This window comes from Balaenoptera acutorostrata, chromosome 20 (genome assembly GCF_949987535.1).
Source record: "Balaenoptera acutorostrata chromosome 20, mBalAcu1.1, whole genome shotgun sequence".
In the NCBI taxonomy this organism is placed as follows: domain Eukaryota; kingdom Metazoa; phylum Chordata; class Mammalia; order Artiodactyla; family Balaenopteridae; genus Balaenoptera; species Balaenoptera acutorostrata.
In genome coordinates this window covers 57,194,235-57,262,068 of record NC_080083.1, presented here as the reverse complement: position 1 = coordinate 57,262,068, position 67,834 = coordinate 57,194,235, and the positions used below count along the sequence as shown (strand labels likewise).

Sequence of the window (67,834 nt, the reverse complement as noted above, 5' to 3'; positions counted from 1 at the left end):
TGTGTCCCCCTCCTCCGTGACAGCTGTGTTCCTTCCATTGCCTGCAGAGGACACAGCAGGGGTCAGGGCCGGGCACGGGCCACTGGGCAGAGCCCTCCTGCATTCCAGAGAAGCTCTGTTCCAGCTCGAACTTCCACCAGAATGTCCCTCTGACTCGATGACCCAGGACCACAGGCCACCTCCCCAGCCCTACCCAGCAGTGCCTTCCCTCTGCAGGGCAGGTCGCCCTGGTGGGCACAGCCCGGGGAACTGATAGCCTCTTTTTCCTTTAGCTTTTTAAAGACTGGCCCAGTATCACACCTCAGGCCTAGGTTTTAAGTGTCTCGTGCAAATCAGGGCAGGTGACCGAGGGTTACAGTGAGGAGACCTGGGCTGAGGTTGGGGGCAGGGGGCAGAGATCTTTCTGATTCCCAACAGGTCAGGTGCTTCACTCACACACCGCCACAGAGCACACGGTCACAGTAAACCCATGTTGCCCCATCAAAATATAATGCGAGCCAACTGGGGAATTTTCGATTTTGTGGTAGTCACATCTGAACATTTAATTAATTTTAATAATATGCTTATCCAACCTAAGATACCAAAGATACCTTTTCAACATGGAACCAATATGAGAAAATGATGAATGAGCTAGTTTACATTCCTTTTTCACACTGAGTCTTTGAAGTTGAGTGCGTTTTTTAGACTTGGGCATGGCTCATTTTGGGCCGGCCATGTTCAAGCTCTCGGGAGCCTCATGTGGCTCATGGCTGCCGTGGCAGACAGCACAGCTGCACGTGCTTCTCCTTCAGAGCTCGAGGGTTTTACTGCCACCTGCTAGGAGGGCCCTCAGAAGCATTCAGCATGCCCAGAGGTAGCCCATGCATAATTCCAAAGCCAGTCTTGGAGAAGGAGCAGAATGGTAAAACCATCATGAGGGATCCCATGTCCCATCATCACACTTTCAGAGTGACAGCCTAATGGGGCAGTGGGGAGGGCAGGGGGCTCCTGGGAGAGCTCTGTCCTGCCCTCCTCCAGGCAAGGAGAGTCTTGGCCCGAGCTCCCCAACTCCGGTGATGCTCAGGCAGGTGGCCCGGTTCATGCCAGCCCCACACAGACCCCAGAATCCTGTAAGGAAGGCGGAGCTCTGCACAGCCTCACTGCCACTCCGAGTGCCTGGGAGAGCCCCACCATGGCCCAGAGGCCAAGGCAGAGCCCCGGAAGGAACCCTCCCCTCTCCAGCACCAGCGCAACCCACCCAAGGGTGGGTTCCAGTGCACGAAGGCTGGAACTGGCTTCTGACCACTCTGACCTCCGCCTTGACCCACAGCCCCAAGACAGGCATACTGGGGCCACTGGTTGGACTCCCAGAGCCACGGACCCAGACCTCAGACCTCTGCTCATCTCCACTTGGCCCCAAGAATGAGTCAACTCCAACTCCTCTGAGGTCTGGGCCAGTTCACCTCTTTATGCAGCCGAGGCCCCAGGGTGGAGGGGCGTCCGGGAGAGCAAAGGGAGGAACCAGGAGGGGCTGAGAAGTCCACATTCGGGGTCGTTTGTTTTTTCACTCTCATCTCCTTATAAGTCTAGACCACCTTTACCCTTTGGCAGGAGTTCAGAGGGTGTCGGCTCACCGGCCCAACTCTCTGCAGAGGAGAGAGGCTCTGAGGTCAGATAGACAGACAGCCGTGAGGCAAGACAGCTCCCAGCTGGGGCCCCTCATCTGACTCTTGCTCACGAAGAAGGGAGGAGCAGGAGGCCTCCGCGGACAGCGGCTTTTCTCCTCTGACCGCTCAAGGGAACTCATGGATGACTCGTTAATGTTGTGAGAATGCATCTTGATATAAAGTATTATCTTGACCTCCATACTTGAGGCTGCTGACGTCCCCAGGACAGAAAGCTAGTACTGACATGACCCCACTGACCTGCCACCATCCTGATACTGTCACCCTGGACGTGCCTGTGTTGGAGGGCCATTCCTGGTGTAAATTTTACTTTTAACCTGACCTCCTCAGAAAAGGAGGCGGACAGATGTCTCCTCTAAGCTGTGCTCTCAGGGCTCAGGATTTGTACCGAGATTAGGACTTGCCTCCCGCTCCTGTCTCTCTCCCTCCCTCCCAAGGCAGCGCATGTGGGGAGAGCGGGGAGCAGCTCCAGGTGGATGAATATGCTGAGGGCGGAACACTGCGGGGGAAGTGAAATCCCGGGGCCCTGACCCCCTGTCGCCGCCCTCACCAGGCTGCTCCTTCCCTCCTGCACCGCGAGGGGGACAGCCGACAGGTTCTTCCACGTCAGCTCTGGCGCCCGGTTCCCCTGTGACCCCCAGATGGTCTTCTTCCCTGGGCTTGGACATCCCGAGACAGGGATCTCCCCGTCTACCCCGCTGCCCCTCCGCAGCTCATGTGGCTGTTAGCCAGTTCTTTCTTTTGTAGTAATTTGTGTCCTGTAAGTTCCACCCGGTGGGCCCCCTGGACCTTAGGCTCCAGAGGACCAGGACCATAACTGCTGGCTCAGAGCACCATCCCCAGATGCCCAGAACAGTATCAGCACAGTGGGCCCTCACTACATCTTTGCTGAATGAACGAATGAATGAATGAATGGTCCTGGTGAGCCCCTTGAGCCACACAAAACAAGCGCAGTTGTTTTTACATGGGCTCTTACCGCAGGTATTAAAAAAGAAGTCTCCTGATCCCCCTCGTCACCCGGCAGCTGCCTCTTCCGAGGCCGTCAGCCACTCCTCGGGTGACATGTGTCAGGCCCTCACCTCCTCCCCCCACAGCATCCTCCCCGGCAACTCGCTGCACCTCCTCACCCCTTGGAGCAGGACTCTTGTGCGGGATGCGGGTGGATGCAGGTGGGTGCGGACTGCTACGCTGTCCATCACGTGGGCTCCCTGAGCACAGCCCGTGAGGCTCAGAGAGAAGCCCAGCCCACCCTGCCCTCGGGGAACTGTGAGGCCTGCTCACCCAGACGGCAGGACCGCTCGCGCCCTGCCCCCCTCTCCCAAGCGGCCACCCCCGCCTCCCACATGGCCGTGACCAGGTGGCGCGAGCTGCCAGTGGCCGCGCCCGAGCCCTGGGCATCCTGTGTGCACTGAGAACCCTGCTCTCCGCCAAACTTCCTGGCCGTGTTTGTCACTCACAACCTGTCATCCTCATTTCATCTTGATTTATTATCAGACCTAATGAGTTTTTGGAGCAGCTATCTCCCAGGGACGGGACGATCAATCTAGGAGATGGCTGTTGGACTCTGCTTCCCCGGCAATGAGGGGAGGGAAGGGCCAGGAGCAGAGGAGTGTGGTCCAGAGGGCAGGGCCGAGCGGCCCTGGTGCCAGGACCCCTCAAGGTCAGAGCCGCCGGTCAGGGCTGTCCAGACAGCTCGCCTTGAAGTCAGCGAGCCAGTTTCTGCCTGCGTTTCTTATAGCCTCTTGGAGATGTAGGGCTGAGGAGGAAGATGAGCAGAGAAGCACCAGCCAGCATCCCAGCTGCAGGGAGCAGTGATGAGCTCACGTCCCAACAGCCAACTCCTCCCTGCCTCCTCCACGCCCACCAGACCCAGGGCCCTGCAGCCGAGCAACAGAGGATTTCCCCACTTGTCTCTTCGCCAGTCCGTGCTGGCCTCGGCCTGGGCCAGGAGTAGCGCCGGGTCACCGGGGGACACTCCGCTAGTGGCACGACAGGATTGAGCTCTTGTCTTACAGCAGCTGCCCCCTTTGCCCCGACCCTGGTGGCCCACCTCTGCTGGCAGAAGTGTCAGCTGCAGCCTCCTGAACAGCTAATCAGCAGGCGGCCCGGGGGCCAGCTGTAGCCGCCCCACCCGCTCAGCTCTGCTTCCTAACCCTTTCTGGCCCAGGACAGATCCCCTGGCACACGGGGGACTCCGCCTCCACCCCGTCCACCCTCTCCCCTGGGGGCCTCCCTCACATCCTGCCCCAGCTTCCTGGGTGCGGTTCTGCCACACAGATCTCTGGCCCGCACACCCCTCCCGCATCCACCCTGAGAAATGTGACGAGCCAGACTGCTGGGGTCCTGGGTGTCCCCGAGGAAACAGGGAGGCCCTCACGGGGTGTCCTGTCCCAGCCCCGAGAGGGTTCAGCCAGAGGCAGCTCCAGGACTGAGACCTCAAGGGAGGGACTGGGTCACCGCTTGCCCATTGACCGACCAGAGCTGGCAGGATCTGGGATCCCCCTCAGTCGTGGGGCCCTGGGAATCAGGGGCGGCGGGGCCGGAGCCGGGTGAGAGCATCAGAAACAAATCATCGTCTTTACTGGCAATTTTCACAGGCCTGTTCCCTGGCTCCCCTCCCCCCATCCTGTCCCCAGCAGTGTCAGCAGCTCTGATGAAAAGTAACAGATGACATTTCCGTTGAGCCCACTTTCAAGTGTCATTGTGGGAAAACATTGGTCTGGCTCCCCGTGAATCCTGGAAGAAAGGCCTCTTCCTTCCAGGGAGCGGGGAGGGTATGACGTGGCCCGAGGGGACAGTGGGGGGACCCCCAGCCTCCCACTTGGGAGGAGCCCTGAGCTTCCGACGGGCCGGCAGGCAGTCTCTTCAGCCACTGTTCCTTCACGCTCGCCTGCGTCACTCCCTGAGAAGTGTCAGGTGTCATCACGGGCTCTACCTGAGCGATGGGGGCCCGGGCTGGAGGGGCTGTCAGGTCTGGTCTGAACAGAGACAGCAGCGGTTTATGGGCTCCAACACTGGAGACAGGGACACCGGTGGTCCCTGGGTGTGCCGAGTGGCTAAGAGTGGCGGTTCTAGGAGATCTGGATAACAGATGCAAGAAGCCAGAGACTCAGAGAGAGACTGCTCGATCTGGAAGTATGTCTGTCTTCTGGGAGCACCGGCTGGGAAGCCCGGCTCTGGGTATGAGACCCACAGGAGGGCCGCTGTAAGAGGTGCAGCCAGCCTGGAGCTCTGTTTGCTCTGAACAGATAGATCATGGGTCCCCTACCGCTTCTGCAGCAAACCCGGGTCAGAGTTACTCCCTGTAATTCTGTGCCTCCTGCCTGTGCCACCAGGCCCAGGAGAACAGAGCCACATGCCCTTGGCCTCCAGCCTTGGACTCAGCTCCCACCGGCCTTGAGCTTTGGTGCCATTTCTTCCCTCGAGTGACCCCAGGTACCTTCCTTCCCGGTGTTGGCCCCTGAGTGCCTGTCCGCCTTCACTGTCGCCCCTTAGCTGTCCCTAGCAGGTGCCCTGGCCCAGGAGGACACCTCCTCCCAAGTGCTCTGTGCCCCTTACCCCTCCACCCCTGCTCCTCAGACACACGTTCTTTAAGCCAAAGGAGAATCAGGAAGCTGGCAGGAAACCCCCCAACCCCCAGACCCCTGGGGCTGGTAAGGGAGCCGGGAAGTGCCTGGCCAGGAGCCTGCACTCCTCTGAGAAGACAGCGCGTGGCTCCGCTGCTGGCCCCCCGTGCAGCCCCCATCGTGCCCGGCCCTCACCCCCAGACACCTTCCCTCACCTGCTGGCATGCGGCGTGTGCGGCATGTCCCCGGCGGCAGCCACTGCTGACCTGCCCCAGAGTGTGACCCTCACGGCCACAGGAATTTAATGCTTCTTTCTCATGGGGCTTGGGTCCCTCGGCAGGCGCCCCCAGACCAGAGACTGTCCCAGGTAGGGCTGCCCCTCCTTCCCTGGCTGACTCCCCTCCTGTTTTCCAGCTTTCACCATCATGATCGTGCTGGCCCTGGTCCACATCGGGCATGGGCGTGGGGACGGGCACCCGCCGCTGGCCGACTTCTCCGGGGTCCGGAACCTGTTTGGCGTGTGCGTCTACTCCTTCATGTGCCAGCACTCCCTGCCGTCCCTCGTCACCCCCGTCTCCTCCAAGCGCCACCTCACGCGCCTGGTCTTCCTGGACTACGTGCTGATCCTGGCCTTCTACGGCCTCCTCTCCTTCACCGCCATCTTCTGCTTCCGCGGTGACAGCCTCCTGGACATGTACACCCTCAACTTTGCGCGCTGCGATGTCGTGGGCCTGGCGGCCGTGCGCTTCTTCCTGGGCCTCTTCCCCGTCTTCACCATCAGCACCAACTTCCCCATCATCGCCGTGACCCTGCGCAACAACTGGAAGACGCTTTTCCACCGAGAGGGGGGCACGTACCCCTGGGTGGTGGACCGCGTGGTGTTCCCCACCATCACCCTGCTGCCCCCTGTGCTGGTGGCCTTCTGCACCCACGACCTGGAGTCCCTGGTGGGCATCACGGGGGCCTACGCGGGCACGGGCATCCAGTACGTCATCCCCGCCTTCCTGGTGCACCTCTGCCGCAAGGACACCCAGCTGGCCTTCGGCTACGGGGCCATCAACAAGCACGGGTCCCCTTTCCGCCACACCTTCTGGGTGGGCTTTGTGTTGCTCTGGGCTTTCTCCTGCTTCTTCTTTGTCACCGCCAACATCGTCCTCAGCGAGACTAAGCTCTGATGTCAGGACAAGTCTGGTGACGAGAGGGGTGGGGGTGGGGGCCACCCGCCCTCCCCACTGGCAGAGCCAAGAGCTAGTTGCCTTCCAGGCCTCCGTGGGGCAGGCAAGGCCCGGGCTCTTGGAGGGTACCCTCCACGCCTCCAGCTGGGGGGCTCCTCCCCACCCAGGATTCCGCACAGTCTGCACTTCGCCTCACTCGCCGGGGTCACCCTCCTCCAGGTCCTCCTGCCTGGGGCTGCCCCCAGCCAGCCGAGTCCCACAGCCGGGGCACACGGCTGCTCCCAGATTCTAGGACTGGTTACTGGGATCGAGCCCTCTGCTTTCACACACCCCACCACCAGGGCGGGCTCTTCCCCCGGAAGGGTGGAGACGCAGTGCTGGCACTGCCACTATTTATACCAGACACGTGTCCCTCCACCCCTTACCCCGCTCTCCCAGTCCCTCCCGCATCCTTGTCTGGGAAGTCTCCATTAGGGCAACCCCAGGCCCTACCCCTCCTCTCCACTGGGCCTGGCAGGGCTCACCTTCCCGCCGGGCCTGGAGGTGCCGAGTGCCTCTCCTAGGGGAGTGCCTGGCCAGCTGACGACAAGGACCATAAGTGCTAATTGGCACCAGGGTCCCCAGACCAGAGCTGGGAGGGCCCTGCTGTGGGCGCCGGCTCCTGTCCTGGACTCCGGAGCAGCGGCTGCGAGCAGCCTTTCCGCACGGGCACAGCAGCCCACGCACGGGGTTTAAAGCCCAGAGCGCGCGACCCCTGAAAGGGAGCCTCGGGCTTCCTACAGGGGGGGCGGGCCGCAGGGTACAAGGGCCACCAGAGGGGAGCTACCCCCAGCTGTCACCACAGTGGCCTGGGAGCGCCCCGGGCATGGAGCCCGTGGTCCCCAACCTGTGAGAGAGGTCGGGCCTGCCCCCCAGCACATGGAGCAGAAGCTCTTATCTTACAGAAAACACCCTGAGAAACCCATGCACAGACTCCAGCAAAACCCTAACCATTTACATTTCAGTCTGAATAAAGCGCAGCTGTGGGCGTGCCCCGGCCCTGCCCCCGCTCCGTCACTAACGGCGGCTCCCCCTGGAGCCGAGCTGTGGGTGCTCAGCGTTCACACTCTCCATGTCCCTCGGGCGCTGTGGGGTGAGACGGGGCCCCGGCCACCATTCCCATGGGAGGAGGGCCAGGTTCCCGGGCACCTCACCAGCTCCACGTACTCCCCTCCCCCCCCAACAATCATGCATGCACCTGCTGGGCCCGCCTTCCTCGAGACACAGGTGACCCTAAAGAACTCTGCATTTTCAATGTGCCTTCTCCTGCTTCAGGGCCTGGGGGCTCCTCCTGACCCTCCCTCGTGTGGCCCCGGCCCTGGGCCTAATCCCACTTGTCCTGGAGCCCAGAGCAGCTCGACCAGGAGCAGCCTCTGGGATGGGGTCTCGGCCCTTCCCCCTCCCTCCGTTGATTTCAGTGCCTTGCTCAGCTCTCCAGGGAACCCCTTGCAGCCTCCCCCCTGCATCTCACCGTCATCAAACTTTGGACAGAGGACGCCAGGTCTCCTGGGGCCCACGGTGGTCTCAGGGCAGGGGGACATGGCATTTGCAAGAACATGGGGAGTCCGCAGGCGGCCCCAGCCCTCCCCTATGGCCCCCTGGCAGCCCCGGCCTGTGAGAGTCCCATGTCCTAATCGGCCACGATCTGCTGTGTCTCTTTTGCTGCACACCTTCAGTTCTCACAGCTCATCTGGCGTATTGTTACTTTCCATCCTCGTGAAAGAAGGACGCCTCTTCCCCGTTTGCCATCGTGGCTGCTTCCCAGGAGGCCTGGTGGGGTGGGCGGGGCCGGGGGCCTCCACGAGGCCCCGTCCCCCCCGTGGCTCGGACCCCGCCTGGAGCTGCCGGGCTGTTTGCTGAACACTCAATTAAAACATCTGTACTTACCCTTCTCCAATTACATTCCCTCTTGCTTAAGGACAAAGCAAATTAAATCATCCCGCCACCTCAGGCTCCAATCCAAATTTTGGACACAAATTTACTAGCACGATAAAGCCAGTTTGATTTATGTGGCAGTCTGGATCCACGCAGCAGTGGAGCCGGATGGCTGCATTCCCCTCCACCTCCGAGCTGGGCAACCACAGTCCCGGAAGGAATTGGCCGGAGGTGACCACGTCACTGGGTTCCTTTGCTCCTCCTTGGTGTTTGCCTGCTGTCTGTCGTGCTAGAGGTCATAGGGGGTCAGCTTCCTCTCTACTGCTGATGGCCTGGGGGAGGGGGCGCGAGGACCCTGACAGCTAGACGTTCCCAGGTGATGCTTGTTCACCTTGCCCATGCAGCACATTCGCCTGTGAGTTTTTACATCAGCTTGCGGAGGTGGGCCAGTTGGGTCACGGTCTCCGTTCTACCGATGGGCCCTGTGGTCTGTGGTGGGGAAGCCAGAAGAGGATGCCAGCCCAACCTGGCCCAGGTACAAGTGTTGCTGTGGAGGAGAACATAAACTCAGCAGGCTCCACCCGACGCCGTTCACCCGCACTGCCCCAGACTGGCCCCGAGGGCAGGCCAGGTCAAGGCGGGAGGCAGCCTTCTCTGTCTCGTTCCCTGCCGAAGCACTGGAGCCTCGTGCCATCGCGCCAGCGGCTCCTGGCTGTTCCCTCAGCTGAGGCCAGAGAGATGACTGCGGGCTTATGGATGGGACAGATGGCAGGTGACAGGCAGGGAGGCACTGCCGAGTGGTGGGAGGTGGGCAGCGGGCACCTCGCCAGGCCCTCAGACACACACCTGTTCCCGCCAAATGGGGGCCAGGAGCGGCCTCAGCAATGGGCAGAGGCTAAAGTCCGAGTGGGGGGAGGGCAGGAGCTGCCCTTACCTCATGGGGAACCAGCCCAGGGGAAGAGCCTGGTGTGTGTGTGACACTGGGCCAGCGAAGGCTGAGGCCATGCCTGTCTAGGGACCGGGTCCCTGATCAGGGCTGACACCTGGCTCTTCCACAACCAGGATCCAGAGCTGCAGGAGGGAGGTTCACGATCCCTTCTCCCCGGGGCCTGGGGCTCATGGTGTCGATTGGAGAAAGGGGGAAGTGACATCTACTAGTGCCTGGTGTGTGCGGGCACGGTGCTGGGCACTTTCCACGTGGACCTTGGTGGCATAACTTGCGGATTAAGAGTATAGACCGAGGAGTCAGACCTGCCACTTGCAGGCAGCAAACCCCGTGCTCTCTCCTCCTGTCCTTTGTAACATGGGGAGGATAGTACCTGCATCACTGACCCGTATGGGGCTGAAGTCCTGAGTACCTGACACAGAAGTGTTCAATAAAGCTCTTAGGTACTGAGCCCAGCTCCCTTGTCCCTTGCCAGCCATACTGCACGTGTACCACATACCTCTAGACTCGTTGAAGACCCCTGGTTTGGGTCCTCAGGCACCTAACCGGTCTCATAGCCTCCTGATGAGTCAAGTGGCTTCTTGTGAGCAAGCGCCTGCCACCATTCAGAAGCGGGAAATGGACTTGAATTCTGTAGGGCTTTGGGGAGGGCGTGGTCTCTGGTCCCCCGACTCCCCCAGGAAACTGAAGGACAGCCTTCCCCCGTCACAGAGCCACACTCAGGCCAGGCTGGGGAGCTCTGGAGCCAAGACCGAAGCTCAAGTATCCTAAGTGAGGGCATCGTGCCCCCTCCCCACACACGGGCCCCAGGAAAGAGGTGGTGTGGACCATGAGCCACTCAGGAAAGACAGAGGAAGAAACACAGCGATGGCAGCAGCAGGAGGGAACGGGGGAAGATAGTAGGAATTTCTACTGCTGAGATGTGACCAAAGGCCTCTCCCTGTGTCCCACCAAAATAAAAAAAAAAAAACAGCATTTGGGTGTCTGGGTTCACTGGCTGTGCTACACTGTCACACCCTTGTGTGTGATGACTGAACATCTGTGGCTTCACTCTCCCACACAGCCGGCTCCCTCCTCCCCTGCAGGCTTTCTGTCCTCCCCTTGATAGTGCAGGACCCTTCCTCGGTCCTCCTGCAGAGGGGCAGCAGGCATCCTTCCTGCCCGCACTCCCCATGGGACTCGCTTCTCCTCAGAATACATTCTTAGAGAAGGAGCAAGGCGGCCAGGAGCCCGGCCCCAGGAGCAGGATTGTCCCCTCCTTAGAGCCAGTAGGCAGCAGGCTCAGCTCCACACGTGGCTCTTAATTATCTTTCCAGTTCTTGGTTATTAATGATCTTGGAGAGCGAGCAGAGAGCAGCCTGGACCTCGCAACTCCTCCAGGCGTCACCTGCTGCAGCCTTCCACCCAGCACTGCGCTCAGACCCTGACCCAGGGAGCTCAGGTCCAGGGGCTGGTGGCCAGCGGTTAACCCTCTCACCTCCAGTGGCTGCAACCGAGGTCAAGCTCCCTTCCGCGGCACTGGCCTCTAGCACCCTCCTAGACTCACACTCACAACCTGTTTTTGAGCCCCACGATCCTGGACCTGGATCTGTGAAAATCCATGGGGCAGAGAATGTGAAACTGACTATAATGGGCTGGAGGGGCACCCATTCTTACGGTTGTCAGGCCCTCCAGCCAGGAACGGAGGGGTACTGGCAATTTCCGCCACTTTACCATTTCAGTGGCTCTCACCCCTAAAACCAAACAAAAAAACTTCCAGTTTTCATGGCTCCAGCCCCAGCAGTGGAATATTTGGAGACTGGAGAGGGGACCCAGCCTCCTGGGAGCCAGCAAGGAGCCGTGTGGGTAAGGGCACTGGGCCGTGGCCGCACGTGGTACTGGCATCCAGCACTGCCCTCCCCAGCCCCCTCCCTACTTCATGGAGTTAAGTTTCTGCCCTTCTTCACCCAAATTGCCGGGGACAACAAGGCCTTGGACTTCACAGGCTCACAGTTAGAAAAGGCTCTAACGGCACCAATTATGCTCACCGTGTTTGCCGAACGGATGGAAGGAGTGCTGGCTTGCTTTAGTCATTGTGGGGCTAAATGTAATCACAGAAGTGAAAGCATTGAAAATGGTAAGCAAGAGCCATCTTTTTAGATGGTTCACAGCCAATGACGTATGACAGAGGAAGGAGGTGGGGCTGAGAGCCCCAGAGGGAGGACAGAGAACTGAGATGTGGGACAGATTCTCTGACCTGGAGGTCTTTCCCTCACAAGGCTGAGCCGTGCCTGACCCCGGAAGCCACCCATGCCAGGTTTCCAGAGCCAGCAGGCAGTCCGAGCCCTGCACAGCCACCACGGGGTGAACACAGCTGGCCAGGGCCCAGGAGAGCCCGGCAGGTTCCCCACAACAGACCTCCCTCTGCCGTTTCCACCATAACATTGTCAGGCTCCCATGGGGGGCCCTGGCAGGGCAGAACCCCCAGAGCCCCTGGCATGAGCCCTTCTTTTCAAGGAAATTGAAGGATGAGCTCCATCCATCACCACCAGAGCCCCCGTGCTGAGCACATTTGTCTCATTTGGCACCAAGGCGGGCGGGAGCTGGCACTGAACACCAAGTGGCTTCTGCTGCCTGGAGCCCTCTCTCAGCCTTACCTCCCGGATACTCCACAAAGGGAGCTGCCCACCTGCTCTAGGCAGACACCCCATCTGGGATACTCCCATGATGCTCCTATTGCCTACCAGCTCTGGTGTGCCCCCTCCAGGGATGCAGAATGAGGCAGCCAGGACCAGTGGGTTGTAAAAGGTTTGTTTAATGTCCCAGCACTCGGAGGAGAAGAAACTCCAGCCAGCTGGAGCCAGGAGCAGGACCGCCCTGCCCCAACCCCGAGCTCCAGCCTCCATGCTCCCACACCAAGTCCCCAGAAGCCATGACCAGGGATTGGCTCACAGCAGGGCAGGGAGACCTCACTGCTCCCCGTGACTCCAGGCCAGGTGGGAAGTGATTTGCATAAGAAGATAGCAAAAGCCCAGCCCACACCAGGACCTGAGGCTGCTGAGGTCGCTGAGCTGACCATGGAAGACATCATCTGTCACTGGGTTCTCATGGCCAGGATTTCATGGCAGAAGCCAGAAAAGCCCGAGCCCACCTACCCCCTAATGCTGGCAGTGCCAGGCGGAGAATCCAACTGAGCAGGGACCAGAATAGCTGACACCTCACACTTCTGACTCCAAGCTGGAGATCCGCCTCCAGGTGCAAGGTCGGGGGAAGCCGTGCACCCCACAGGCCACCCTGCTGACCTCTTCCAGCCCCCCAGTGTCCCTGTATTCTGTGCTCAGCCCCAGGGTCCTGCCCCTGTGCCCCGGAGGCCCCCAAGCCCCAGGAAGCCAGGGGCCGTGGCTGGCACAGGGTGTGAGGTGAGGGCAGACAGCCCCCCAGCAAAGCGGCAGGTGGGCATGGGCGTGGAGGCAGGCGTGCTGTCCGTGCGGCCAGGGGGGGCACCCTGCCCACACCCCCTCCTGGCAGGCCTCCCGGTAGGACGGCAGCCGCATCGACTGCGCCTGCGTCCAGCGCCCGCAGGCCAGGCGGGCACACCGGGAGGGCTCCGAGCTGGGCCAGGCGAAGGCCTCGGTCACCGAGCTGGGCAGGGAAGCGTGGCGCGGGCGCGAACCTCGGGCCCAGGCCGCGCGCAGGAGAGCCTCCCGCCGGGCCAGCTGCTCCGGCCCGAGCAGCGGCAGGTCCTCGGGCTCGGGGGGCTCCGGGAAGAGGGGAAGGAAGGGGCACCCTGACCGGTGGGCTCGAGGGAAGGAGCTGGAGTGACCGCGCTCGGGCGACAGAGGGCGCTCCGGGAGCGCGCGCCGCTCGGAGGCCGAGAGGTGCCGCCCGCCGCGCCCGGCCACCAACGGCCACCGCGCCTCCCAGGACGGCCGGCCAGACACCCGGGAGACGTCGGGTAGGGAGAACCCGGGCGTCGGGGGGCGGCCCGCGGGCTGCGGGGCCCTACGCCCCAGCGCGGTGCGGCCCCCGCCCGGCGGCCCGCAGCCCGTGGGGCTCGGCTCGGGGGGCGGGCCGGGGGTGGGCGGCCGCGGACTGGAGCAGGCGGGCGGCGGGGGCGCACGGCGGCCGCCGCCCCAGCTCTCGATGGTGCGCGTGGCGCGGTCCAGGGAGCTGCTCACGCCCGCCGTGGTCACCATGTCGCGCGCCGCCTGCAGCATCTTGAGCACGCTGACCTGGGCCGGGCCGGCGGTGAGGTCCGGGCTGGGCGGCCGCGCGGGGCTGGCCAGGCTCTGCACCCCGCTGAAGCAGCTGTAGATGCCCTGGGCGGGAGGCAGGAGACCGACACGGCGTGAGCGGCGCCCGCCCTTCCGGGACCGCCCAACGCCCCACGCCCCACGCCCCACGCCCCACGCCCCACGCCCCACGCCCAGGTGGGAAGCATCAGCCCAGGTGTCTCTAAGCCCCAGGAAGTAACTAACATTTGTTAAGCGCCTACTGTGTGCCGCTGGGAGAGTTTACAGTGGAGCTCTCTGAGGCACCAAGAGGTTAACTCCTCCTAAAGTCACACAGCTTGTAAATGGCAGTGAGGACTCGAACCCCGGTCAGTCTGGCTCCAAAGTCCTGCCCTGCCTGTTGGAAAAGGGCTCTGCTTCTCACCTGCTGTGTGATGCTGGCAGGCCATGCCACCTCTCCAGACCTCAGTTTTTACATCTGTAAATGGGGCCATGGCCAGCTCTGGCTTAGCTGGGTTGCTGCCCCTAAAGCTGGGGCCTGTCTAGGGTGGAGTGGGCACCCACCCTGCTGAAGGCCAGCAGGAAGTCCAGCCGGGACGCGCTGGGCACCGAGTGGCGCAGCTTCCGGTACACCAGGTGCTCCCAGGCGAAGACCAGCAGGGCGAGCCCCATGGCCACGAGCAGCATGTAGAAGACGCCGGCCATGTTGTCGATGTCCAGCTTGCTGCTCATCACCTCGTTCTTCTCATTCTGGCAGATCCCCGAGAGCCACACCGTCTCCAGCTTCTGGGTCTCCCCTGGTGGGGGCGAGGCACACCTGGCTCAGGAAGGACCCTTCCGGTGCTCACCCAAGCCTGGAGTGAGGAGGGGTCTGGGGCCAGGGTACCACCCCCATGTAGGACCACACAGGGATCCAGCCCAGGAGGGGAGGATGGGGGGAGGGGGTGTCCATGAGCAGGGAGGAAGGAGAGCAGAGTGGGAGCTTGGGGGGGAATGCCAGCCTCTGACATGCCCACCTCCCACAAGCCCACACTCCACATGCCCAGCAAAGGCTTGTTGACTGCATAAATTTTATCATTCATTTATTCATCAAATACTTATTGATCACCTCCATGCCAGGCATGGAGCTGGGCACACAGAGACAAAAGGCCTAGGCCCCCAAGGAGGCTGCAAGCACTTTCATTGTTATCACTCGCAGTATTCTATGGCACTGATGGAAAACCAGACAGTTATTTATCTAATAGGGTTGGGACTCTAAATTCAAAGCTCTCTCTGGGTGTTGAGGCAGCCCAGCCGGACCGCTCACACATGTGAGCCCCCGGGGTACCAAGGCAAACCTGGGTTCTGGCTCTGGGATTAGGCAGGCTGTTGGCACTACCCCAGGTCATCTCAATATGGCAATGGAGGGGAGGGGTCTTGGGGAAAAGTAAAGGAGTTCAGATGCCCCCAACCTCCACTGTGTGGCCCGTCTTCCCATCCTGCAAGGACGCCCCAGCTATTTCCTGCTCCCTCCCGGCAAACCAGTCCCTCCCCACGTCTCCATCCAGCTGCTCCTAATACCCCCCGCCCAGCCACTGCACCCACCTCTCACCCCCAGAGACCTCTCTCCGCGCCGGCGGGCCCTGGGCACTCAGAGGACAGTGGTGGAGATGTTGACCAGCCATCGGGCAGCTGTACCGACCACGGGCTCTGTGGCCCACCTGGGACCCGCCCCAGCCCCCATCAGCAGCTGCACCCACCGTCCCCCAGGAACTGCAGGAGCGCCAGGTCTATGGCCCGCTTCCAGTGGGAGTCCTTCTGCATGGCGATGCCATAGCCGGTGGTGGCAAAGACCTTGCCAGAGCCGATGGTGACCAGCTTGCAGCCCTCGTCCTTGCCCGCCATGTAGTTGAGGACAGCAGCGTCATAGATGAAGGCATCCAGCTTCCTGGGGACAGGCTAAGCCCTCAGGCCAGGGATCAAGTGGGGTTCAGGGCACCAAACCTGGGGCCCGACAGGGGTCTGGGCCACGTGAGCCCACTGACCACCACCCAGGAGGGATGGATGGGCAGAGCCTTCTCTAGTTCTCTGTGGTCCTGATGCAGAGAAGCCCCCTCCCACAGCTTCGGAACCCCACCTACCCTCCTCCTGCCCCCAGAGGACACACCCTCTCTGCCCTCCAGGCCCCTAAAGGTCCTAAGAAGGTCACAACCAACACCTGAGGGCAAGGCTGAACCTTGGTCAATACCACAGCTGCGTCTCTGGGCTCTGGTGGGCGTCCTCAAGCTTCACTCTGCCCCGAGACCTCCTCCCCCGCTCCCCGGGGGTCCTACACGGCAACCCAGTCTCACCGTCCCACCTTGGGTCTCTCGGGGAGACACGTGGGTAGAGACAGTCAGAGGGTGGGTGCAGGACTGCGGACCCACCCCATCTTGAGGCTGCTAAGCGCGTCCTCCACTGAGCGCTGGTTGAACTTGACCATGTGGGTGTGCATGTCGCGGTAGTTGCTGCGGATGTTCCGCTCCGTGCTGCCGTTGGGCACGGTGCCGAAGCGGAAGGGCGGGTACTGATCCTGAGGCCGCTGGAACTGCGTGCAGAGGGCAGCCGCCATTCATAACCCCTCCTCCGACCCTCCAGGCGCCCCCGGCCCCGACCCCATCCCCCTGGTCTGGACTTGAATAGCGAGCGCAGCATGGTCTTAGAGACTGTCCAGCCCACGCCTGTGTTTTACAAATGGGGAAACTGAGGCCGGGACGGGGAGAGACTTACTCAAGGCCACTTAGTCCGTGGACCTGAGCCGTCTCTCCCCGTCCCCGTCCCCAGCCCCCTCGTCCCCAGGCTCCCCGGCTTCTTCCTGCTCCCGCCTCCACTTCAAATTCCACTGATTCCAACTGTCCTGTGTCCCACCCAAGGCCTGCCCCTGGCTGCGGCATCCCCCCCACCCTCCAACAGCACCCTCTGGGGCTCCAGAACCTTCTTGTCACTGAGGCCAGACACAGTGTCGATGTACTGCTCCTGGATCATGAAGGCGGCCAAGTTGGCAGTGTAGCTGGCGAGGAAGATGACGGCAAAGAAGGCCCAGACCAGGACCATGATCTTGCTGGTGGTGCCCCGGGGGTTCTCGATGGGCACCGAGTTGTTGAAGACCAGTGCCCAGAGCAGCCACACAGACTTGCCGATGGTGAAGGACGGGCCCCCAGACTCTGGGGGTGAAAGGGGGGACACTGGTGCCTCTCTTGCCCGGCACAGAGGGGATCAGGTTCAGCCCACCCGACTCCACAGCTCCTGTCTCCGCTCCGTCCCGGGTGGAGACCCCGTCCCTGGCCATCCCCATCCCCGGGCACGTCAACTCACCTTGCTTCTCTCTCTCTCTCATGTATCTGATTGGCCCCCTGCATACTGTCTGAAGGCCAGGGACCTCCCCCACGGGGCATTCTCTGAGAGGCCCCCCTGGCCCTGAACCCACCCCTCCTGGAAGTTCCAGCCCTGCCCCTGCTCCCAGGCCCAGGTGGGAGCTGACTCTTGCCGCTGGTGAGGCTCCGGTTGTAGCTGACGGGGCTGAAGTACTCGAACGTGAAGACGGTGATGGCCACCACGGTGAGGCACATGACAAACATCATTACCCACACGGCAGGGCTGTAGGGCTCTGGGAACAGAGGGAGGAGGCTGAGAGGCGTTGGCGCGGTCTCTCCCCCCAGCAGCTCAGGAGTTCTGGGTGCAGACAGGTGGGGCCTTGTGGTCATCAGCCCCGTGGACTGAGCTGCGGGGTCTCTGACTCTCAGAGCAGTGGAGCCCCAGGAGAGACGCCCTCCCCCAGGGAGGTCAGGCTCCCCAGCATTCCTGGTCTCTCCCCTCCATCTGCCCTGGGCCAGGGTCCCATCACCCATCACCCACCCTAGGAAACCTCCCTTTGACTCCGCATCTCCCCTGGCTCTCATTCTCCCTCTTCCCCCCACTTCCTTTCACAAAAGAGGGCCAGCACCCCATGCTATTTCCCTTTCGCCTCCCATCCCCCTGCTTCTGCCTGCAACCTCTTCCACCCCTCAGCCCCTGAGGGTGGCCCCCCAAAGCCACAGGAGCAAGCTCAGGGGCAGGCCCTCTGCTTTCCTCCTCTCCTTCCTCGCCGCCAGCACCGCTGCCCACGCTCCTGGGTCTGGAACTCCACCCCCCCACCCCCACCCCCGGGCCCAGCATGGGTGAGCTGCTTGGAATCAGAGCTCTGAAGCCAAGTCTTACGCCTCATCCTACTGACACAGAAACTGAGGCCTGAGGGGCTGGGGAGACCGACCTGAGGTTTCTGACAAAATCATTTCAGTCTCCCTGAGTGAGAAGTCATTACTGCCCAAAGCATTTGCTCCTTTGATACAATGCCCATCCTGCGAAGTGGAGTTTATTGCCTTCCCTGTGGCTGAGGAACCCTGCTCAGAGAGGTTCAGTGACTTGCCCAAGGCCACACAGCAGGAAGAGGCAGACCTGGGATTCCCTCTTCTGCTCCTGGTCGAGAGGCTCACCTGTCCTCAGGGCTCTTTGAACCATCCCACACTGCAAGTCCCACCTGAACTTCTGACTGGGCGCTCTGGGAAGGCCAGGACTATGGCCGGATCCCAGTACCTAGCATGGGACCTGGCACAAGGGAGCTGCCCAAGAAATGCTGAATTCCTAATCAAGTCAGACACTAGCCCGGCTTCCCATGCTCTGGGTTGGCTCCTCGAACTCCCCGTGAATCTTCTCCCTTTGTCCCAATGTCCCAGCCCAGGAATTCCCTGGTGGTCCAGTGGTTAGGACTCTGCGCTTTCACTGCTGAGGGTGCGGGTTCAATCCCTGGTCAGGGAACTAAGATCCCACAAGCCATGAGGACAAAAAATGAAACCAAAAACCAAAAACAATGTCCCCGCCCACCAGGCACCTCGTGAAGGCAGCCGGCCTTCCTGGTTTTCCTGTCCCTCACGACAGCACCACCCTTTACCCCGCCCTCCCCATCCCCCGCCCTCACCGAGCACCCAGGCTCAGGACTGAACCTGGACGTCACCTCTCCCCTCTCCGTTCTACTCACCTATCATAGCTCAGGCCTCTGGCTAACCTCCAAGGCACCCAAGGCTGCAGTGCTGCCCTCTGAGGGTCCACCCCAAGCTCCCCATCTCCACCCATGCTCCACACGTCCACTTCGTGGGCCCCTCTGCACTATCCCTGCCCACCCCGAGCCGCACCCAGGAAGGCCGAGGGGGAGACGGTGCCGTTGCTGCGAGCCACCATCACGCTGATGCCCGTCTCCACGAAGGGCACAGAGAAGTCCACGATCTCGGAGCGCTCCTCATTGATGGTGAGGGAACCAATGGCCATGTCTGCCCGCTTGTAGTACACCTGGGGGTCAGGCCCGGACAAGAGGAGGGGCTCCCGCAGGCTGGAGCACTCCCCCACGCCCCTCCCAGCCCCGCACCCAGCACCCACCAGCTGAGTCAGTTGTTCCCACTTGGGTCCTCAGAGCTCCACTTTCAGTACTGACCCCAGGGGTCATCACTGGTGCCAGCACAGTGCCCCTGCCAGTTCGGAGACCCTTAGGAGCTGGGCCTGGGTCCCACCCTGACTGATCCCCAGAACAGGAGGAAACACCTAAGGAACATAGCGGGGTGGCTGATGGATGGATGGGGCCCAGGACAGCAGGCGGGCAGGTGGGCGGGCTCAGGTGGCCTGGGGGCGGGCCTACCTCCCCGATCATGCCGTTCCACACGCCGCGCACCCTCTTGCCATGCTTGCCGTTGGTCACCAGGTACAGGTCGTAGGAGAACTTGACCACCTTGGCCAGCTTCTTGAGGATGTCGATGCAGAAGCCCTTACAGCAAAGCTTGGTGTAGGGGGCCGTGTCACCACTGCTGCCACCAAGAGACCAGCAGGGGTCAGAGCCAGCGGCTCCTCCCAGCCTGGCGGGTGGACGCCCACCCCTATACCCAAGCATAAGACACACACAACGCCCGCCATCGCACGGCGGCACGCGGCTCACACCGGGCCTCCCCGGGGTTCTCGCGGACCTGAAGGTGTGGTTGCCGTGCCGGCGGCAGGGCACAGTGCTGGGCACGCAGCCGCCTGTGCCAGGGTCGGGGCTCTCCACGATGACAAAGGGCCGCTCTTCCAGCGTGGCCACCGTCAGGTGCCGGCTGTCCACCACGGGCTGCAGGGAGGCACTGTAGCGAGGCCACACCGGGTACTTCATGTGGAGGACACCATGGTCCCAGCGCCCCACCTGCAGAGGGTGACCGGCCTCAGCCCGGGACCTTCAGCCCCACTAAGCCCACGCTATAGTTGGGGCCGCTGGGCAAGGCCTGCCAGGACCAAGAATCCCCCCACCACATCTAAGGTCACTTGGGGCAGGACGAAGCAGGGCCTGGGGCGGGAGCATCTGGAGAACAGGAGAGTCGGGGCAAGGGGCTGGGCAAGGGGAGGGCTCCCTGCAGCCTGCCCGGCTTCTGGTCCCTGCACTTTCCCGTCCAGCCTCCACACTGCTGCTGACTCACGGCATCTTCCTAAAGCCCAGACCTGAGCCTGTCACACCGCACTCATTCCCCCAAGCTTCACATAAAGTCCTTAGCCCAGCACTCAAGGCCCTTCACGGGTCCAATTTACCTCCATCACCCTACCCTTCTTCCCCAGTCTCCACACCTCCAAACGCATCACTTAAAAATGCTCCAGGGGAGTTCCCTGGCAGTCCGGTGGTTAAGACTCAGCGCTTTCACTGCCATGGGCCCTGGTTCAATCCCTGGTCGGGGAACTAAGATCCCAAAACTCTAAACCCTCCTTCCCCTCAGTCTATACCAGGCTACTATCCCTTCCCGATGGGCTCCTACTCAACCATCCATTGCCCAGCCCAAATGTCCCAACTTCTGTGAAGCCTTCCCCAGTTTCCTCCTCTGAAGGCAGAACTAATTTCTGCCCTTCCTCTCTATCCCCCTAATGCTTTGCAAACATTTTTTCTTAAGCACTGACCTCCCCAAATTCTATTTGTTTACGTGTCCGTCTAGCCAGCACAGCTGTGGGTTACTCCTCCAGGGGCAGGACTGTGTAATAAGAGTGCTTGATAAGTTCTATAGTGAAGGGTGTTGTGGGAGCCCGGAGCAGGGCTGCCTCAGACCCCCTGGGGGACCTGGAAGGCTTCTCAATGGAAATGTTTCAGCAGAGACCTGAAGGATGAGGGGCAGGATGAGGGACAGAAGGGACTCTCTGGTCAGCTGTGGGACAAGAGGGGGGGATAAAATGAAAGGATACCGAGGGCCCCTGGGCTCACCCCCTTCTCACCATCTCCCAGAGGCGGTGCCGGTTGAGGGCGATCACCACCATGGTGGGCTGGACCAGGTACCCACCAGGGCTGAAGGAGAAGTCCCGGCCCTCCCAGGTGACATTCAGTAGGTGCCTGCGAGGGGGGAGAAGCCAGGGTCCCCTTAGCCCTGACCAGGACCAGATGTGCCCTCCCCCACCTTCTGCCTCATCACCGCCACCAACAGGTAGCATTTGTGTAATTATTGTTCTGTTTCCCTGTGTTGACCCCCGAGATCCTCACCACACGCTCACACCCCGCTCTTTTCTCAGATGAAGAAACAATGGCCCAGAGAGGTGAGGTCACTTGGCCCCAGGCACACACCTAGTGGGAGGTGTGACCGGTGAGCCCAAACTCACGGCCACTCGTGGCCATCCTATGCCCTGGGCAGGTGCCCACCTGTAGAAGGCCTTCCGGGCAGGGCTGACAGGCCCAGGGTGGCCGCGGCACTCCCCAGCCGGGGCGGGCAGGGCGCCGTGCTGGCGCCGGTAGCCGTGGGCGCCGAGGGCCAGGATGGCCACGCCGTCGCGGACCTTCTGGCGCAGGCTGAGGCGCCAGCTCTCGGTGACGACGCTGATGAGGCCCACGGGGAAGGAGGCGGGGGGCGCGTCGGTGCTGCCCAGCGCCAGGTTGGGCACCAGCCACACGTGCCTGGGCCCCACCAGGCCGGCCTGGGCCGCCTCGGCGAAGAGCACCTCGGCCTCCTCGCGCGAGCAGTAGGCCACCAGCACCGGGGCGTCGAGCTGGCGCAGCAGGCGCTGGGTGTGGGCGCGCGTCCCGCCGGGGCCCAGCTCCAACGTGAGCACGTCCAGCAGCCGCCAGGCCACGTAGCTGGCGTCGGCGACGGCGCGCACGCTCTCGAGGAAGAGCGCGTGGCCCGGGTGCAGGCTGGTGATCACGGCGAACGCGCTCCAGTCGTACTCCTCCAGCACCTTGAACAGCACCTGCAGCTGCTGCTCCAGCGACACGCCCAGTTGCAGGAAGGCGGAGCCCGGCTCCTAGGGGGAGGGGTGGGGCCTGAGCGGGGGGTGGGGCGAGCCGAGTCCCGCTCCGCCCCAACTTCCACTCCCTCCGCCAACCCCCACACGCCCTTGCGTCGGAAGGTGCTGGGCGTCCCGGGAGCCCTAGTCTCGCGATAACCTCCCTCGCGCCCGCCCGCCCGCCCCGCATGTGGTTCCCAGCCCCTGCCGCCCATTGGAATGGCCTGGAGAGATTTTTAAAATATTCGTGCCTGACCAAGGCTGGACCGCAAACCAGCAGCGGCAGCAGCAGCAGCTGGGAGCTTGCAGGAAATGCAAATTCTCGGGCGCAGTGCACACCTGCTGGATCAGAATCTCTGAGGATGGCGCCCGGGAATCTGTATTTCAACAAGCTCTTCAGGTGACTCTTGAGCCCGCTAGTCCAGACCAACTGAATGGGAATCTTAGAAATGGTACACTGGGTGTCTGTATTTTTCTAAAGCACTGTGAGGGTGGAGAACCACCGTGCTGAGAGCTAATGTCAGGCCCACAGGTAACTGGGAAAGCACCATCCTCTATGGAGCCCTGGGGATGAGAATATTCTTCCTCTCTACTGCCTCTGCCCCCACAAACGCCCAGGACACTGCAAGATCGAGCCTGGGCTAGCACAAGCCTCTCCTAGCTGTGGGTTCCCTGCTGCCACTGCAGCCCCTCCAAGATTTCACCACACTGCGACTGTCCCAATCTTTTAAAAAAGCAACTCCGAGAAAACTCTACAGGACAAGTAACCCAGTTCCTTCAACAAACAAATCTGCAAGGAAAAAAGAGAGAGATGGAGGAGGAGCCTTGAGAGGGAAGACTCCTAAGTCATACCAACCAATCGCCACGTGGGAACCTAATTTGGCTCCTGATTCAAGTCAACAGACATAAAAAATAAACATTTATGAGACAATGCGGAAGATTTGAACACTGCCTGGATATTTTATGATGTTAAGGAATTTTTATTATTTTTTAGATGTGATGATGTATGGTGGTTTTATTATTTTGTAAAGTCCTATCATCTAGAGATGTGTATTGAAGTATTTATGGATGGAATAAATATTGTGTCTGGGCCTTGCTTCACAATGAAACAGAAGAGGAGAAGTGGGTGGGGGTAAGGATGAGGCATGGTTGGCCTGGGCTGGATAGGGGATACATGGGGTCATTATACTCTTCTACTTTTATGTATGCTCGAAATTCCCCATAATAAAAATATAATCATAAAAGAAAGGCAAATCAGATCAGTCTCCCCTCAACACCTTCTTCAGTTCCTCACTTACTTAGGGCAAAATCCAAATGTCTTCCCGTGTGGTTGGGACCTCACCTCCCTCTCCAGGCTCCTCTCTGTTCCTCAAAAACTCTGTGCTCCTTCTCACCTCTGGATGTTCACACCACCTGCTCCCTCCGCCGGGGACACTCTCCCCCAGTCCACCCCACACACATACCTTGTCAACCCCCCTCATCCTCCAGGTCTCGGCTTAGGTGTCATTTCTTAGGAGACCTTCTCTGACCAACCCCAGACCCAGAAGGGGTCCCACTGGACTCCCTCGGGGCATCCTGTGTTTTTCCTTCAGGACTAGGATCCCAGCTATGATTGCTAGTGAATGTGTGTTTAGAACTTTCTCCCCACAGGACAGCAAGGGCGTGACCTGCCCTTGGATGCTCTCCCCTGCAGGCCAGCTACATCAGATCCCACACCCAGCCTGGCCCTGCACTTCTGGGTCTGGAGCCTGACCACGGAAGGCCAGAAAAACAGGTAGAAGGTGGGCGAGGGCTGCCCCAGAACCAGAGGTGGGTTTGGTACCTGCCCATCCCTCATCCAGACACAAATGTGAAAGCAGCTCAGAAAGTTTATCTTCTAGAACATAGGAACATCATTCCCACAGCCTTCTCCTCCCTCACCCATGCCTCCCTCAGCCCTCACCCCCTTGCTGGGCCCACCCAATCCCAGTTTCCCAGGACCTAAGTGTCTCCCTGGCCCAGACTCAGCCCCTCTCCCCCAGCCCCAGCCTGGCTCCAGGCTCATGGGATGTAGGGACATGACTTTGAATGGGCACCTTGGGGGTGAGGACCACAGCAGAGCCCCCACTGATGCTGAGGATAGGCACGTGGGCCTGGAAGGAGATGAAGTCGAGGATCTGGGCCACGGCCTCGGTGTCCACGTTGTCCTCAAAGACGATGCCGTGGACCCGGGCAGTGCCCAGGAGCCCGCAGATCTGGGTGAGAAGACTGCTGGGGTTGCTGTCGTTGACACCCACAGTGAGTGGCTGGATCTCCAGGGGCAGGTCCAGGAAGCTCTGGGGGGTGAGGCGGGTACGGGCCTGGGCCTGCGGTGGCCCCGAGCTGCCAAACACCACGGCCACCGTCACAGCCTGCTCGCCCTGTGCCGGGCCCAGCCCTGCCCAGGCACCGAGGAGGGAGGTGAGCAGGAGGGCCGGCCCCAGGGCCCCACCCATGTCCACTGGAGGGTCCTGCGGAGAGACCAGGATAGGCACAGGGAGGGGGACAGAGGCACGGAGAGAAAAGATGAATGACAGAGAGGAGGCAAAGGCCAGAGTCAGAGGGACACACACCCAGAGGATGAAAGAGAAGAGGGAGAAACCTCCCTCCACAAAGAGAGGCAGAGAGAGGGGGAGAGAGACAGACAGACACAGACAGACAAAGAGAAAGAGACAGAGAGGTTAGCTGAGCGTCCAAGCGCAGCCCAGAGGGCAGGACCTGGGAAGAATGTGACCAGATTAGGTGCTCACTACTTCCATTCTACTGTTGAACATCAGGCTTGGCTAGAAAGGCCAGACCTTTGGAAACATCCATCTGGGTTCTGACCCAGGAAGGTTCACAGCAAATGCTAATCTGGTGGGACTTCCCTGGTGGCACAGTGGTTGGGAGTACGCCTGCCAATGCAGGGGACACAGGTTCAAGCCCTGGTCAGGGAAGATCCCACATGCCGAGGAGCAACTAAGCCCGTGCGCCACAACTACTGAGCCTGCGCTCTAGAGCCCGCGAGCCACAACTACTGAGCCTGCGTGCCACAACTACTGAAGCCCGTCCGCCTAGAGCCTGTGCTCCACAACAAGAGAAGCCACCGCAATGAGAAGCCCGCGCACCACAACAAAGAGTAGCCCCCGCTCGCCACAACTAGAGAAAGCCCGGGCGCAGCAAGGAAAACCCAAAGCAGCCAAAAATAAATAAATAAATTTATTTTTTTAAAAAATGCTAACCTGGTACCAAGTGCATGGATATGAGTCAGAGAGACCTGAGTTCAAGTCCCAGTTCTGCCACTTACTAACTGTGTGATCTTGGGGAAGTTGCTTAGCCTCTCTGAGCCATGATTTCTTGCCTGCAGTAATCACAGGACCTACTTCACAGCAGTGGGAGGGCTAACCACTGTTATCAGTATCCTTATCCTATAGGTGACAGCCCCACAGCCAGGTAAAGGAAGGCAGCTCTTGTAACACACACACACACACACACACACACACACACACACACACACCCCTTCTCCATCCTAAACTGAATCTAACATCACCAAGGGCCCCTCCCTTCATAATCCTACTTGGCACAAAGCCCCCTCCTCCTGGGCACTGGATATCCCTACTCTACCCTCCGTGGCCTCAATTAGTAGCAGCTCTTCCACAGCAGGAGTGTGTCCCCACTGATTTGTTCAGGGCTCGGGGTCACCTGAAACCCCGAGGTATCTCACACATGATCTGCCACCCTCGGCCATCGCTGGTGTGAGGGATTTTTTAACCTTCCCCAAGGGCCTGACGTGTATCCCTGCAAAACAAACGTCACTGCTTTTGGACAAACAGCCACACCGGTGAATGGTACCCATGGATGCAGCTCTCCCTCCCAGCTGGCCATCGGCCACAGCTTTGCCACCCTCTCCAACTCCATCACATCCCCAGTGAAACTTCTGAACAGGGGAGAGCCAAATGGTGACCAGGCTGGGCTTGGTTTCATTTCAAAATGAGAAGACAGGATTTTTGGCAGGAGAGAGCATACTGTGCTCATTTTTGTGCCCTTGAAATCTCCCTCTGTGTATGGTTTCCCAGTACACTGACTTAGAACGTCAGCCCGGAGGCGTGTGATTCTAGGGTGGGAACCTAAGCGTGCCGTGCCCACCACTACCTCCAATCAGGGATTTCAAATTACACCTGCAAAGAGCACAGTCGGGCTCATTTCTGCCTTTGCAAGGCCTCTCTGTGCTCATCTCTGCCCACCTCTGTAGGTTCCCCATCCTCTGGGAAGCCCGAAGCTTCCCCCACTTACGCCTCCCAGCTCTGAGCTCTAGAACCGTGCCATCAAATACAGCAGCCACCAGTCACGTAGGACTACTGGGCACTTAAATGTGGCTCGTCCAAACTGAGGTATGCTGTGAAGTGTAATATGCACGCTGGAGAGTGAAGACTTTGTATTACAAAAAGAAAATCTCTCACTAATATTTTTGTATGGATTACATGTTGAAGAAATATTTTAGCTACATTGAGTTAAACAATATAGTGTTAGAATTCATTTCACTTTTCTTTTTCCTTTTTCTAATGTGCCTACATGTGGCTCTCGTTTTGTTTCTTTTGGACCACATGACTCTAGATGAAGGACCCAGGTCCTCCCTCAACTCCGAGGGGGAACTGCCCCTAGAAACTCTCCCTGCTGGGAAGGTGTCCTCCAGGACTGGAGTTGAGGAGGAGAGGAAGTTGGTGCAGGTCTTGCCTCTCCCCAGGAGGGATTGCAGAAAGCTCCTGGAGGGAGGGGCCCCAATCAGGCCAGTCTCTGAGCTTCAAATATCAATGGGCAGATTCCAAGAGATTCAGGCTCCAGAGTCTGAGCACCACGTGGCATCCAGCCTCCCCCGCAAGGCAGGAGGTCATCCCCGAGCCCTGGCCTGATCCAATCTCCCACTTGCCTCCCCCTGGCCTCCCATCCACCCACCCCCGCCTGCCCCACTGGCCTGGAACAGTCCTCTGGCCACTGCACCCCTCCTCAAAGAGCACAGCTGCTCCCTGGTGCCCACAAATGAAGTCCAGACACCTGGGTCCCATGGACAGAGCCCCATGCACCCCAACTGTCCTCCCCTCCCTGCACCCCACACTCCCTCCAGTCTGGTGGCCAGACAGCTCCCGCTGTCCTCACCCCCAGGCCTTTGCTCTGCTGTTCCCTCAGGCTACAATGTCCTCTTCCCACTGCCTCTCTCTTGTCTACAGGACAAATTCCAGAATTTTCAGAGCCCCACCTAAATCCCTCTCCCACAGAGCACCTGCCTTAGTGCATGGCAGCTCTGGAAACACGGATGAGAAGACAGAGGGTCGGGGTCTGGCTCTAAGCCAGTTGCCCTTCTCCCCCACCCCCAGCCCCCCCCTCCTGGGTTGGGGAGCTCCTGGCTATGCCCCTGCGATGGCTCCCTCCGTCATTTTGCCCCCTGTTGCAGGAATTTGCCCACTGCATGACGCCCCCACCCCATGCTGGCCTGTTGTCCTAAGGACCTCTGCCCACCCACTTGCCGTCCACACCTTTCACAAACGTGCTGTTAATACCTGATGAACACCCGGACCCCCAAAAAGCCCGGCGGAGAGTGGCAATGGTGACGCTTCCGGGACACTCAGCATCACCTTGAACGGCCTGAGCACCTCCACGAGCTTAGGGCTCTCCTCTTCCCCCTGCTCCCCCAATCCCAGGCAGGCTCCCGCACACGGACGTGCACACGCACTCACACTCCAGACATCTGATGGCCGCCCCCTCTTCTAGGCCGGGAGCCTCGGTCCCAGGAGTCGGCCTAACCCACCAGCCGCGCTGTTTCCCGGGAGCCCAGGGACCCCGGCTGCGCGGCTCCTCTGGATCCACTGCCCTCCGAGTGAGCGGCCTCGGCTTTGCCGTCGGGTTTCCCTCCCTCCATTTTGCCGAGCTAAGACCTGAACCCAGGCGCCAGGGGAGAAGACCACCCCTCCACCTTGCCCCCACTGGCGCGGTCATCGAGGTGTCCCTCCTCCAAGACGAACCCGCCCCCCCCCAAGCTGATTCCTCCCGGAACCCCCGGGGGAATCTCTTACACTCGGGCTGTGAAGTTCGGGGTATTTTTAGGCCAGCGATAAATAATTCATAGGGAACGTGGCATCGGGCTCCCCCCGCGGGAGGAGGGGGCGCGAGCGGCGAGAGCCACCGTCACCCGCGGCTCAAGGACACTCGCGATGCGGCGGCAGCAGCGGCGGCAACTCCGGGCGCGGGAACCCGCGCCACGCCTCCTGGCGGCCAAACTGGGCACCACGCACTCCGCGCCCCCCGCCTCGCTGCTACCCTCTGCGGGGGTCCCGGCTCCCAGGCCCCCATCCCCACTGCCTCAAGCTGGGTCGCCACCCCAAGCCCCGCGGGTGGGGGGCGCCGAGTTCGCCTGGCAGGCGGGGCTGTAGGCGGGTACCAGCGCAGCCCTGCCCTAGGGCGAACCCAGGAGTCCGGTTCCCGACCTACGCAGTCCCCTTCACGTTCCTCTTCGAATTCCTAACGGGGTTTAGGAGCAGGTTGGAAACGGACTGGCGCAGCCAGAAACTAGACGGGCTCTGAGATGGAGCAGACGAGCTCCTCGCCCCCGCCCAAGTTCCTTTCCTCAGTTTCTCCATAGCCCGGGTCGGATCGAGCCAGGGCGGTGCCACTATCAGAGGGCTGGGGACTGAGCCCGAAGTTCCGACGGGTGAGCAGGACAAGGACAAGTGGGGTGAGCGTCAGGGCCCTGCGGGAATTCCCCCTTCGCTCACCCAGCAGGACCTTGGGATGGGCCGTGGGACGCACCCTTGGCGATTTTCTGGCCACTGGGTGCTTTTGCCTTCCTATGGCCCTGGCCCTGCCCACCTAGGCCTGGCACGAACCGCCTTCTGCCGCAGGAGGCTCAGTGGCTCCGCTTCCCCGCCGTCGGGGATCCTGGTCGAAGCCCCGGGGGACCAGAGCAACACGCTGGTGGGGCAGCCAGGGCCCAGCGCACCCGGGCTCTCGGCTCTCCCAGGTCCTCTTCGCCCACCCTTCCTTTCCCCTCTTCGGAGCCTGGGTCCGCCGGGCGCGGGGCCAGCATTTGGGAAGAGCCCACCACCCGGTGAAGCCCACGCTGATTTCCTGAGGTCAGAGGAGGGAGCGCTCTACCGAAGGAAGAGCTGGGAGGGGAGGACCTGGGGGACTTACAGCCGGTGAAGGGGCGGGGGTGTGAAGGCAGCTGCGCGCGGTAGGTGCTCAGCAGACCTCCGGGAGCAGGGGGCCGGGCTCCTGGAGCCACCGACAGCCCCCTTTCGTCCTCTCTGCTCCGTGCCCTCTCCAGCCCCCTTCGCTCTGGCCGAACCCAGCCGCGGCCCCAGCTCCCAGCCCCGCTCCCCAGCCCCCGACCGGCTTCCAGCAGCAAGTTTCGGGGCCCGCAGCCCAGACTCCCACGTCCCCGCACCGCACCCTCCCCTGCGGTGCCGCGGCGCCGGGCGAAAGAGCTGGAGGGCTCGGCGACCCAGGAGACGAACGTCTTGGGCGCCTCGCCCGCGTCCTTCCCTCGCGCCCGCCGCGCGCCTGTCACCTCGGCCTCTCTTCCTCACCTCCTCTCCGCCCGCCCGGGTCCAAACCCCAGGCCCGGTCCCCGAGGGTCCCGGTCCCCCGGCGCCCCCTTCCTGGGGTTCCCTGCGCCCACCAGACTCTCCCCGGTGCCGCGCCATCTGTCTCCGCCGTCCTTGCCCGCGCGGCGCCTGAGCCCAGCCCCAAGTTGGCGGCGAAGTTGGCGCCCCCGGCTCGGCGCCCGCCACTCACCGGAGGGAAGGGGCGCTGCGCCCGCGCCCAGAGCCCGCGCCGGCCGCCTCCCGCGCGCTGCATGTCCCCGCGCCTCGGCTCAGCGCGCTGGCGTGTGCTGTCCTAGCCCGGCGGGCGCCTTTGCTAGGGCGCCGCGGAGCCGGTGCCCGTGGCGCGGCCTGGCGGGCTGGGCCGGGCCCGCCCCCCGCGCCCCTCTGGTGGCCCGCTCGGCGCCCGGCTCCGTCCCGGGCTGGGCTGCGCGCCGCTCCCAGGCTTCCAGGGCTCGCCCACCGGCTGTAGCGGAGCGCTTGCCGCCGCCGCCACCCGCACGGACCCGCCCCACCGGGTCCCGCAGCCTCCGCCCCGCCCCGGCCCGCCTCGGCCGGCCCACCCCGCCGCCCGCTCCCGAGCTGCTCTAGGACTCTTGTTGCCCGCCCTCGCCTCCCTTCTCCCCTCTCCACGACTGTGTCCCCAGACCCGACAGGACACTCGGGGCCAAGTGCAACCTCGGAGAAAACAGGCTGCCCGGAACCCTGGGTTGGAGCCCGAAGCTCACTGGGTGTGTGACCTTGGGCCGGTTAATTCCGAGAATCCCCCAGTCTATGAAGTGAGGCCAGCATCTTGGGGCCTGGTGTAAAAGATGGTGAACAGGCTACGGACATTGAGGTACTATTTTTTAAAGGCTTGTCAGTCTGGCTGGAAACCAACAAAGGCGGGAAGGACAGAGTGGGGGACCCGCACGAGACAGAGGGGCCACAGGGAGCAGATGTGGCAAGCTGCTGCCCAGCTCCCTCTTGTTCTCTTTTCTTGTTTGGGTTGTACTGGGGACTAACCAGGGAGGGGACCCAGCAGTAGGGCCAGCAGGGCAGGCAGGCTGGGGTCACAGGGTGCCTGCTGTGTGGGCAGAAGGCAGGCAAGCCGCAGCAGCAGGGCCAAGCTGAGAAAAAGACGGTGGGTGCCAGGACTGGCTGCCAAAACCCCTGAAGCCCCCAAGAGGCCCCTGAGCAGGGAGCTGGCTCTGCAGCGCCACCTGGTGACCGGAGGGGAGCTGCAGCTGGAAGGTGACCCCGGGCCCCAGAAGAAGTCGCACATCAACCACTGTCCCTCGGTTGCGGGTGTTTTATTTCCAGCATATTTCCGACCTGGTGACCCTCCACAGTCCAGCAGGAGATAGGCAGGAGGGAGGAAGGTCAGCCTGCACCTGCACCCATCCCTAACTAAGGTTATCTCCTTGCTGAGAGTTACCCACAGTGGCACGAGCGACCTTCCGGCACGAGGAAGCGCTCAGAGGCCCCTGGAAAAGGGGCAGCCAAGGCCCCACGGCAGGACGGCCAGGCGATGCAGCGGTGGTGCAGATCGCTCTCCCCCGCACAGCACTCCTGCCCTCCGTGCCCGCCTGGGATCTGGGCTCAGCGTCCCAGCAGCCGCAGCATCTCCTGAGGATCCAGCAGCTTCTCCCTGGGCTTCCCCACACCCTGGCCCCGGGACACCTCCTCAGCATCCAGCTTCTCCCAGTCCGAGAAAGACACAGGCCAGACCCCTGCGGCACAGGGAAGATGGGTCACTGCCTTCACCTCCTCCTCTACCCCAGCCCAGAGCAGCCCCCTTCCAAACAGTGAAAGGCCCAGGGAGCCCCCCACCCCGCCTCCCAGGAGCTCACACAGGGCCCAGACCTCGGCTGCTGAGCAGGGCCCTGACGGCCGCATAGCCAGGCCTGGGGCCAGACGGCAGCAGCCCCGCTTTCAGGTCCTGCAGCAGAATCTGGCCGGTGACGAAGCTGTCAGTCATGGTAGTGGTGATGACGCCTGTGGGCCCCCGCTTCACCCAGCCGCTGCAGTAGAGGCCTTGGAGAGGGGTAACAAAGGGGTAAGCAATGGGGAGTTGGCCGGACACCCCTGGCAAGCCTGGGCCTCAGTACACACACGTGCACACGCCTCCATACACCCCACGGCCTCCCAGCATCCATCAGCCGGGCCCACTCTGGCCGCTGGCCCACTGCCCTCAAGGCTTCCCAACCTGTATTCACCATGCCGTCCCCCCTTACACCTCAGTGTCCCTGTAGACCAGGAGCTCCCTGTAGGAGCTGGGTCCTGCCCACCTTGTTTCAACAGGCTCTCAGTCAACACTGACTGAATGAATTAATGACTAGACAGGTATGTGGATGTTAAATCAGGCTGGAAGCTCGCTGAGGCCAAGGGGCTGCTGCTTCATCTCCAGTCCCAGCACTAGGCCTAGCCCAGAGGAGGCCTCAGTAAATTGAATGACTTAATAACCAGACATATGTGTGGCCATCTCAGCTAGACTGGGAGCTTCCTCCAGGGCCAGGAGGAGGCTGGGGCAGGGGCAGGGCCAGGGTCTTGGGACAGGGCCTGGCTCAGAGCAGGCTCTCAGTGCATGTCACCAGATGAACGGGGGACACCAGCCGCCCTGCCCCCCGCTGCACCCGCTCACCTGGCATATCCACAACCCGGCCCTCCATGTTGGGGATGACCCCGAGTTTGGGGTCAAAGGGCACACTGGGGTCGATGGGGCGGCTCTTATACCCAATGCTGCTCAGCACCAGCCCACAGGGGAGGTCCTCCACGTCTCCAGTGGCCACTGCCCGGGTGGCCTCACCAACACCCTGTGGGGAGAGTGTGGGAAACACCAGGCTGGGGCTGGGGAGATTTGAGAATGGGGGTGTCTTTGGGTAACAGAAGACTCACTCACCTCCAGTCTGGTGACTGCCAGGCGGATGCCTGCCGCTCGCCGCCCATCTGGCGAGGGCAGCACCTGCTGCGGGCTTCGGAGAAAGCGGAGGCCCCAGGCGCGGGGGGCCGATGCCCAGCGGGCAGCCTCCGCCACCCCTGGCTTCTCCGTGGCTGCTCGAAGCAGTAGTTCCATCAGCCGCTTCCTCGGGCGAGGGACCTCTGTTAGCAACACAGAACATCTCAGGGCGGTGTCCGGGTTACAGCCCTCTCCCCTAATGCCCTCCCCCGAGCCCTCTCTGACCTAGACCATCCCCTCCCTAGTGAGCCGGGGGGCCAGGCCAGGGCCCCTCACCCTTGATTCTGTCCTGAAGGCCCAAGAAATCCGCAGGATCCAAAATGGGCCGAGTTCCTGGTAACTGAATCATCTCCCGAAGCTCCTTGGAGGTGTGGGCGGGGAGTGGGGGAGGAGTCAGGCCCAGAGCGCTGTCCGCTCTTGAGCCCACCCCAGGTGGGAGACACCACCAGCTCCCGCCAGAAGGCAGGCACTGGGCCCCAGGGGGGCCTGCCTGGCTCTCCCTCTTCCACCCCAGGCAGCTCTGCCCTGCCACACCTCCCAAGGGGCAGACCATCTACTTGGGACCCTGGCCCCTCTCCCTCAGGCCCCAGCACCTTAATGGTGAAGGCCACTTGCAGGGCTCCACGTCGGCCCACTATCCACACCGTCTTCACCTGACTCTGTCTCAGTGCCCCCAGGGCAGCCTCCGTGATATCCGTTTTCTGGCACAAAAGGAGGACCTTAAAGTCGTTGGACACTGACAGCAGAAGGGGCCTCTCCATTAGCTGGGCGGTGAGGAGGTTGGCAGCCTGAGATGGGACCACTGCCCACCCGCCCGGTGGCCAGATGGACCACTGCTGCCAATTCTGCAAATGGCTCCAATTAGTAGCAAACCAGGCCCACGCTCTTCATTCGAAAAGTGTTTACTGAGTGTTTACCACGTGCCAGGCACTGTGCAAAGGACATGGGTTGGGGGGTGTGAATGGTGAGCGAAAGAGACGTGGTGCCGGCCTTCACAGAGCTTCTGATCTGGTGGAGAGAGAGACTTACCGAATATTCTCAATAAAAAGTATAAAATTGCAGTGGTGACAACATGCTTTGAAACAGAAGTAGCCAAGTCTATGGGAGGAGAGTATTACAGGGAAATGGACCTATTCAGGTCCATGGAGGCTTCCTGGAGGAAGGGACAACTGAACCAAGAACTAAAAGATGCAGACAGGTTAACGGGCAGGAGGTGAGTTGAGAGGGTTCTGAGCAAGAGGAATGGTGTGTGTATACGGAAAGCTTTTTTTCAAAAAGCCTATGTAGCTGCAGAAAGTGAAGGGGGGAATGGTATGAGACGAAGCTCACAGGCTGCCTTTTAGAAGGCCTCTGCCCAGCACCAAGGGGAAACAGAGGCTCAGCATGGAGGGACGAGGCCCAAACCCTGCAGGCAGGGGCACCCTCTCCTTGGTGTGACCCCCCTCCACCCTTCCGGCCCTTGACCTACCCACTCACCTCCAGGTGCTCAGGTGGCGTCAGCAGGATCCGGGCCACATCCAGAGCCACATTCCCCTGCCCCAGGACCACGGCCGTGTCACAGCTCAGGTCCGGCGCCAGCTGGAGGACAGAGGTCTGGATAGGGGTCCCCTAACCTTGGCCCCAGTCAGGCTAATCTCAGCCTCATGCCCAGTCCCCGGCCGCACCCTCAGGCTCCCCTACACTCGGAAAGTCCACCCACCCTGAGCTTCAGCTCAGGTCCCTCCACCCCGACCCGGCGGCCCCTCTTCCCAGAGGCCTCCCCCCTGGGTCAGCCTGATGTTTCACATCTCATCTCACTGCGAGCTTCCCAGGCCTGTGGTTCCCTCTTCCCCGAGCTGTGGCAGCCAAGAGCTGCCCCTGGCCCCGGTGAGGAGTGGGGAGGAAGAGGCGGGGGAGTGCTCCCCAAACTCACCTCCCGGTTCTCAGGAAGCCCGTTGTACCAGCCCACAAAGGCCCGGGCTGAGAACACGCCAGGCAGCTCCTCTCCGGGGATCTCCAGGGCCTGATGGTCCTCTGCCCCGTAGCTCTGAGGAAAGACCCAGAGGCCTCAGCAGCAGCTAAGGGGCCAGGCAGCCCCCGCCAGGCTCCCAGCGGCCTCCTTCCGGCTCCTCGTCCATAGCCTCCACCGTGGCCCTCACCCCTAGGCCTTCCACCCGCTGCCACCAACCACTGCTGCGGCCCTGCCCCCCCCCCGCCTGCGCTCACCAGCACCACGGCGTGGTAGGCGTCCCGCAGCTCCTGCACGGTCACATCCCTGCCCACCACCACGTTGCCGTGGAAGGCACAGCGGTCAGAGTGGGCCGTCCGGGTAAAAGTGTTGATGACATTCTGCCGGGGCCCGGAGTGGGAGGGGTTAGAGGGTGGGGCAGCTCCGGGGCCCGTGGCTGTGCCACCCTCACCCCACAGTGTCCGGGGTGGCATCCCCCCAGAGGGCCTGGGGTCATTCCATGCGGTCAGGGAGCCTCCCTTCCCTCCTCACCTCGACCAAAGTCTCCAAAGCCCTGCTCCGAGCCCAGAGAGACCCACCTTCACCTCGGGGTGGTCGGGCGCCACGCCAAAGCGCACCAGGCCGAAGGGCACCAGCTGCTTCTCGTAAATGTCCACATGGGCGCGGGAGTGGTGCTGGGGGAGAAGGCAATGGCTGGTGGGGCCGAGGGAGGCCCCTGTGGGTCCTGCGCTTCCCAGGACAAAGCAGGAGAGCCCAGCTCAGCGGGCTAACAAGGTGGCCTCGACCCTCTGCAAGGAGACAGAAAGGCCCACGACTCCCCATCTGCCTAGAGAGCCGGGCTAGAGGAGTGGGCAGCACAGCGCCAGGGCAGCCGAGGCCAGACTTCAAGGACTGCCAGCCCATTGAGATGGCGAGAATTATGGCCAACCAAGGAAGACGGCAGCTTTCCCACCACTGGAGTTGTATCAGGGGAGCTTCTTCGTCTACTTGGGTCAGACGTGACACACAGCCCTGCCCTAGAACCCGCGGACACTTCTAGAAATGCCCAGCCCGCAGATGACCTGAGAACCACCCTTGGAAACTCATACCTGCTTTAGCTCTAGCCTCCAAGACCATCCTGTTGGAAAGCGGACCAGCAGGACAGAGACTTAGAGGCACAGCTGGGGCACGAGGGGAGCACAGGGGGATGGAAGTGGCCCTACTCCTAGTGTTAGAAAAAACAATCTCACTCATATGTCGGTTCCACATTGCCTGCCCCCCACCCCAGGGCACCCAGAGGGGCCGTGGGGAAGGCTCAGGTTTGGGGGTCGGGCAGACAAGTGTGGTAGCTCTGCCACCAAACAGCTGCATGGCCCCGGCAAGTCCCAGCGTCCGCCTGGGTCTCAGTCTCTTCCTCTGTAAACCGGGACAGATGACACGCCCCTCTCAGGGTTGTTGGGAAACATCCCGGAGGTCAGGATGGTGAGACTCTGGGCCACAGGCAGGTTCAGGGTCAAGCAGTTGGGGCTCCCGTGGGTGACACTACCCTGCCTCGCGCTCCGATCAGCCTCTTGCGCGATTCCGCCCCCCCCCCCCCGATTCAGTGGGACTCGAGGCAAATGAGCTCCCGCCCTCCAGCAGCCCTCACCCCAACAAAGCCTCACGCTCAGCTCGTCACCTTTGTCCACATCCCACTGCCTGCACCCAAGTCCCGGGCCCCCACGCGCCCATCGTGCCTCCCGACTCTCCCCATCCCCCTCAAGCCCCGCTGACGTCACTGTGCCCTTGAAGAGCTGCAGCTTTGGAGTCAACAGCCGCGGGGCCAACCCAGCCCCACTGCTATCTGACTCTGTGCCGCTGGAATGTTCCTTACTGGAGCACAGAACATTCCTTCTGGCGTGGGGTTCTGGATGAAACGAGCAAAGCCTACACCCTTAGCCCAGGGAGTGACCCGCTGTGAGTGTTCAATCAAAAGCTGTCATTACCGTCACTATGGTTTTTGTGGTAGTTGTATCTCACCACCTTGCTCACAAACCTTCCCTGGCTGTCCTGCCGTGGGACAAAGTTCAAACTGCTGAGCCTGGAGGTCAATACCGGACGCTATCCGCCTTTCCATCTTATCTTCCCTTCTTTCCAGCTGTGGAGCCTTCCCTCCAGTCACAGGACTCTCTCCAAGGCCACCTCCATAAGGCTCAACCCACTGGACCTATTTACTGGTTCTCTCACAGGACTGGCCTCATCTTCCAGGATGCCCCTCCTCCCTAGCTCTCACAGGTCCCTCCAATCCCTCTGGCTGTTCTTTTCCAGGCCCCTTTTCCTCTGTCCCCCCTCTAACACGAATATTCTCTGAGGTTCTTCCAATCTGAGACCCCCCCTTCCCATGCCCCAGCACACATTCCCTGGGGAATTGTCATCCGCTCCCTCCTGTGACCTCAAACTCCCGCGGACTTACTGATGACATTCTACTCTCTCTCTTCTGCCCAGACCTCCCACCAAGCCTGAGACCCCTGAACAGCGCACCCCAGACACCTCACACCCATTGGGATGAAAGTCAGTCCCCCCTCCCCCAAACCTCTCCCTCTCTGCTCCGGGGTCAGAAGCTGGGGTTCCTCCCTGACTCCCCTCTACCCTGTCCAATCAGACCCCCATCCTCCCCACTGCTCTTTCGGCCACAGCCCTGCCTCTCGCTCTGCTGTCTGCCCTGCAGGCAGAGAGAGAGCTCCAGATCAAAAACGGGGTGCTTTCAGTCCCTTGCCTAAAACCCTTCACTGAAGCCAACCACCTATAGCAGCAGGCGGGGGTTTGTTTTCAAATGTTGATTCCCGGGCCCCAGCCACAGCTTGATTAGGTGGGAACTAGGCCCAGAAATGTGTATTTTCACAAGTCCCCCAGGGGACTCTGATGCAGGGAAGGGGGTGGACAGCACCAAGAGAAACTGCCTGAGTCCAAGCTGGTCAGTGGCTTCCCAGCCACCAGGATCTGGGCCCACCCACCTCCTCCAGCCTCTGCTCTCAGCCCTCCACCCTCACTGCACACGCCCACCTTCCTGAACTCAACAGTCCCCAAACCCGCATTCTCTTTCCTCTGGGTCTTTGTCACACGGTTCTCTGTGCCTGGGGCCCTCTGGCCTCTTACCCATCCCCCTGCCCCACCGGGCTGCTCCTTCTGTCCTTGAGACAGCAATCTGGACGTCACCTCCTCCAGGCTGGGTTAGGTGCCCCTCCTGTACACGCCCACCGTCCCCCCACCAGCATCAGAGCCCTAGAATACCACGTAAACCCTCTTCCCACCACTCCACAACCTCCCACAGTAGAATGTCAGGTCCTTGAGCATGCGGACCACGTCTGTCCTGCTCACACCCATGTTCCCAGTGCCAAGCTGTGCCTGCATCATGTCAGTGTCCAGTGGTTGATTACTGAATGGCCCAGCGCGGAGCTTAAGAGCGGGCTCTGCCATCGGAGTGCCCACGCTCAGAACCCAGGCCTTCCCTGCTCAGACGAGGGGCCTTGGGCAGCCTCGCTCAGTTCTCACCTGTGAAGCAAGAGTCATGCCACCTGCTTCGCAACTTGTCTTGGGGATGCAATGAGATGCTGTACAGACAGTGCCTGACTCGGCTAAGTGCCACTGTCCCAAATGTGCTGCGCGTGTTCCCGCCGCGGGAGCACAGCCAGTCGCTCAGAGCTCCCAGTGGGCCAGGACCAGCTTGTAACTGGCCTCGGTGCCCATCCCCCAGCACCTCCCCCAGGGAAAGTATGTGCAGGCCAGAGCCTTTGTTCACACTGGGACATTGAGAATCCTGCCTGGAAGGCCTACCCTCCTCCCTCTCTGAATTTCAGGCTCAGCTCGCACACTGCCCCTTACACAGAGCCCTCCAGGATCTCCCCAGCCCCTGGGAGATCCCTGGTCTCCCTGCCAGCGCCCCTGCGGGATGCCCTCTCCAGAGCCTGAGGCCTCCTTCAACTCACTTCTCCAGGAAGCACTTTCTGACTGACCCCACCCAACTGGGCTCATGCTGGTCACTTCATCGTAATTAGCTCTTTCCCCTGTGCTGCTTGGAAGCCGTGCTTAGGTCACTTTTTGGCAGGGTGACCGACGCATCCTGGCCTCCCAAGACCCTCCCAGTTTTAACACTGAAAACCTTACATCCTGGGCAAACTGAGCAGGTTGATCACCCTACTTTTTAAGTATTAATATCTGTATATGTGTGTGTGCGTGCATGTAATTAATATAGTCATCCTTTCTCCTCTCTCTCCACGGCAAGGCCATTGTCCTACGTCTCAGTCAGCCTAGGTCTCCCCCACCCCTCCCCCACCCCACCCCCACCAACTCACGCCAACCCATGATTCTCCCTCCCTCCTCCCTCCCGCCAAGGTTTGCCGAAGTTTCAAGGGTAACCAGCAACCTTGGGGCCCTGCCCGCCAAGGCTAATACTATAAACCTTGAGACCCCGGCCATGGGGTGGGGGGAAGGCATGGAATGGAGGGTGGAGAGCAGGCCGGAAGACCAGCATGGCGTGGGGAGGGCTGGAGCTACTGGCGAGGAGAGTGCAGTGAGGTGCCTAAAGTTACAGAAATCCCTGAGAAGAGGGGGTGGCCTCAAGATGCAGGATGTTCAGGACAGAGTGGAGACAGAGGAGAAAGAAGGGAAGATGAGGGGCAGGACAAAGTCATCATGCAGGTCTGCATAAGCTCCCTGGAGTACTTGGCCAAGAAGGCATAGCCGACCGTCTGCCACAGACCACTGACCATCACCCATGAGACAAACACACTTCTCTTCTAGCTGAGGACCTACAGTGGGGAGCCCCAGGTGACAAAGCATGCAGGAAATGTCCCGTCTAGATGGGCTGGGAGCCCCTTCCCCTTCAGGGATCCAGGAGTGCTTTTAAAACCCAAAGGAGTGGAGCTTGCCCTTAGGATTGGAGCAGCAGGTGAATCATGGGAAAAGGAACCAGGAGGAAGCGGCTTACCTTTAGCAGGTGTTGGGCGGTATAAAAGCCAGCTGGGCCACTGCCCACCACACAGATCTGGGGGGTCTGCTCCTGTGTGGAGAACTGCTGGCGGAAGCCTAGGGCAGGGGGGACCGGGGAGGAAGGTCAGTTCAAGACTCCCTCCCCATCCCAAACCCCAACTTCAGTGTCCAACAGAAAACGGAGTTTCCCAGGCTTCACCCTCATCTGTGCCCTCCTTCTCTTTTTCCTCAAAGCTTTGGCGTTTGCAGGGTCCCTTACTTCATCTGAATTCCCAGAGGCTGTGTCTCCATCCAGAGCCCTCATCTCACCCGTGAACTTACTACGCCGCTGAAGATGGCCTACTCGACAATCCCCATCACCCCTGAAGCTTCCCTGCTCAGCACTTCCTAATTTTTCTCACCGGGTTCCCAACCCACCCAGCTAGAATACCACATCCTTCCAACAGACCCCATATCGCCACTGTGGATCTGCCCACAAGGCCCCATTTTACCTCTTCTTACCTCTCTCTCCACAGAGCCCTCTATTGCCCATATAGGCCCCTGTTTCGCCTCAGACTTCCCTCTTGCCCCACAGACCTCCTTATCACCCCCATTCACTCCTTCTCACTTCTGTGGACATCATGGTCTCCCCTTCTCACTTTTGTTGACCCCTATCTCACCCCAGGAGCCTCACATATTACCGCACAGGCCGCCATCTGCCCCTGAAAACCCCCCTATCTCATCTGCATGAGTGGATCCCTCCAGTCTCGCCCCTGGTCCCCTCTCTCTCCCCTCTCCAACCCTGCAACCAGCTCGGCTCCTACTCCTATACTTAGCGCTCGCAGGCCTCCCCGCGCTCCCATTCAGCCCTAGAGGTGCCCTGCTCCTACTCTGGGTGCTCTCGGAAGGAGGCGGCCGGGTCCGAGGCCATGCCAACCAGGGCCACCAGCGCCAACAGCGCGGAGCCATGCCTGGAAAGGGCAACTAGCCAGCGGACCCGACCCCGCTGACTGCCCTGATCTCCCGCGCCGGCTCCGGCCCCGCCCTCCTCCTTCCTGTGACCCCACCCACAATCGCGGCCCCGCCCCAAATCCCGCCTCCCACGCTCCAGGAAAGCACAGCGTAGCGGCTCCACCTCCACAACCGAAAGAATCCCGCCGCCCTAATGAAAAGCCCGCCCCCCCCGGTCCACCCCCTTCCGCTGAGGGCCCGCCCCCCAGGACTTCCGGGCCGTACGTGACTCAATAAATTGCTCCGTAATCTTTACCCTCCCTCCAATTATCTGGAGCCTAGAGTTGGAGGAGAGCAAATCCCCATTGCTGTTTCAATCCCGCCTGAAAGAAGGAGCCAATTAGAAAGGAGCTTACTTTACTTACCCCACCCCCGGAAGCTGTCGTCGCTCGCTGATGACGCAACGCCTTTCCCATTTGATAGCGTACCCCGGGTCGTTTCCGTCTCAGCCAATCACAAGCCAGGTTCAAGCGAGCCTCCCCGCCCATTGGGTAATAACCACAGAGTCCGGAAGTCTGGAAAAAGGGTCTGCAGGCAGGACTTTGGCCATTGTGTTCTCCGACGCCGGACGTTACACAGGTTTGACCCCGATAAGATGCTGTCCAGGTCGGGCCAGGGAGAATTTTAAACCTTGGAGATCTTGTTGCTTAATCGTCCTCCCCTTTACATAGGTAAGGGAACCGAGAGGAGCGTCTTGCCCTCTGTACCAAGGGCAGAGCCAGATCTCCCACCCTTATCCAGCGGGCTGGAATAGGGTGAGGCGAATGAGGCAATGGCCTGGAGTGCAAAATTTAATAGAGCGCCAAAAACCTCAGTAATCAAAGTAATTATCTTGTAATGCAATGTCTCAGAAGATCAAAATTAAGGCAAAAAAATCCACAATGAACAAGATGTATTTTTTTAAATTTAATTTTATTTATTTTTTATACAGCAGGTTCTTATTAGTTATCTATTTTATACATATCAGTGTATATATGTCAATCCCAATCTCCCAGTTCATCCCACCACCACCACCATCCCCCCCACCGACTTCCCCCACCTTGGTGTCCATACGTTTGTTCTCCACATCTGTGTCTCTATTTCTGCCTTGCAAACTGGTTCATCTGTACCATTTTTCTAGATCCCACATACATGCGTTAATATACAATATTTGTTTTTCTCTTTCTGACTTACTTCACTCTGTATGACGGTGTCTAGGTCCATCCATGACTCTACAGATGACCCAATTTCGTTCCTTTTTATGGCTGAGTAATATTCCTTTGTATATATGTATCATGTCTTCTTTATTAATTCGTCTGTCAATGGGCATTTAGGTTGCTTCCGTGACCTGGCTATTGTAAATAGTGCTGCAGTGAACGTTAGGGTGCATGTGTCTTTTTGAATTATGGTTTTCTCTGGATATATGCCCAGTAGTGGGATTGCTGGATCATATGGTAATACAAGATGTATTTTTAAATGACGGGTCCGTAGTCACATCTGACCCAGTGATCCTAATGCTGCCTCCCCCACCCTTACCCCAAGGACCTTCTTGTGAAGCACATCCTTGAAGAAGCCTTTCCTGACCCATCCTCTCCCAAGCTGGGTTAGGGCCCTTTTTGTCCCTGCAACCAGCCCATCATTACCTATTACACTGCTTTATCATTCTTTTTTTTTAATAAATTTTTAAATTTTTATTTATTTATTTATTTATTTTTGGCTGGTTGGGTCTTCGTTGCTGTACGCGGGCTTTCTCTAGTTGTGGTGAGCGGGGGCTACTATTCGTTGCGGTGCACGGGCTTCCCATTGCAGTGGCTTCTCTTGTTGCGGCGCACGGGCTCTAGGCACGCGGGCTTCAGTAGTTGTGGCTCGCGGGCTCTAGAGCTCAGACTCAGTAGTTGTGGCGCACAGGCTTAGTTGCTCCGCGGCATGTGGGATCTTCCTGGACCAGGGCTCGAACCCGTGTCCCCTTCATTGGCAGGCAAATTCTTAACCACTGCGCCACCAGGGAAGTCCCTATCATTCTTAAATTATTTTTTTTAATTGAAGTTGTCGATGAAAGAAAAATGCACAATGTGCACATCGTGAGTTCAGTTTTATTCCAGGACCTTACTGAGGACTGTAGCCCAGGAGACAGCCTCTCAGATTACTCTGAGAAACTGCTCCAAAGAGGTAAGGGAGGAGCCAGGATATATATGAACTTTTTTTGCTGGGAAAAACATGTAGTCAAGCAAAAAAAGATTATTGCTAATCACAAAGAACAGACATCTCGAGTTAATGCTTTTAGTGCTTTTGCGTGTAAGATGCAAGAATATGGGGTCACTGAAATTTTTCCTTAGATATATAAATTAACTACCTAGGGGCCAGTATATCCAAAGCACAGAATGCTTCCTGTTTTTCCCCATCCTGAATTCCCCTTAGGGATCATTGTCAGTGGGTGACTGCAGTAGCTAATGGCTTGATTCTTGCAGAACTGGAATGGCAGGCAACATTTTTTTCTTTACAAAGTACAATGAACAGAAAAGTGCACAAACCATAAGTGTACTATTTGATGAGTCACCACGAAATATAACCGTGTAACCACCACTCAGATCAAGTAGAACATGGCCAGCACCCCCAGGATCGCCTTGTGCCCCTTCTAGTCACTTCCACTCCCTCGTATTCAGAGGTAAATACTGCTCTGATTTCTAACAAGTCATTGTGCTTTGTGCTCATCCCACTAGACCAGGAGTAGGCAAACTACTGTTTGCAGCCCAAATCCTGCCCACCACCTGTTTTTGTATAACCCACAAGTTCATGGCTGTTACATTCTTAAATAGTTTTTCTAAAACTGTAGAGAAGAATATTCTGCGACATGTGAAAACTACATAAAGTTAAAAAAAATTCTTTTAGGGACCTCCCTGGTGGTCCAGTGGTTAGGACTCGGCGCTTTCACTGCCGGGGCCCGGGTTCGATCCTTGGTTGGGGAACTAAGATCCTGCAAGCCGCGCGGCATGGCCAAAAAATAATAATTTTTTTTTTTTTTTAGAACACAGCGATGCTCATTTCTTTACATATTGTCTCTGGCCGTTTTTGCACTTTGATGGCACAGTTGAGTAGTTGTGACAGAGACCGTATCATCCACAAAGCCCAAAATATTTACCATCTTGCCTTTTACTGAAAAAGTTTGTCAATTCCTGCACTAGACGGTAAGCTCCAGGAGATTGGGGCCCAATCGCATTCACTCTTTTACCCCCAGAGCTTTGCACAGTGCCTGGCACATAATGGATGTTCATAAAGAGTTTGTCTTAATGATCCATTTATTAAGATGGGAGGAAGAGAAGGAGATTCAGGATCTGACACCCCAGAAAGCCCTAAAGGGCTCCCCACGCAGAGGTAGTATGTCTGGTGGTTGAGAGCAGGAATTCTGGAGTTGGACGCACCAGCTTTGAATCTTTCTTCCTCCACTTGCTAGCTATATGACATTGATAAGTTTAATCTCTTTAAGGCTTATCTTCACAATATGTAACGTGACGGGAAAATAGTACCAATTTCTTGTAAAGATTAAAGTTAGATAGCATAGGTAAAAATGTGCTGTAAGTTCTGAATTGATGTTAGCTATCATCATCATCATTGTAAACATTATCACCTCCGATACACCTCTGTTCATTAGACCTTAGGTCTCTGCAGAGCCCTAGAAGGGCTTCATTCACTCCTGTCATCTCCCCTCATTTCTCAAGCCCCACGCAATCCCAGCCACAATCCCAGCGTAACAGAAAATCAAGGTTCAAAGTGATGGAGTGTTCTTGGGTGCTTATTGTACAGCCAAGTCTGGTACCAGGGCCTCCAGGTACAGCCCATTCCCCACTCAGGCCCAGATCAATAACAATGAGTCACTGATTGTATTAGGATGGTTTTATTTTTATTTTTTAAATAAATTTATTTATTTATTCATTTATTTAGTTTTTCGCTGCATTGGGTCTTTGCTGCTGCACACAGGTTTTCTCTAGTTGCTGAGAGCTGGGGCTACTCTTTGTTGCGGTGCATGGGCTTCTCATTGCAGTGGCTTCTCTTGTTGTGGAGCACGGGCTCTAGGCGCACGGGCTTCAGTAGTTGTGGCTCGCGGGCTCTAGAGCACAGGCTCAGTAGTTGTGGCACACGGGCTTAGTTGCTCCGTGGCATGTGGGATCTTCCCAGACCAGGGCTTGAACCCGTGTCCCCTGCGTTGGCAGGTGGATTCTTAACCACTGCACCACCAGGGAAGCCCTAGGATGGTTTTAATCATTAGCCAGGACTGTGCAATGGGGCCTTTTCTGATGTTGCATTTTTCATGTGGAGAATAAGCAGTTTGATTAATCGCATTCCCAGTCCTTAAGGCCATGTCTGAGTCGCTAATGCATTTCAAAAGAGCAGCTATATGTTATAGTATATATATATATATATATATATATATATATATATATATATATATATATATATATATATATATATATATATATATATATATATAAGTTAGGCGGGGGAGGCTGCCAAGCCTGCCTCGTTCCAAGAGGGCTGCTTGGATCCAAACCTCTGCTCTATCAGTCAGCCTCCCAGCAGGAAACAGATGGCGTGCTCAGAGGGGCTGACTGAAGAGAGTTTAATGAAGGAACTCTGTGCAGAGGTGTAGCAGGATGCAGGTTGTGGTGTAGCCCCTCCAGGGCTAGCAATAGCTGGAAGCCACTACCACCCCAGGCCCGGAAGGAGCAAAAGGAGGGACTGTTTCAGAAGTAGTGAGAGCTGTAGCTGTAGGAGAGGGCGCCGGACAGGGGGTGTGGGCTTCGGGACAGGAGCGCAGGGTGGAGAAGGTAATGGCTCTGGACAGGCCAGTGGCAGCTCCCCAGCAGAGCCACCTAAGGCCACAACAGAGATGGGCTCCCTAACAGGACCCGGCTTAGAGAATGCCTTCACCTGCCCTCTGACCCCTCAGCCCATCCCATTTGCAGGCATTTAGCCTCCCCATCTTCAGGGTCACCACCCCCTTCACCTCGTCCAAGGACTTCACTGAAAAACAAGGCAATTGTGTGTTCAGAATAGACTTGCATGTCCTCGACCAGAGATGATTTTTGCCCCCCAGGGGACATTTGGCAGTGTCTGCAGACATTTTTGATGGTCACAACTTGGGTTCCTGGAACCTAGTGGATAGAAGCTGGGGATGCTGCTTCAGGACAGGCCCCCAGCGACAAAGCACTACCTGGCCAAAATGTCACGGTGCTGCGGTGAGAAACTGTGCTTAAACTAACTGCTCTGGCCTCCTCTCACAGGCTGGGCCTCCCTCTCTGTTCCTCCATCAGCCTCCAGCCCGGCCCTTCCTCCCACCCTCTAATCCAGCCTCCGGCCAGGGCAGCTCCCAGCCCTGTCTCAAGGCTGCCCGCTTTGGGCTGAATCTCAGTGGTGTCCCCAGTACCTGGACCTCTTCCTGCGGCTGGCACCGCTAGTTCTCTTATATTCCCACCTCGCTCCCAGGCTGCAGACCATCCTTTCACAGCCAAGCCTAGCCCTGGACTCCCAGCTCCTGTATCCGCACCCCACACACACACACTCCTTCCCCTCCTCCCTCTCCGCTCTAAGGCCATCTGACCTCCAGACCCTGTTCCCGTAACCCCTCTCCAGCCTCAGCGACCCTCCCAGTAATTTTCTCTCTCTTCCAATTGAGAATTCTTCCACCCCTTGTAAACATCATGGAACAAAGCAGATTTCTAGAGCCAGCCAAGGTCACGCTCAAAGCTATTTATACCCTTTCTCCCCTTATTTCGCCTGGAGTGCCCTGCCCACAAAACACACACTTTGATCTCACAGATGCTGTGGGTCTTGGGAGCTGCTGAGCCAGTGTCTTGCACAGGCTTCCGGGCTGAAAGATTAGGAAGGTCTGCCAAAGGTAACCGCTCCCTGTGGTCCCTGGGGAGAGGACTCCTTAGGGGCCAGAACCTCAAGGGCACAGGAAGAAGCAGTGGCCAACCAAGTGTGGGGCTCCCTGGCACCAGGGAGCGGACCCTTCCCTCTCGGTGTCGCCTCCTAGCCTGCCCCCTACATAGGGCCCCTCCTTACCCCGGTCCTATAGCCCTACCAAGGCTCAGAGCGAGCAGGGGAGGAATCCAGCTGTTTAGTCCTGAGATGAAGTTGGCTGAGGTCCAGATTGACCAGAATGCCCAGCCACCTTTATTCCTTTCCTCCAGATATTCCTCAAAACCCGGGAAAGCAAGCAGGGCAGGTGACCCCCAGGGCCCCCAGCATGAGCTCCCCGCCTCACTGCCCACCCCGCGCCTCCACACTCCAGGCAACCGAGCCACACCCACTGGGCAAGGGCCTGCGCCCTCCCAGCCCCAGGGATGGCCGGCAGAGGCAGGAGAGGCGGGGGTGGGCCCAGAAGGGAGAGCGGGGTGACTGTGCCGGCCGCCCCTCACTGCAGCCCCACCAGCTCTGTGATGGGAGGGGTCTGCACCATGAGCTCCTCGTAGTGGTGGAGAAACAGCCGGAAGCGAGCCAGGTAGGAGTCCTCGTTGTACGGCAGCTGCTTGTCACGGAGGAACTGGGACACCACGGGCTTCACCTGCCAGAAGGTGGGCGGGAGGAGGGGCCGCTGAGCCAGGACTGTAGGCAGGCCCATCCCCACTGGGACCCTTCCTCTGCCCAGGCCCCCCGCTCCTGTCTGCTCTGTCCCGTCATGCTCCGGAGGAGCTGAGGGGCTTGGAGAGTTCCCGCCTCCCATTTCCAGCAGGCAAGGGAAAGGGAGGGCTTCTCCCCAGCACCCTTCTCTGGAGCTCCCGAATCTGTGACCGTCCTCCTTTGCACAGGGGGATAAACCACAGCTCCTTTTCACCAAGCACCTACGGTGGGCCCAACATTTCAGATCCATTTCTTCATCTCATCCTCAAAGCCTGTCAACATAAGCACTACTTAGTCCCATTTTACAGATGAGGAAGCTGAGGCTCAGAGACATTCAGTTAACTTGCCCAGAGCCACACGGCTAGTAAGAAAACCAGGTGTCTCTGATCAGAAACCCACACTGCTGCCTGTACCCTGGACTGACCTTCCTGGGAACCTCTGACCAGGCCAGTTGGTTAGAGAACCCCGAAGGTGACTCCCCCTCCACCCTGAGACAGTTTCTTCATCCAAGCCCCCCCAGCCCGACCCCCATCTACCTTCAGGCACATGTTGTCGGAGAGCCTGGGGAAGAGGTGGTGCTCCACGTGGCAGCTGATGAGGGAGTGGCCGAACGCCCAGTCCAGCACGGGCAGCCGGGGCAGGTTAAGCACCCCCAGGCTCATCATGTGAATCCGTTGGGGCTTCTTGTCCCGGGAGAACATGGGCAGCCCGATGTGCTGTGACAGACACAAGGGTCACGCCCTGGGGCTGGGCCGGGCAGCCCTGTGCCTCCCCACCCCGCCTCAGGCATCCTCAGCCAGCACCCGGGGACCCGTGGGTTCTTCTGCCTTCCTCACCTCCCACTCCAGCAGGACCCAGCAGAGGCGTGAGGAAGCTGAGGTTCTCCACCCAGCTCCGATGCGACCCTGTCTGTGCCCCTCGCTGAGTCTCGCCCGTCTCTGGGTCCCTCTCCCTATCTGTGCAGTGAAGGGCTTGGCCTGGGTGCCTCTCTGATCTCGTGGTCCTCTAAGCCCACGACTGCCCACCGCTGTCCCTCATGTCCCTGTGCGTGCATCCCAAAGAGACCCTTCTCTGCTTTTTTTCACCAGTCAAAATCCTGCTCGTGGTTCAAGATCAAGTTTGCGCATCCTTGTGTATTTTTTCATTCAACAAGGATGTATAGGGCTTCCCTGGGGGCGCAGTGGTTAAGAATCCGCCTGCCAATGCAGGGGACATGGGTTCGAGCCCTGGTCTGGGAAGATCCCACATGCCGCGGAGCAACTAAGCCCATGCGCCACAATTACTGAGCCCGCGTGCCTAGAGCCCGTGCTCCGTAACAAGAGAAGCCACCACAATGAGAAGCCCGCGCACCACAACAAAGAGTAGCCCCCGCTGACCGCAACTAGAGAAAGCCCATGCGCAACAACGAGGACCCAATGCAGCCAAAAATAAATAAATAAATAAATGTATTATTAAAAAAAAAAAAAACAAAGATGTATTAAAGCCTGCTCTGCCAGGCACTGTCCTCGGTCTAGAGGATGCAGAAGTTGAACGGGAGCTTCTGCTCTAGCAGGACAAGCAGATGGGACACAACTATGGGATTATGTCACGGGATTCACTCATTAATGGCAGTGTGGTAAGTGCTGGGATGGTCATATGCAGGATGCTCTAACCCGGGGTCTTCACTGGTCCCGGGAGCAGGGAGGTGACCATCCCTGGAAATGGCCCAGAACTGAGTGCTGAGCTGCTGGCCTCCCATGAAGACCTTCGTCTCCAGCTCCTCCATCTGCCTGCCTCGACACGTGTGTGCCGGGACCTCTGCAATGGCCCTTGGGCTTATCACAGTAAGAGCCCTAGAGGTAGGCGCTGGGGTCCTATTCACTTGTGTCCCCACAGAGCTTAATCAAGTAACCTACACATAGAAGCTTCTTAATAAATCTCTGATCTGTGTGTGAATGGCAGCCAGTGTTGAAGAGAAGCTCCTTACCTGGGACCAAAACTCTGTGATGACCCACAGAGAGAAAGGAAGAGAGAGGGTGGGCGGGGGAGGTGGAGGGATGCTTCCTCAGGTGGCCTCTCTCTCCCCCCAGAACCTAGAGCCCAGCCTGCGCCAGGCACCCTGGAGAGCGATCCCTGTAGCTCCCCAGCACTCAGGGTGGGGGAGGCCTCACCTGGAAGATGTTGACGTGAAGGTAAGGGTGGGCCAGCAGGGATCTGGTGATAAGCATGCAGGCCAGGGCTGAGCTGGGGCTCTGGAAGCCAGACACATTCAGGAGCAGCCAGTAGTGAGAATAAAGGCCCAGGGAAATCAGGCCAAGCGTCCGCAGGGCTGTCCTGAGCTCCACCTCTCTCAGCCGTTCTGCCAGAAGGGGCGAGAAATGGAGGGGTCGGCAAGGTTCCGATCCAACATGAGTTGGCTCCCTGGTGGCTCAATAGTGCAAACTAGGGTGACCGAGGCGTTCAGTTCATCCATACGGAGCCCTGAAAAGTAGGTTCGCCCATTTTCTTTTCTTTTTTTTTTTTTTGGCCGCGCGGCTTGCAGGATCTTAGTTCCCTGACCAGGGATCAAACTCAGGCCCCAGCAGTGAAAGCACCGAGTCCTAACCACTGGGCCTTCAGGGAATTCCCTTTTTTTTGGTTCACCCATTTAATGGATGAGAAAACAGAGCATTAAGCAACGTGACCAAGGTCAGTCTGATAGTAAGTGGTGGCCTGGGACTTGAGCCCAGGTCTGGCTGTCCCCTAGCCCCTGCTCTTTCCACCGTATGATATTGCTCCTATGATACTAAAAATTATAACATGCAATAGAGTGTGAGGCATTTAGAACGCATTTTTACATCTGTGACCTCATTATGCTTTCACACCATCCTTTTTTTTTTTTTTTTTAGAAAAAAAGTATTTAATAAACAATAACAAGTGAATGTTTATAACATGATCAGTGATTATTAAATAGACAACAAGATGATGGTAAATGAGGTTTGTATATCAAATATAAAGAGTAAAGGTTATTCATTTATTTATTTAGGCATTTGATGCCTTCCCATGCAACTTTCTAGTCTTCTCAGGTAGCCACAGAGTGTTTTTAATTTTTATTTTATTTTACTATGGTAAGAACACTTAACATGAGATTTATCCACATAGGTTTTAAAGTGTGCGATACAGTACTGTTGTCTATGGGCACAGTGTTACATAGCAAACCTCTGGAATTTATTCATTTTGCATAACTGAAACTTCATGCTCATAGAACAGGGACTTTCCATTTTCCCCTCCCCTCAGCCCCTGGTACCACCATTCTATTCTTTGCTTCAATGAGTTTGACTACTTTAGATACCTCATATAATAAGTGGAATTGTTTCACACCATCTTTGACGAGCAGGTAAGAACCTGAGGTTCAGAGAGGTTAAGTTACCTGCCTGTGGTCACCAGCCAGTAAGTGGCAGAGCCAGACTTGGCCCCAGGACCAAGGTTCTTTCCACCCTGCCTGGCTGTCTCAGAAAGTTTCTGTCTGGTCTTAACTCAGGGCTTCTCACTTCCTCCATGAAGCCAGGAGAGGAAGGAAGGAAAGGGGCAACGAGATCTTTGCAGGGCCCAGGCCTGGCATACTCACCGACAGCCACCAGCGGGGTTATGATGGGGATCAAGAGAGGAGCGAGGAACATGTAGACGTAGCGGTTGAGGCAGGGCAGCCTCCACGTGCTCGAGTCCCCCAGGCCCAGCACGTTGGTGTAGCCATGGTGCATCTTGACGTGTCCGTACTTGGCGTGCTCTGCAGTGAAGGACGTGCATACCTAGAGGAGGGAGCCAGAAAGGGCGCTGGGGTCCGTATCAGGCACAGGCGAGCAAAGCAGGCTCTTCGGAGCCTTGAAAACACCCTCCCTCCCCAGACCACGCATTTCCAGGGCCTTCCTGCCTTCCACCCACAGCTCATCAGCCTTGACCATCAACTCTCAGGGATCCACGACCACAGAGTGGCAGCCAGTCAAAGCAACTGTGTCCACTTGGCGTGCAAAGCAGTTGGCGTGCACAGCCCCCCGTGATTGCAGCCTGCAAGCCTGAGGATTGGACACACTGCAGGTAAAGCTCCTGGCATGTGTTGCCAATTATTTTGTGAGTGTTTATCTTTGAAACATCTGTACCTTCATAACACTGCTTTGCATTCTGGGCCCACAGCAGTGGGGGGAGGGGTGCAGGAGTGGTCTGGGGGCGAAGAAAGGCCATCTTCTGAACTGTCCATGAGGGTGCCCCGGTGGGGGCCAAGAGTCCACTTCTTCCTAGGGGGTGACTTCTCTGGCGTGACCCCCTGTGGGATTCTCTGAAGCTGGCAGTGAGCAGCAGCAGCAGCTCTGACTCCAAGAGCAGTCATTCTGAATGTAAAAGAGGCGCTAAGGTGTTTCTTATGCAAATATATGCAAATGAACATGCAGCCATCAGCCTCTTCCAATATTTTATCCAAGCCAGAGGATGTTGCTAATTTTATTGAAGATGCTGCCTGCCTGTTTCCAGGAGGACGTGAAGGGTTTCCCAATGCCAGTCACTGTGAGCCCCATACAGACAGCAGAACACACTCAGCTGAGTGTTCAGCGTTCTGCACATTACACATGTAACTCATTAATCTTAAGCCTGGCGGGGTGGGGGAGGGTTATTATTATTATTATTATTATCAGTGCTCTTATTATTCACAGCTGACAGAAGCAGAAACTGAGATAGAGGCCACATGCCCACCCCAGCTTACTCAGCTAAGTAGGTGGCAGAAGTGGGATTTGAACCCTGGTTCCATCCAAGATAAGGCATAAAACCCCTGGGATGAGTCACTTACTGCAACAGAGCATGAACCCAGGCTTGGAGTCCGGGCAGCAGAGACAAAACCACGAGAAAACAGATAAGGAACGACACTGTCTTCCCACTGTCTGCAGAGACTCTCTCCCTTGGAACGAAATGAAGCCAAAAAGTAGGATATGATGTCACAACGGCCATTTCACAACAGACAGGGGAAGATAGTCAAACCAACACTGTATGGGCCCCCCTCAAGGCAGAGGATGTGAAGGTAAATGCTGATTCAGCGACAGTGTGCCTGTGGAGTTCACAAAAACAGGAGAGGTGCTTTGCTCTCAGATGATGTAACCCACAGAGGGGTGGGTTTGCTCTCTGGTTTCGTAACCTTGCAAAGGGACAGAACCTGGGGGAGGCTGCAGAAGGTGGGCAGGTAACCTGTCAATTAAAGTGATGTCTTTTCCAGGCCTGCTGGTCTGGAAGGACCTGCTGCTCAAGAGGGCCAGGCAGTTGGTTTAACAAAGGGGCCTCCGCCGGGGTCTGCCAGGACCTCCTCAGAGGCCAGGCTGCCTCTGTCCAAGGCCTGCAAGTGTGTTTTGAATCTCACGGTTCTGTAACCAGAAGAAGCGACTTTTTTTTTTTTTAATAAATTTATTTATTTATTTATCTTTGGCTGTGTTGGGTCTTCGTTGCTGCATGCAGGCTTTCTCTAGTTGCGGCGAGCAGGGGCTACTCTTCCTTGCAGTGCGCGGGCTTCTCATTGTAGTGGCTTCTCTTGTTGCACAGCATGGGCTCTAGGCACGCGGGCTTCAGTAGTTGTGGCTCGTGGGCTCTAGAGCGCAGGCTCAGTAGTTGTGGCACACGGGCTTAATTGCTCCGCGGCATGTGGGATCTTCCCGGGCCAGGGCTCGAACCTGTGTCTCCTGCATTGGCAGGCGGATTCTTAACCACTGTGCCACCAGGGAAGCCCAAAGCGACTGTTTTTAACTGCTCCTTCCTCGTACTTCTGCTCTGAGGGCCAATCCTGTCTGCATTGCTTCTTTCTTCAAGAAACATCAGCTGAATGCAGCGATCTGCTCTTCCTTCTGGCCCAAGCTCCACATCTCCTCGCTGACCACACTTTGAGTAGCAAGGCCAGAAACAACCTGGGGCCTGAACCCTACTAAGCCTGGTAAGAACTTGACCCTCAGGGGCCTGGTAGGGCCAGGTGCTCAGCCACGTGCCCAGACGCGGGAATGGGGGGCGGGGGCGGGGATGAGCCACCTGTGTGGTCCGAGGTAACACATGATTTGTGACTCAGCACAGGCTTCCAGAGTCTGTGCGCTTTGCCTTTTTATATAACTAAGAAGAGATTTGAGGCTGTTTCTATAAGACTGGAATTCTCCCTCCCATCTAGATGTTCTTTCCAGAACAAGAAGGAACGCGGTGGGTTTGGGAGAAGGAGAGATTGGACGTGGACTGCGGTGTGTCTCACTTGCACCCATCAGGGGGCGGGAGGACGCAGCCACGTGCTACAGACGATCCTGCCGTACAGGATTACTTACAGGTCTCACCCAAGAGGCTCTCCCATCCAGACCCAGAGAAAGTTCCAGAAGCTTCTTGACATCGCTACCCTCTGTACCCTCAGGAAGACTAAAGAGCCTAGACCCCTTAGCCGCACTCAGGCTCTGCAAGTGGCCAGAGTGTGTGCGGGGCGGATGTCAGTATAATTCCTCTGGACATCCCCTCTCAGCTAAAATCAGAGGCCCCAGACCTCTCATTCATTCATTTAGTTGTTTTTTCACTTAGGCATGCTCAGACCCCTGCCAGCAGCCAAAGGTGGTTACCTAATATTCTCCTCTTTTATTTTTTAAACAAACAATACTTTGCAGGATTAAAAACCATCATTATAAGATTATGACACAAAGTTGGGTTTCATTATAAGATTATGACACAAAGTTGGGTTTCGAATTGGTCACTTTACTGGATTGGAAGGGGAGGGGCAGGACGAGGCAGGTGATGGGCCGGAGGCTGTAGGTGTGGCCACTGAGAGAGGTGAGGAGTGGAAGAGCAGGGATGGAGGGTGGGATCTGGGGGAAGGGTGAGGAGTGGGGGGAGGAGGAGGCATCAAGACAAGGGCCAAGTATCCAGCTCAAGGCCTGGGGCATGGTGGGGCCGCTCCAGAGATGGGGCAGGAGAAGAGGGCCACAGGCATGGACCAGGTGAGAAGGAGGGGCTGGGGGTCGTCGCAGCGACAGCATCCCTCAGGCAGGAGGGACTCCGGGCTGGAGTCTGCCCAGCTTCCATTCCTCCCTCCAGACCCTCTCTCACTGACCCCCGGGCTGAGCAACCCCTTCACACTGGCTTCAGAGTTTGTGGGGGGCTTCACAGCCCTCAGCAATTGGTTTGTCAAATAAAGTATAGGGCACTCACATAAATCAGAATCTCAGATAAACAACCAATCATTTTTTATAGACATATATCCCAAACACTGTCTGCATTTCTTGTTTATCTGAAGACCAAAGTTCACTGGGCATCCTGGATTTTTTTTTTTTTTTGGCTGTGTTGGGTCTTCATTGCTGTGCACGGGCTTTCTGTAGTTGTGGCGAACGGGGGCTACTCTTTGTTGAGGTGCACGGGCTTCTCATTGTGGCGGCTTCTCTTTGTTGCATAGCATGGGCTCTAGGTGCGCAGGCTTCAGTAGTTGTGGCACGCGGGCTCAGTAGTTGTGGCTCACGGGCTCAGTGGTTGTGTCTTGCGGGCTCTAGAGTGCAGGCTCAGTAGTTGTGGCACACGGGCTTAGTTGCTCCGCGGCACGTGGGATCTTCCCAGACCAGGGATCGATCCCGTGTCCCCTGCATTGGCAGGCGGATTCTTAACCACTGCGCCACCAGGGAAGTCCCGCATCCTGGATTTTTATTTGCTACATCTGGCAGCCCTACTCAGTGAGAACACAAGTCCCTGAGCGCGAGTCCTCGGGTACCACGCGGGCTCTCCCGCTAACAGTGATGCGTTAGCACCTTTGGATAACAGAGGGGCCGCGGTGAGGGCGGAAGCCAGAGGAGCCTGGAGTGCCTCGTCCTGCTGGGAGCGGCCTGGATGTGGTCGGGCCGATCCTATCAAGCGGCTCTCATGAAATTCTTTCCCTTTTCAGGCCTCATCCCTAGAAACTCCCAGCTCCTCTGCTTGGCCCATGGGCCTCCTTGTCCCCTTTTCTCCAGAGTCCCCATGAGATTCTAGTGACTCCAGGTTTCTGTGGGTCCCTCATGCACTATGCTCTTCCCAGATCCGTGCCTTTATCTGTACCTCTGCTCAGCCTGCAGCCACCTTCCCGCTTCTGGGCCTGGAAGCAGGAGCCCTGTCCTGTCAGTGTCTCCTCTGGACACTCTCACCAGGGGTTCTCTGCACTATTGACATTTGGGACCAACACTGTCTCAGCCCCCAAAAGCTCCACAGCAAACCCAGCCTCCCTCCAATCTCCCCTCCCAACTGGGCAGCCACTGAGCCCCTGGGAGCAGCCCCACCCTTTTCCCTCCAAGCCCCTCCCCCTAGGGACACTCCTCAGACTAAGTGCTGCCACCCACAGACGACCACCTGATCCTGCTCCCGGGTCCTCGGCCTCTGGGGGCCAGTGGGCAAGCCCACCCAGAGGCAGGCTTTTAGAGACCCTCAGGAGTTGGAATCACCACGAGAACCCTTAAAAGTACATTTTGGGGCTTCCCTGGTGGCGCAGTGGTTGAGAATCTGCCTGCTAATGCAGGAGACACGGGTTCGAGCCCTGGTCTGGGAAGATCCCACATGCCACGGAGCGGCTGGGCCCGTGAGCCACAGCTGCTGAGCCTGCGCGTCTGGAGCCTGTGCCCCGCAACGGGAGGGGCCGCGATGGTGAAAGGCCCGCGCACCGCGATGAAGAGCGGTCCCCGCACCGCGATGAAGAGTGGCCCCCACTTGCCGCAACTAGAGAAAGCCCTCGCACGAACCGAAGACCCAGCACAGCCAAAAATAAATAAATAAATAAATAAAATAAAATTTAAAAAAAAAAAAAAAAAAAAGTACATTTTGCAAATCTGCACATGTGATAAAATGGCACAAACACACACACACACACACACACACACCAAGGTCAAAGTCCTGGGTTTGCTGTTGAATGACATTTACATAAATGTAACTAGTGGGGGAAACTGGTGAAGGATCCACTGGACCTCTGTCCTCTCTGATCTATTTTTGCAATGTCCTATGAATCTATAATTTTTTCAAAAATAAAAAGGTTTTGTTTTTTTTTTAAGTATATTTTGTACTGCAGATCTGAGTTTGCCTGCTAAACCTTTTAATTAAAAAACTTAAAAATCACAGCGGTGCAAACTCAGATTACCACCCCTCGAGGGCGGGAGGGGCCGAACAGAAAGAAGATCAGAGGCGGCCCAGAGGATAACGGCCACCCTGAACTCGTGGCAAGAGAGCATTCAAGCATCATGACCAGGCTGAGGGTTCTCGGCTCTGTTTCCACCACCACCACACGGGACTGGAACGAAGGTGACGGCATTTCCCTGGGTGACACCCCTCCCCCTGGGCAGAGCTGGCCTGTGCTCTCTGTGGACCATCTGTGACTCCACCCCCGTAGCACAAAGCCGACTTCAGAAGGAGGGTTTGAAGTTGAGACACAGTGGAACCTAGTAACTGGTACAGCCTGTTCGCTCCTACTCAGGGGAACATCTTGATAGTGAGTGACTTGCAAGGGAGTCCCTAAAGCCCTCTTGACTGCAGGAGTTAATCTTTCCCAACTAAAAATAGAGTTGTCATATGATCCTGCAATCCCATTCCTGGGCATGTGTCTGGAGAAAACTGTAATTCGAAAAGATACATGCACTCCAATGTTCATTGCAGCACTATTTACAATAGTCAAAACAGGGTAACAACCTAAATGCCCAGTGACACGTGAATGGATAAAGAAGATGTGGTATATATATACTATGAAATACTACTCAACCATAAAAAAGAATGAAATAATGCCATTTGCAGCCACATGGATGGACCTAGAGATTATCATACTAAGTGAAGTAAGTCAGAACAAGAAAGACAGATACCATACGATATCACTTATATGTGGAATCTAAAATGTGACACAAATGAACTTATCTACGAAACAGAAACAGACTCACAGGCGTAGAGAACAGACGTGTGGTTGCCAAGGGGGAGGGGGGAATGAGGGAAGGATAGATTGGGAGTTAGTTAGGGATTAACAGATGCAAACTATTATACATAGCATGGATAAACAACAAGGTCCTACTGTATAGCACTGGGAACTACATTCAATATCCTGTGACAAACCATAATGGAAAAGAATATGAAAAAGAATGTGTGTGTGTATACATATATATATATATATATATATGGAAAACTGAATCACTTTGCTGTATAGTAGAAATTAACACAACATTGTAAATCAACTATACTTCAATAAGATAAATTTTAAAAAAACCTTTCCCAAGCTTCAGTACTTAAACCATGGGGGCCTGCCCGCCCCAGCCTGCCCCCCATATTCCTGTGGCCTTTGACTGGCAGTCCCCAAGAATATAACTAGTAGTCCCTATGACATAGCCCAGGCCAGGGTAATCAGTGGGCAAGGTAGAGGGTCAGAAGTACACTGGTAGGGGAAATGGAACATTCTGGGGTAGCCTGGAAATGGGTCTTCAGAGGGAAGTCCATCCTGGTGTGGGTGAACTCCCTGGCGTATGATTTTGGATACTTCTGCAGAGAAACAACAGCCACGTGGAGGTCAGCCACCCCCTCCATCCCGCCCGCTCCTCCCCTCAGATCTGATGCGTCAGAGTGACCTGTCTCACCCCCAGCTCTTGACAGCAGACCTTCAGACAAACCAGGCAAAAGCTGGGTGCCCCAGGAAAGCCAGTGACATTCAGATGACACCTGAGGCTGCAACTAGCGGACTAGATTCTTCTATAGTGACGCTGCCTCCTGAGGGTCACGGTTTGGGAAGAGCACAGGCAGCCAACAAGAGGAGGATTACAGAGAGACAACAGGACGTGGCACACGGGGAGAGCCAGGGATCCACGAGTGTCCCAGGTCGTCCACTGAGATCCTGCACGTCGAGAGCTGGTCCTTTGCGTGATGCAAAGGACAGGTGGTGGTCCAGGGCCTCAGCAAACAGCCCCGTCAACACACACACACACACACACACCTCCACTGAGCTTTGCATAAGTTGGTCAACCTTTCAGTTAAAAATAAACCGCTAACAAACAAAACAAATAACAGCAAAAATCACTAATCCTGGGACTAGCCTGGTGGTCCGGTGGGTAAGACTCCACGCTCCCAATGCAGGGGGCCTGGCTTCGATCCCTGGTTGGGGAACTAGATCCTGCATGCCGCAACTAAGAGTCCGCATGCTTCAACTAAGATCCCGAGTGCCACAACTAAGACCCCGCGCAGCCAAAATAAATAAATAAAATTTTTTAAAAAAATTACTAACCCTTTCCTTGCAGTTGACTGTGTTCCCTCCAGAGGAAAAAAAAAAAGAAACTTGTTACTTCGAAGCAAACATTGAAGAGTCAGGCCCAAACCCTAAATGAAGATCTAGGATGTCTCGTTTAATCCTCATGCTGGCTTCACACAGGAGGTAACGTTATTATTCTCATTTATTAGGTGAGGAAACTAACACTTAGATGCTGGTCCAAAGGCAGCCATTGTGTCCAAAGTGTCCCTGACACTGTCCCCTGCCTGGCAGACAAGACCAAGGACTCCACTCGCCCCACCCATGCCATGGGCTGAGGAGGTAGAGCCACCCCTCCTCACTGGGAGCTGGATCTTCCCCAGAGGGTGCCCAGAGCCATGCCTTGATGGGGGCATGGAAAAGTGGAGGCCTCCCACTCAGGTTGGCCTTCTGAGAAATCTGTGATCTGCCCGCAGCTGATTGCAGCATAGCAGCCTCTGTCACAACACGGGGGTGGCAGCCAAGCCCCCCCCCCACTGTGGGGGGGCTCACCCACCTCTAGGCTGTGACCCTCCAGCAGGTGGCTCTTCCCTGGACCTTGTCCCCCCATCACCTGCAGGGTCATCGTCAACAAATTTTGAGTTCAGCCCTGTGCCAGGAGCTAAAGGGACAAAGAGGCAAAGACGAGGCCACTGCCCTGGGTCCCAGGGGACAAGAGGAGGTGCAACCACCAGGCTGCCTGGGTCCTTCAGGGTGGGCCACGCGCTCTGTTCGCCTGGAGCCCTCCAGCTGGGGAACCTGGGAAGACTCCTCCTTCTCAGCTGCCCCCAGGCCCCTGGGACTCAGTACGGCTTTGTCAAATCCACAGAGAGCTAACCCTCCCTCTCGTGTCCCATGTGACTGCCTAACATGCCCGGTTCCTCCCCTGCCTGTGATGACAAACTTAGGGGGCATCTGACCCTGGCTCCAGGGTTGGGCCTGCACCTTAGAGTCTGGTTGGGACCAGTGCCCAGGGGTCCCCGGGAAGGAGAGTGTCTTGAAATGGACCCTGAGGACCTATTGGTTCCCCCATGTCCTTGGCACTTTAGAAATGTGTGCAAGGGACTTCCCTGGTGGTTCAGTGGCTAAGACTCCACGCTCCCAATGCAGGGGGCCTGGGTTCGATCCCTGGTCAGGGAACTAGATCCCACACGCCGCAAGTAACCGTGCAGCCAAGTAAATAAATAAATACTAAAAAAAAAAAAAGAGAAGAAAAGAAAAAGAAATGTGTGCAGGTGGGAGAGATGGGTTTGGGGAAAATGAGGGCAATGGAGAGTTCTGGGCAGGAAATGCTTCCTCTCACCCAACCGATGCAGTATAATTTTATAAAACATCGTGTGTGTGTGTGTGTATGTACAGTTACGTAGAGTTTTATAAAGTTATATAACTTTATTAAAAGTTAATAACTGAGGGACTTCCCTGGCAGTCCAGTGGTTAAGACTCCGCACTTCCACTGCAGGGGGCACAGGTTCCATCCCTAGTCAGGGAACTAAGATCCCGCATACCACGAGGCACAGCCAATAAATAAATAAAAGCTCTTTTAAAAAGTTAATAATTGAGTTAATTGGTCATGGTAACCAGTTCCTGGCAAAAAAGGGCTGTTTTTGGTACCAGCTTTCATATTAGTTCATAAGGGACCTGGGTGGCCACGGGAGAGGCCGCCTGGAAAGGAGGGAAGGGGCTCTCAGAAGAACTGGGAGACCTGAGACCAGTCCAGAGAGAAGGGCAACGTGGCCAGAAACCTTTGCCTTCCTGACCGTGCCCATAGGCTGAGGCAGCATAGGGAGGGGGTGGAAGCGGGGGGGCCAAGGGTCAGGAGAGAGGAGAGAGGAGGCGCCTTCCTGGTACAGCCCTGGGGAAGCAGGGGGCTTCTAGGATGGCTTGGCCATTGCCAGGTGTCGGGAGATGGCAGAGCTGGGGTGCTGTGACACCAGTCCCCTGCTTGCCTGCCCTTTGGTCCGTGGTTCACATCCTAAACCCTGATTGCAAAACCAGGAGGCCCAGAAGGTGTAGCCAGGACCTGCCAACCACAGGTGTCCTGGTGGGAGGAGGAAGCTCTACCACCCTTGGCCCAGGGCTGCAGAGAGGCGAGCCGGTGCCCCCAGGAGAAACGGGTGCTCAGACCACACCGGCTGCCACAGTTAAATACTCATCATTCCTCATGCAGCCCTCTACCCTCTCAAGGGCTTGGGGACGTGCACACACACAGACACACACCCACCGTAGTGAAGGCTGCACACTTGGGCCCACAGACCACAGCTGCAGCTGCTGGCCCTCGAGGGCACACACAGCTGCACACACCTGGATTCTCACACACAGTACCAGCAGCTGCTCCCACCCAGTCCCAGGCTCACCTCCACAAAGAAAAGCACCCAGATCTTGCTCCAGCGTTTGGACTCGGTGAGGGCACCATGAGTGGCAAGGTGGCTGCCCTTGACAGTGAGCGTGTAGTGGCACACACCCAGGATGGCGATGCCCAGGGCAAAGACCAGGAGATTCTCAGAGCGCAGGCACAGGAACCCTGCATGGAGAAGGGAGAGTTGGTGTAGGGGGAGCGGTAAGGGCAGGGCCTTTCTCTGGTTCTTGGAGATCTGGGCCCAAACAACCCAGCCCGCACCCCTGGGAGCCCAGGCCAAAGCAGGCCCAGTCCTGAGAACCGCCACAGACAGCGGTGAGGCAGGTCCCATGATGGCCTGAGGGGCACGGGTTGGCTCTCTCTACCGGATTTGGGACAAAACAGCCCCACTGACTCACCAAGGAGACGCTGGGAGTCTTGATTCTGCACCCCAGCCAGAGGAGCGATGGTGTGGAGGGCATGGTGGGGGGTCCAGGCCAGGAGAAGTCCAGGGAACGCTCCCATCCTCCCTCTCGCTCCCCTCACCCCATCCCTGGTGTCCCCTTGGAGCATCCTCTCCTTCCCAGGCCACCTTATCCCTCCCTGCCTCTCCTTGACTCGGCTCAACTTTCTCCTCCACTGCCCTTTGTGCCATCAGGGCTCCTCTGGGGACACAGGCAGGACACCCCAACTAGACTTTCGGGGTTGACCCTCTGTCCTGGGGTCCCGGGCACGCGCCGTCTACCCCACCCCGCCGCCCCCCAGCCCTCTCCGTCTCCCTCCCCCGCCTCCCACCACCCCCATCCCAGCCGGGCCCCTGATCGCCCTGGCCCCGTGTCCCTCACCGGGTGGCAAGGCGAGGAGGCTGAGCGCGAGGATGGCGCAGTCCACGCCGTGGCGCTCCCACCACGAGCTCACCCTCACCATGTCCTGGACCCGCACCTCCAGCTCGCCCAGCAGCGCCTCAGCCCCGCCGCTCGCACGGAGCGCGCCCCGCGCCAGCTCCATGGGCTCCGCGCGCCGGGCTCGGCGCCCGCGGAGGACTCGGAGGACCCGGAGCGTCTGCGGCGCCGGGCGGGCTAGACGCAGAGCGCGAGCTGGGGCGGGCCGGGGCGGAGTCACGCGCGCGGCTGGGATCACCCGCCCCCCGGTGTCTGGGCGCGTGCCGGGCGCCCGGGCTCCTCCTGCCGCGCGCGGCGGCGACCCGGCCCGGGGCCACCCTCCTGGCGGGCAGGACCAGAATCGCCGCAGGAGGAGCGCGCAGATGCGCGGGGGTGGGGAGGCCAGCAGGAGCCAGAAGCAGCTCGCGGTCCAGCGGCCCCGGCGGGGGCGGGGCGGGGACACAGAGACCCCAGGGGAGACCCCCGAGGGCCTTCCCTGATTGCCTGATCTCAAATAACTCCCTCGCATTCTCCCGGACCCCGCACCCCGCTCGGGTTTGTGGTACCATTTGTATCCCATAGCTTAAGTATTTTTCTCAGTAGCACTTAGCGGCCTCTCCCACACAAGACACGGACATTTGTTCCCTGTCTCCACCGACAGACTGGACGCTGGTGCCGACAGGCCTCACTTTGCCGATTTTGCTTAAGCTGTATCTTCAGTACCTTAAACAGTGCACGAAAATATTTTTGAATTCATGGGACAGAAAATTCAAGGCCTCACTCTACCCAGACCAGTGGGGTAGTGGGGGCACCCCTTTAAATCCGGCTTTAGCAGCGGTGACCCGTGGAGCGTTGGCTCCCCAGCCCAGTGGTTTGGGGGTGAGAAGGGATAGCTATAGAGAAAACACGTTCAGAGCTCACCATTCCAGGTGGGATCCCTCTGCAGTGCCGCTCACTGGGGGGCGGTGACCGGGTCTGAAGGCCAAGGCAAACAGCCCCCAAGACTTGGGAGCAGCACCCGTTCTAGCCCTTCCCATCAGCCCAGGCCCTGACCCAGCGCTGCTGGAGGCTGGCCTTGGCCCCAGGAGCACAAGCCACTGTGTTCTGCAAACACCCTTCTCGGCTTCTGAGGGTCCTTTCTCCTTTTTCTTTTTTGTTTAACTTTCCCCCTGGTTTTATATTGAAGTCCCTTTAAAAATGAGGTCTGGGATGGTGAGGGCAGCAGCGCTGGCCTCAGGAGACCTTTGGAGAGGGGGAGGGGGAGGAGGAGGAAGAGGGGGAGGTGGCGGGAGGGAAGAGATGGAGGAGAAGTCTCTGAAAGAGGGTCAGGAACACTTAAGACTTTGATTCCTCTGTCTTCCTTGGCGTTTTCCTTCACAATTTCGTATGAGTTTATCCCTCCAATTTTTTATAAAAGGGCAAGATTTCTTTACCAGCTCGATATTCAAAAGGGCTAACAATTTAATAGGCCAATTCTCACCACACACACGTCTTGCTCCTTACAGTTTACCACTGACTTCCAGGTACTTCTTAGGTTTGGTGTATTCCCCACAACCCTGTGAGGATGACATCATCCCCATGTAATTGATGGGGGCCCAGATCTGCCCACAGTCACCCCACAGTTATTAAATGGCAAAACTAGAACTCAAATCCAGGAAGTCTCCTCTAAATCCAATCATCTTTTGTTTTTATCAGAGATTCTTCCTTCTCAAACATACTAGCATTTTCAGGGAGGGGATACCTACAATTTTTTTTTTAATTAATTAATTTTATTTATTTATTTTTGGCTGCATTGGGTCTTTGTTGCTGTGCGCGGGCTTTCTCTAGTTGTGGCGAGCGGGGGCTACTCTTCGTTGCGGTGCGCGCGCTTCTCATTGTGGTGGCTTCTCTTGTTGCGGAGCACGGACTCTAGGAGCACGGGCTTCAGTAGTTGCAGTGTGCAGGCTCAGTAGTTGTGGCACACGGGCTTAGTTGCTCCGCGGCATGTGGAATCTTCCCGGACCAGGGCTAGAACCCGTGTTCCCTGCATTGGCAGGTGGATTCTTAACCACTGCGCCAGCAGGGAAGCCCGATACCTACAATTTTTAAAAGGATATTCGATATTAACATGCAACATTGTAATTCTATAAGGGCGGAATCCTTCTGCTTTTATTCTATAGACTGGGGAACTTCCTGGTACCAGGAAGCCCCTCTCCAGGCCTGGGCTGCCCTCTGGACATCTAAGTGGTGCTGGAAGGAGGCAAATGCTGTGTCGCAGAGGCGGACAAGTATTAGAGGAGCTCAGAGGAGCAAAGAACCCCCGTGGACTGGGGCTGACTGGTAGCCTCCTTGGGGAGAAGCAGACTTAATTTAGAACAGAGTTAGAACAAGAGGGTACTTTGGGTGTAGATGGCAGGGGGAGGGGCTGTGGGTTGGGAGATGGGGGGAAAAACAAACATCCGAAAGACTTGAATAGACAGTTCACCAAAGAAAATGTACAAATGGCCAATAAGCACATGAAAAGATGCTCCATGTCATTAGTCTCTAGGGAAATGCAAATTAAAAATCAAAAAAAGCTTGAAGTACTAGTTGACTTACAATATTGTGTTAGTTTCAGGTGTACAGCAAAGTGATTCAGTTATATATATATATATATATATATATATATATATATATACACATATATACATTTCAGATTATTTTCCATTATAGGTTATTACAAAATATTGAATATAGTTCCCTGTGTTATGGGATTAACAGATACAAATTACTATACATAAAATAGATAGGCAACAAGGATTTACTGTATAACTACAGATAGACTTGGGACTGTAGCCTTCCTATGTGCCCGGGAAGAGCAAGTGGTATTAACAGCCACACAGCCAGTCTTGGTCCCATCGCCAACTGCACTGGGAGCTTCCCGAGGGCACCAACCCTGCACACATCTTCCTTATGTTTCCCTGAACCTCCTCCATAACTTCTAACCTGCCTGCCCTCCAACACATACTCACACACCCATCGGGCCCAGCACAGTGTCTTGTACCAGAGCTCAATATTTACTAGCTGATGGACAGGCTCGTGTGAGTCAAAACAGGCTGCCTGAAGGAGAAGGGGATGGGGCTTGGTGGAGAGACAGGTCCTTCCTGTTCTTTGGACGGCACTGCTTCCCTGGGGCCTCACATGGTGAGTGGCACATAGTAGGTGCTCAGTAACATTTGCTGAATAAATGATTAGATGGTTGCGTGGAAAGATTAGGAAACCTGACTCAAGAGAATGGAAGGAAGAGATAAAAAAGTTTTTTAAAAACAATGGATGGTAGGGACTTCCCTGGTGGTCCAGTGGGTAAGACTCCATGCTCCCAATGCAGGGGGCCCAGGTTCGATCCCTAGTCGGGGAACTAGATCCCACATGCATGCTGCAACTAAGAAGTCCTCATGCTGCAACTAAAAAAAAAAAAAAAAAAAGTTCCCCGTATGCCACAACTAAGACCCAGTGCAGCCTAAATAAATAAATAAATCTTTAAAAAAAAAATAGATGGTGGAGAAGATTCCAGTCCAAGCCTGAGACAAGTGAGCCCTCCTCTCTGACCCCAAGAGGCTGGGTGCTCATGGACCTACCCAGGCATCAATAGCATGGGGGCTGTGGTGTTAGATGATGCTGGGTTTGGCCTTGCTGGGACCTCCGGAGTTCCCCACCCCGGGGCAGTGAGGAGTCCTCCCTTCTGTGATCCAGATCTCTATTTGCTGGGGTTCATTGGCATTAATTATTGTTGTGGTTGGTGTAGGGTGGGAGGGAGACCAGCCCTGGCCCCAGGGCCTGGAGGGGGAATCCTGAGAGTCAGGGATGGATTTGGAGACTTGGAGGGTCAGGACTGGGAGGCTGGGGGGCACATGGTGGATTAGAAAGGCACCTCCTGCCAGCAATATAGCCATTTCTGTGCTCTAAGTCTAGGTGAATGGGTCTTTAACCCTTTCTTGTCTTCCACCCATGGATGCCACCCCCCAAATCATCAAAGCCCAGGGAGGCCCAGCTCCGTGGGGCAAGTGGCATTATTCACAGGGGTGGGGCTGAGTGAGCTAGGGGAGAAGTGGCCTGGCCTCTGGCTCAGATCTTGGTCAGCTGAGAGTGGGACTAGCATCCCAAGTGCTTCTGGCTCCAGCAGGGCCGGGCCACATAGACAGGGTGTCTCAGCAACAGCCTCACCTTCAAGGACCCTCCCCCAGGCTTCCGTAGTTACCTGCGGCCTCTATCTCGCCATTCTGCCGGGACACAGCCAGGTGGGTGATGGCCCAGAGGCAGGTCAGGGAGCGAGAGGGGTGAGGGAAAAGGGCCGACCTTGAGCTGGCAGGGGTGCTGCTGAGGCTCTGGGACCACCCGTCTGTCCCCACCTTACAGGAACTGAGGCCCAGGCTTCCTCAGCAACTTAGGTAATAGAAAACCCAAGGCTGGAGCTCAGCCACACAGACTGCCGCCTCATGAGGTTTTCCAAGGGTCATCTGGTCCCTCCCCGTGCATCAGGGCAACACCACAGTCCGGTGTGTGTGTGACTCTGGGGTATGCAGCAGCCTGAAGGGGGTGTGGGGTCCTGCTGGGGTGAGTGCCAGGGCTGGAGGGGGGAGTAAGGGCCGAGACTCTTGCACAGTGTGGAGGCAGCTGAGGACAGTGTCTGGAGGGGGGCTCTGGACACAGACACCCCCAGGTTCCCGTCCTTGCTGTGTGACCTTAGGTAAATCACTTGGCTTCTCTGGGCCTCAATTTTCCGAGAGGATGATTCGGAGTGGATGAAGGTGATACTATGTACTTTACCAGGTAGGTAATAAAAGGGCAAATGCTCAAGGCAGATGCATTATCACCAAGGTAATGCCATTTCTTGGGCTATTGTAATTATAACATTATTGTTACGTTAGCTATTGTTATGGTTTAAATCTAACATATATTGGTATCAGTAATGACACTCATAAATGGTTTCCATTTCCAGTGAGAAAAGGGCTTGAACATGCTCACTCCCTCTATTCTCCTCCTTGCCCACATTTTGTGTGTGTGTGTGTGTAGATGGCTGGGCTTCAGGCGTGTGATGACTCCTCCCACTTCTGCTGTGCAATACTGTGCAGGTGTGATGAGCATGAAAAGGGGCATTTGGGGGACAACCCAGCATGACAGTTCTCTCTGCCACCAGCTCAGGGATGCCCAGGCCTGGCTGGTGCCCACTGAGCCCTCCCCCATCTCCAGATTCCCTTCCACCAGGTCCCTGGGCTGGTCCTCTACCTACTGGGTGTCAAGGCTCCAATCAGTGCTCTATGTAGTTTATCCACACAACTGGCCTATGATGTGGGGTATAATTATCCCCACTTACAGACGAAAAACATCGAGGCTTCGAATAACAAATTGGCCTTCCCAGCAAGTATCAGAGCTGTGAGCCCAATCTGGGTACCGCAACCCAGGGGAAGGGCCCACCAGGCCCCTTGGTACCTTGACTGCCCCAAAAGGTAGATTTGTCTCTACCCCATTCCCTGCCTTCTGGACCACTGGTCCTTCTCCCCCTCCGGCCCACCCCCTCCCCTGGGGCTCTGACCCCAACAAGCCTGTCACCGAGAGGGAGCCTGGAGGGAGCTTTGCGGGAACCCTCAGTTCAAGGTGAGGGATGGGGCCGGGGAGGTGGGCGGCCAGAGCTTCAAACTTCCAGTCTAAAGGAGCTGGGGCCCTAAAAGCAGATAATAGGTGGGAGGAGGAGTCTAAAATAGACTCTAGACAAAGTCATGGAGCCTCTGTGAGTGTGTGCTCACACACTCACGTGCACACACACTTGCACACACCTCTCCTCTGGGAATCTTGGAAACCCCGAAGTAAAGATAAATGAGCAAAACTACAGAGACACACAGGCACACTCAGGCTCACAAATACATACAAGCTTCAGGGGAAGCTTTGGGTCCACTACACCCACCCCATGCATGCACAGGTCCACATCAGGGTCCTCGCCACGTCACACACACACACACACACACACACACACACACACACACACGCACACACATGGGCACAGAGCAATCCGTGGTACAGCTGAGAGGCTGAGCAGGAGGAGACAACAGAAACGGAGGAAGAAGAGGCAGTGAGGGCCACCTGTCCCCCATCCCACCTCCCCAGACCCGGCCAGCTGAGCCCCTGTTCTGACCTGGGGAGCCCCTGAGCCGCCCTTGTGCAGAGTGAGCGCCGGGGGAGGCGGCACAGTGAATGGGGGAGGCTGGGGCCGCCACGGAAAGAGCCAGAGTTTGGGGTGTGAATCCCACATCCCTGACACTTCTGCACTCAGAGGCTGGGAGAAATGACTTAACTTGCCTGAGCCCCGGTTTCCTTACCCGTGAGGCAGGGCAGTGGTACCATTCTCATGGGTTTGCTGTGCCCGGTATGTAGAAAGTGCTAGATACGGGTTCTTTTTTTTTTTAACTTTGGGTTCATTTATTTATTTATTTATTTACTTATTTATTTATTTATTTATGGCTGTGTTGGGTCTTCGTTTCTGTGCGAGGGCTTTCTCTAGTTGTGGCAAGCAGGGGCCACTCTTCATTGCGGTGCGCGGGCCTCTCACTGTCGCGGCCTCTCTTGTTGCGGAGCACAGGCTCCAAACGCGCAGGCCCAGTAATTGTGGCTCACGGGCCTAGTCGCTCCGCGGCATG

General features: G+C 57.6%; 4 protein-coding genes and 1 long non-coding RNA gene across 15 annotated transcripts in view; 2 read left to right on the top strand and 3 right to left on the bottom strand.

Annotated features, from left to right (window-relative positions):
• TMEM104 (transmembrane protein 104) overlaps positions 1–6,405 on the top strand; it is a 59,625-nt gene extending 53,220 nt beyond the window's left edge. For both annotated transcript variants that reach the window (XM_007185631.3, XM_007185632.3), the window contains exon 10: positions 5,645–6,405. In XM_007185631.3, coding sequence (XP_007185693.2) covers positions 5,645–6,405 — 761 coding nt within the window. The remainder of the gene's footprint in view (positions 1–5,644) is intronic.
• A 5,638-nt stretch (positions 6,406–12,043) lies between these two features.
• GRIN2C (glutamate ionotropic receptor NMDA type subunit 2C) lies at positions 12,044–29,809 on the bottom strand. Of its 8 annotated transcripts, none has more exons than XM_057536943.1 (13): positions 29,527–29,809; positions 23,817–24,230; positions 21,161–21,759; positions 20,743–20,857; positions 19,482–19,693; positions 19,160–19,325; positions 18,663–18,816; positions 16,976–17,101; positions 16,429–16,658; positions 15,882–16,042; positions 15,216–15,403; positions 14,041–14,273; positions 12,044–13,563 (listed from the first exon to the last, which is right to left on the bottom strand). In XM_057536943.1, exons 1-13 carry the CDS (start codon positions 29,587–29,589, stop codon positions 12,463–12,465), a joined length of 3,762 nt encoding a protein of 1,253 aa, XP_057392926.1. In that variant the 5' UTR covers positions 29,590–29,809; the 3' UTR covers positions 12,044–12,462. The 8 variants fall into 8 exon arrangements, with proteins under 8 accessions (XP_057392926.1, XP_057392923.1, XP_057392924.1 ...); XM_057536940.1 differs by lacking the exon at positions 29,527–29,809 and adding an exon at positions 29,319–29,460; XM_057536941.1 differs by lacking the exon at positions 29,527–29,809 and adding an exon at positions 29,319–29,459 and having other exon boundaries at positions 19,160–19,322.
• An 800-nt stretch (positions 29,810–30,609) lies between these two features.
• On the bottom strand, positions 30,610–40,191 carry FDXR (ferredoxin reductase). 3 transcript variants are annotated; one of them, XM_007185634.2, is made up of 13 exons: positions 40,036–40,191; positions 39,327–39,445; positions 39,165–39,236; positions 34,798–34,893; positions 34,477–34,599; positions 34,184–34,297; positions 33,748–33,849; positions 32,865–32,972; positions 32,548–32,632; positions 32,215–32,414; positions 31,957–32,128; positions 31,179–31,349; positions 30,610–31,045 (listed from the first exon to the last, which is right to left on the bottom strand). In XM_007185634.2, exons 1-13 carry the CDS (start codon positions 40,112–40,114, stop codon positions 30,915–30,917), a joined length of 1,572 nt encoding a protein of 523 aa, XP_007185696.2. In that variant the 5' UTR covers positions 40,115–40,191; the 3' UTR covers positions 30,610–30,914. The 3 variants fall into 3 exon arrangements, with proteins under 3 accessions (XP_007185696.2, XP_007185695.2, XP_028023212.2); XM_007185633.2 differs by lacking the exon at positions 39,327–39,445 and having other exon boundaries at positions 39,165–39,262; XM_028167411.2 differs by lacking the exons at positions 32,865–32,972; positions 39,327–39,445 and having other exon boundaries at positions 39,165–39,262.
• Positions 40,192–46,252: 6,061 nt separating this feature from the next.
• Positions 46,253–61,713, bottom strand: FADS6 (fatty acid desaturase 6). Its single transcript, XM_057535199.1, has 6 exons — positions 61,149–61,713; positions 60,323–60,489; positions 50,343–50,523; positions 48,907–49,094; positions 47,293–47,472; positions 46,253–46,700 (listed from the first exon to the last, which is right to left on the bottom strand). Exons 1-6 carry the CDS (start codon positions 61,711–61,713, stop codon positions 46,551–46,553), a joined length of 1,431 nt encoding a protein of 476 aa, XP_057391182.1. The 3' UTR covers positions 46,253–46,550.
• Positions 51,400–55,143, top strand: LOC103001314 (uncharacterized). Its single transcript, XR_009006391.1, has 3 exons — positions 51,400–51,779; positions 52,556–52,676; positions 52,902–55,143. It is a non-coding gene; the product is annotated as an uncharacterized LOC103001314 (long non-coding RNA).
• Positions 61,714–67,834: the final 6,121 nt, after the last annotated feature.

Bases quoted from the DNA above. Each gene is read 5' to 3' on its own strand.
- FDXR (XM_007185634.2), bottom strand. From the start codon at position 40,114: ATGGCTCCGCGCTGTTGGCGCTGGTGGCCCTGGTTGGCATGGCCTCGG. The intron at 32,633-32,864 runs GTGCTGGGGCCT...CACACCTCCAAG, and splicing joins AAGTGGCCTTCACCATTAAG to GAGCTTCGGGAGATGATTCA. The intron at 32,129-32,214 runs GTGAGTGAGTCT...CTCTCCCCACAG, and splicing joins TGGCAGTCACCAGACTGGAG to GGTGTTGGTGAGGCCACCCG.
- FADS6 (XM_057535199.1), bottom strand. From the start codon at position 61,713: ATGCGAGGGAGTTATTTGAGATCAGGCAATCAGGGAAGGCCCTCGGGG. The intron at 49,095-50,342 runs GTGAGTATGCCA...CCCTTCTGGCAG, and splicing joins AACCCCGCTGGTGGCTGTCG to AACGGCTGAGAGAGGTGGAG. The intron at 46,701-47,292 runs GTAGATGGGGGT...ACCTTCTGGCAG, and splicing joins CCGACAACATGTGCCTGAAG to GTGAAGCCCGTGGTGTCCCA.
- GRIN2C (XM_057536940.1), bottom strand. From the start codon at position 29,435: ATGGCGCGGCACCGGGGAGAGTCTGGTGGGCGCAGGGAACCCCAGGAA. The intron at 18,817-19,159 runs GTAGGCCCGCCC...CCTGACCCCCAG, and splicing joins GGAACGGCATGATCGGGGAG to GTGTACTACAAGCGGGCAGA. The intron at 17,102-18,662 runs GTGCGGCTCGGG...CTCTGTTCCCAG, and splicing joins CTCCCCCTCGGCCTTCCTGG to AGCCCTACAGCCCTGCCGTG.